The sequence below is a fragment of the Akebia trifoliata genome, chromosome 8 (genome assembly GCF_017979445.1).
Source record: "Akebia trifoliata isolate Shusen 1 chromosome 8, ASM1797944v1, whole genome shotgun sequence".
NCBI lineage: Eukaryota > Viridiplantae > Streptophyta > Magnoliopsida > Ranunculales > Lardizabalaceae > Akebia > Akebia trifoliata.
Window position 1 is genome coordinate 12,232,970 of NC_141382.1, and position 72,089 is coordinate 12,305,058.

Sequence of the window (72,089 nt, forward strand, 5' to 3'; positions counted from 1 at the left end):
GTTGTTCGCTTCATTTCATGAACCTACAATGAACCGTACCACGAATTGGTTCAATTCGAATCTGTTCATTGTTAGGTACTAAACTAACGAATTGGGTAACCCTAGTTTAGATTAAAGGGCTAAAAAAATTCAAAATAACCAATAATACAAGCATCCACGATGGTCATTGTAATGAAATTTAGAATAATAAGAGCCATACATGATAGGGAAATTATAGACCTAATTAGACTGAAATATAATGAGAAAAAAATGAAAGAAATTAAGAAAAATTCATGATAGATATATTTAAAGAAATCTACAAATAAGGAAAAAAAAACCTTACATATTTCATATCTTTAATTTTTGGACATTTAGCATAAAAATTCCATACGTTTATGGCAATGGCAAAAGAGGGTCACTTTTTTTTAATACTCAAAATAGGGCTATTTGCTATAGTAACTCATGTTTTTGGATAAAAATTCCCTCACATATAATTTCCCTAATAAACCCTTACAAATAATCTTATAAATGGTAACTTCCTCTATCTCAACATTTTATGTCATCAAAATAGAGAGAGATTTGTTCTCTTTACCAAAACTTGCCAAAAAAGTCATTGGATTTCATCAAAGAAGCTATAGATTTGAGGGACCATAGTGAACCTTGTAGCTCTCATCTATTTCTTTCATTTTTTTTAAATCATTTATATATTCTTATAATCTTGATATATTTCTTGTCCATAATTATAAAAATGAAAAATGGTTGTAAAAAAATTGATTTCACAAAATTTTTACGATTTTGTCTACAAAATTTATCCAGTATCGAACATTGACATTGAAATATATTATAGCTTCAAGACTCAATGGTACTTATTGTTGAAATTAGATGAAATTGTCCAACATAAGTTTTTATAAGTGAAAAATGTCCACAACATCGAACCTCAACAATATGTACTATTGAGCTTTGACTCTATAATACATTCCAACGTCAAGATTTGATACTGGGTAAATTTTATGAACAATACCTTAAAAATTATGTGAAAGAAAAAATTACTACAAATTTCTATTTAAATAGCTATGAACAAAATATGCATCAAGATTATAAGAATATATAAATTAATTTAAAAAATAATGAAAATAAAGGAGAAATCGACAGTCTTTGGTGAAAATCTTCAATAGGCTAGGAATTAAACATGGGAGTGCGTAGATTTACAAGGCTCATTATGATTTCTCAAATTTATAACTTATTTGTTAGAGAATGGATCTCTCTCTCTCTCTTTTATATAAAATGTTGAGAGGAAGGAAGTTACAATTTAAAAGATTATTTTTTAAGAATTTATTAAAGAAATTATAATTGGGGGTATTTTTATCCAAAAACTTGAGTTGCTATGGCAATTGCCTGATTTTGAGTAATATAAGAAATAGTGGGTCTTTTGCCATTGTCATAAATCATGAAATTTTTATGCTAAATGTCCTTAATGTCTACATTAAATAATATTTTATAAGATTATCTTCCCAATACACGAATTCACACAAATACCTCACGAAGATCAAAGTGGGTTGCATTGAAAAACCGGAAAACCTAAGAAACTATGAAATATTCACAAATCCTAAGCATTCATTATTAAGCCGTACAATGGGTCTGTTGGAAAACTATCAAAGGCTGAGAAAGTTACGGTTTCGAAATATTTTGACGTAGAGAGTACGTTCGTTGACCCAAATTCAAAGCCCAACATCTTTGTAGAAATGGAACAACTAACCACCACATTACTTCCTTGAATATCTTATCACACACTTAAAAACTCCACAGTCCACACCAATAAATCGGATCTGAGCAGACCAGGTGATCCAATGAAGTCCAATTAGATTTTGTAATAAATTAATTCATTAATAAATTGACGATATTTGTGAATATTAACTTTTATCAATGAAATTGAAGAAAATATTGAAAAATCATATATGTATATTTTTAATTTTTAATTTTTTAAATACATTTGTTAGAGAGTTACAAATTCAAAGCATCACTAGCCTTACTAATACAGTGAAAAAGAAAAAAAAAATTATAATAAATCATGTATTAGGTATCTCAATGTCTTTTTATGGTGGATGAAACTTAATAAAACCTTTTTTCTCATTATGTTAGTAAGGAAAGGAATTCTCTTATTGTAGGGTGGGTTAGAAATTAGAATCAAATGAACGTTAAACTTATATTTAGCATAAATATAAATTCTAATTACAGATAAATGTTAAATCAAGTTAATTTTATCTTCATTTCTATAAGACATGATTTTGGTTATTATAATATTTCAAAACTTGGGTTCAATCATAATTTAATTAATTTAATAAATTTTAAAGACAATTGTTAGTTATTCATCTATTTTCAGATTGATTGCATGTTTTTTAATCTCAATTTTCTTTATAGACTAGTTAAATAAATAAAATACTCTCTTCATTCTCTAATAAAAATATCCTAATTATCTTAAAAAACTTAGTTGTCTTTTACTTTGTCATTCTATCATTTTGTTCATTATTTGTTATTTATTTCAAGTGAATCAATCATATATTTGTAAGGGGTGTTAGTAAAATACTCTTCTTTGTACATGGGTTCTGTGTAATTTTACTAAATATTTTGAAGAATATGCACGTGTCAATGTTAGATTGGGATGATGAGTATTTAATAAATAACGTGGAATTCTGGGTGTAATACGTCCACATCATGTTTAAAAGATGACATATGTCACTTCATTCGCGTCACCCGAGACAAACTCTACCGCCAGTTGTTTGGGTTTCCCTATGAGTTGGGATTGAAAGGAAATGGTCATCAATCATGAGACATGGGATGATGTTATTAGGTCCGTACGCTCATGTTTACGTGGACCCACCTAACATATATCATTGATTATCAGATTATTTAATCAATCGTAAGAAAAGGAGAAAAAAGAAATATTTTCAGGAGTGTCACTACAAGCGTCTCTTCTCGTTTTCTTCTCATGTGAATAGGTGTATGGAATATTTAATAAAGTAGATATTATCCAAAAGTTTTTAATTTAAATTTAGGTTCAGATAAATTTTAATATTTCAATTATTTTTTTTTTAATGAATTTCAATATTGACACATACATTTAAATAATATCCAATTCAATATATAATTAATTTATTTAATATTTAATAAAATTATATTCTTTTTCTCTTAAAATTTTCAAATTTCTTGATCCCTCCTTCCCCCACATTCAACTCTTCACTCCATATCTAAAGTTTGTGAACGGCGATATCTCGACAAACATCTTCTCCAATGATTATCTTGATTTTTGTCTTCTCTCACAAATAACTTCATAACTATTTAAATAAATTCCTTTACATCTGTCATTTCCTCCCTTTCTCTCTCTCATTTTTAATCTCGAGCCAAGCCAAAAGATCATTGATCTATCAAAATCATCATCTTCAAGCTCGTTAAACTCAATCTTACTTCAATCCATCTTTTTTCAAAATTGTCTAAATCCTTTGTAGAAAATAGTAATGAGTACCTAGAAATAATCACTAATTAGAATAATACATTTGGTAGCATATTAATATTAAATTCTAAGAAACAAGTATTAGTCCACGTGGAGGAATTAGGTATGGTTACGCATATCAAAATCGTACAAGACAATATCAGATGGTATGAAAAATAGTTACAGAACGTGAAAAAGTGGAACAATCACGAAGCATCAATTTGTGAAGAGAACCTCCAATGAGGTAGTTATTAACAAAAGTCTTATAAAAGAGACAAAGGGACCATAAAAAAGTTACACAATTAAAACATAGTATTGAAATTTTTATTTACTATTGATTATTGATTTGGATGATTCAATGATTCAATCAAGAAAGGATTTTTCATCAAAGTTCGTGTGATCATATCTAAATCACATAAATTTCATTGTTATACAACTTTCCTTAAAACCTTATAAATATATATTAAGGTTAAAAATGACTGATATTGAAGATAAAAATTGAGGATTGATTTTGTAAAAAAATAAAAATAATTTTTTTTAAAATAAGGGTATGGATTGAAGATAAGAGTATTAATATCATTTACTATTAGTATATAATAGAAGACTAGATCAAGAGTGCATGTGACCCATTCAAAATTTGACTATTTTTCAAATCTAATTTACTTATCAAACAAAATCAGATATCTCATAAGTTAATTCGATTTTAATTAAGAAATAAATTTATAATACTCATTGATTTGAATTTGGGTGACTCATATGTTTTTTTATATTTTAAGAATAATGATTGTCTACACCTCGCCCTGATGTGGCATGTGCTAGAATCATAGATTTTCCTCGAAATACACAATGTCACATATTTATGAGGATATTCAATTGTGTATCCCAATGAAAAAATTTATAATTTTAACCTATGCCATGTCAAGGGGTGTGTGACAGAGCAGGAATCAACAAATTCTTGACTCTTTTTTTAATTTGAATTTGGATGTTTATATTCAATTCAAGTAGTATTGGTTAATACTTAATAGACGTACATTTGATTGGTTGATTAGGTCATCCCCGACCATTCATGTAAGGAATATGGATCTCTAGTTTGATCAAACTAAGGAGTGTGATATGATGATCAATACAATAACAGCTTTGTCATGTAAAGGTCATAATTAAAAAAATAAAAATAAAAATAATTTTTTTTCTTAATTAAAGGTAGGGGTGCACATGGTTCGGATTGGTTCGGATTTTGACAAAATTGGAACCGAACCAAACATGATCGGTTCTACAAATTTAGAACCGAACCAATCCAATTACCTTATAGAACCGAACCAATCCAATCCAATCTTGGTTCGGATTGGTTCGGATCGGTTCTCGGTTCTCATTTGTTGCTGATTTGGAAGATGTGTTCTTGAGGTTTGCTTTCGACAAAAATTTTGCTGTTACATTTGGGAAGAATCCTAATTATCTTTCTAGGAACTTTCCTATTAACGAACTTTCCAAGGCGATTGACGTTGCTACTGAAGCCATATTTTATAGGCATGTAATTCCTAAAACATGGTGGAAATTGTGTCGTTGGTTGATGATCGAGAAGGAGAAGAAATTGGAGAAGGCAAAGAAAACCATAGATCGATTCATACCCTCAAAGAGAGAAGATATGCTTAAAGGTGTGGAAGAAACTAATCTAATAACAGCTTACATGACTTCTTCTGAAGAAATTTCAAAGAATGATTTGCTACCTAAAGGTGAAAAGTTCCTTAAAGACACAGGGTTGAACTTCCTTTTCGTAGGTCAAGATTCAACTGATACAACTCTTGCTTGGTTCTTCTGGGTGATTGCGAAGTCACCGCATGTGGAGGCGAAGATCTTAGAAGAACCCAGCATTGTATTCTTGAAGAACACGAACGGTGAAGGTGGCGTATAAACCAATCCAATCCACAGATGCAATATGGGTTAGTGCACTGTTACCTCTTCCTAACATAGTTGAGAGAGAGAGAGAGAGAGAGAGTTACCTCTCCGTTTTCCGACGAGATGGCGAGGTGAGGTGAGTGAGGGAGATGATCGACGACGGTGGCTAGGTTTTCGGCTTCTTCTAACTGGAAGAAGAGAGAAATACAGAACGAAAGTTCTATTTTTTAATAATTAAATATATTAATATTATATATAAATTTGGTTCGGATTTCGGATTGGTTCGGTTCTATTATATGTCTAATCCGGAACCGAACCAAATCAACCGGATTTTTTTTTCTTTCGATCCATACCCGAACCACGAGTGTGTTCAATCCGAACCAATCCAATCCAAAAGCTTCGGATTGGTTCGGTTCTCGGATTTATCCAATCCAATGTGCACCCCTAATTAAAGGGATATGAAAATTGATTACTATTGAATTTTTTATTTTTATTTTTTGAGTTGTTAAAATATTATGATTTGTGAGAGCGGTTCATTATTTGATGTAGTATCCTGATGGATAGGTGGTCCATATTAGATTTGATTGAAGTTGGTAAGAAGGCTTAATGAGTTGCTTATTTGCCTAAAAAGGAAAAACATCGATTTGAAGTTGATAAGATGTAGAATTTCTTTTCTTTTGAGAGACGTTTGACAATGAGCCCTTACTCTTTCTTACTTTAAGTCTTGTAGTGCCTTTGCTCTCTGATTTTAGTGGACGCAACTCCCCTCGTCAGCTCCTGTACTTCAACTCTAGTTAATTTTGCTTCTTAAACAAAACGAAAAAGAAAAAATAGAGATTTATCGGGAAGACCTAGCTGTTAGCATTTTATTACAAAAAACTACCTTGAATTTTGACAATTTCAAGAAAACCTTACTTTGCGGAGTTTGTTACTCATAAACCTTAGAACAGGGATCCATGTCATAAAATTCACTTGACAAACCTTGGAGCGGATCCAAACCGCATCAATTTTTGGTGTTACAATGTCACAAAGGACAAAATTTTATTTAACTTTGAAAAAAAAATTTATCATTGACTTTTATCTTTTGAATTTGAGTTTTTTCCATGAGATTTAGAATTCTATGGTGTTGGATTTGCCAATTTGACAATCCATGTGGTCGCAATGACTTTTAGTAAGATTTGAAATCTTATTAAGTTAATCATACTAACCTAATTCATAAATCAAGTTTTGTTGAGTAACAATGTTGATAAAGTAAGAGAGTTTTTTTTTTAAAATAAAATTGCAACAAATAGGTCTGACTGTTTAATTTCTCAAAAATGTATTAAAAAGGAATGACTCTATTTTATTTAGAGAGATTTCTATTGCTACAACAACTTTTACTAAGAGCACACCAATTTACAAGGTATTAAGGAAGAATTAACCTAATAAAATTTGGTGTGGTAATATAAACTCTCTCTTTATTTAATAACGTGAATATTAGTTAAATATTCTAATTAAATTATTAAATTATTAAATTAGCCAGTGCGAAGGCCCACTGACATATTGACCTGAACTGGGTAACTTGGTCTGCCCATGAGCATGAAATTAAAGTTGAGCTCATAATCTAAGAATAGTAAAATGATTTTTAAGTTCCCAGGGTGACAATTTTAACGAGCCCAAAATCCAACTCGCACTTGGGTTGGGCTAATCTTCAAGCCCAGTTAGGTTGGCCTTTGCCTGAACCTACCCCCATTAACAATCCTAATTTGGAAACTTTAGAGTGCTTTGCATTAAAGGAGGGGGAGAGGAGTAACTGTTGAAATTGATGGCTAAGCATATAAGAAGAACAAAGAGAATTGCTTTGTGGCATATATGTATGGATCTTGATTCCTCATTGTTTTGTATATAATTATGCTTATTGGATGGGCTATGACCCTAGTTATGCGAATTTGGAAAAACATATATATGATCGAAAGACCATCTAGCTTTATGGACCCCATGTCAATGCGGTGCCCCAAAACACCACTGGGTGCCACATGTATGTAGAAGATAAAATTTAACCAACTCCAAGAAAAAAAAAAGGTATATATATATATTTTTTCTTTTCAAACCCAATCAAGAGGGCTGAGGTGTGATTTGGCAACCTGGCAGTTTATGTGAGAGTTCTTTGACTTTGGGCCCGTGGCTTAGTTGATTAACATATTGCAATGCAAGTTTGGGGTCTCGAGTTCAAGTTTATTAGCTGAAGCCACCAAAAGTAAGCTAAGATTGATATGGGCCCACTCAAGTACAAATATGTTGATGATCATCAGAGACAGGTTCATTTAGACAAAAATACAGATATACAAAACAAAACCAAAAAAATGGCAAAATTAAGAATAGATGTAATGTTAACAAAACATGCATTGGTGGGCAATGACACAAGCATAAAGCTAAGCAATGTAAGCTACTGGGCTCATGGGAAAATCACTGAAAATGTTCAATTTCTGATTTTATGTATGGATGATGAGATTCCATTGATATAGAACCAATTCCAATAAACTTATTGATCTTAATCTCAGTAGCTACACCACCCGCAACAAAGATAAATAGATCTATTTATCTATGATCGAATTATATCTGATTATTACACTAAGTTATAAGATTCTGATCGTGATTGGATCCTCATATAGTAGGCAAGCAAAACACGTTTCAGGCATGGATGCCGTCTTGTTATTCCGGTTGAATGGATTTCCCAGACATTAATCGGATGTGGGCTCCTTGCTTTTCTAAAGCTATAGGGGCTATCCTCTCTTTCTTTTTATTTAGTTTTTTCTTCCTCTATCCCATAGGTACATATAGTAGCACGGACTTATTTTATTTTCTAGGTCATTCCAAGGGGCCAGTCCAAGATCGTAATTCTGAAACATGGAAATTAGAGAAAGTGGGCCAAATAATGAATCTTCTATCTATATTCAAGAGGGCTTGAAATATGGATCCAAAAGCTGAGTAATCACTTTGATTGATTTCTATTACATGTATAAGTAGGGTTTGCCCGACTAACATAGTCAGGCTAGAGTTTTTCTATATGTACAAGGTGAGTGGCAAATCGTTGAATCATTTCTTGATCCATTGTTAATTTTCTTGTAATTGGATTCCAATTCACCTGATCTTATGTTCGTGCTATCTCTATTTCAATCTTGACAGTCCCAAGTTGCTCCGCATTTGTGGGAATGGGCATGCTTCTCATGATCCATTATTAGTATTTTTCATCTGCATATGGAAGATTATAGAGACTCTAATGTAGTATGAATAGCGTGATAAGGCCCAGTAATGTTAATTATTATGATTTATGACATTGAATAGGTCACACCTTCACATCTCTATATGTTCATCCACAGAAAGTGATTATATTTAACTGTTGTACACGTACAGAATGACTAGAATGTGCAATCCATCAAAGAAAAAAAATTTATTGATAATGGACTATTTCCGATATTAAAGAAATTATACCAAACATGATCAAAATTGCCAATAGACAAATTTTGAAATTGAAGTGATTGCCATTAATCCAGAAAGCTGAAAATAGCGATTACCCCTTTGATGAAATAGTTTTAATTTCTAGGTTCACCTTCTCTTCTTTGATCTTCCCTATGGATTGATTAATTTATTGATGGAATTCGTATCCTCAAAGACCTCTCTAGCCTTGCCCATTATAGAGTGTGCAAAACCGTTGAGAGTTCTTGAGAATTCTTGATTTTCTTTAATTGAAAATCTAGAGAAATAAGGAAGTCAATCCATACATTTATAGATAGGAGTTCAGGATCTAAATTTTCTCTAAGTTAGAATATAGCCCAACAAAAGATTCTAATCCTTTTCAAAATAGAGGTTTTCCGGATCAATTGAAATTCTCAATTATCCTATTGTAATAGGCTTGTTTCTTTAATAAGAAAACCCAATATTTAGAAACTAAAGAAAACGTTGGTCATAGGTTTGATGAGCCACCCAACAGACCAATAGGTCTAGCAATTTCGACCATAATTTCACATTGAAATATGTTCCAAATTACAAACAAGTTATACTGTCAATTGAGTGTATTTTTTCCACAAAAAAGAAAAAAAGGAAGAGATGTGTCCATTTGAAAATATTTATTTAGTTTAAATTCATGTGGGATTATCTGTACAAATGGTATCTTTTTTTAAATATTTATTGAATGACATAGTATTAATGTAAGGATTATCTTCCTCAGAATTGATAAAAAATAAAAAAAAAAATTATCATACAAATGAAATTGAATTATTAATTTTATATAATAAATTTAATTTTAAAACTTCAACATATCCGGGCATTTGGTCTAGTGGTATGATTCTCGCTTTGGGTGCGAGAGGTCCCGAGTTCGATTCTCGGAATGCCCCTTTTTTTATTTCTTAAAATTTTTTCCCTTTATAAGGTTTTGGTTGAGCCTGAGACTGAGTATCTTAGAAAATTCTGAAACAGTAATGATAATAGGTATAAGGATTTTAACATCCCCCTTCAAATTGGGAAGGAACCCTCTTCATTACAAGACACATATGGCATTTTATATTTGTTTCACACCCCTACATTTTCATTAAAATTTTAAATATCTCCTTTGAAATGCCATGTGTAATCAGATGGAAAGGATTCCTTCAGAATGTTGAAGCGGCTGGCCGATTCAAAGGTTTTTTTCCTTTGAATTTGGGTTTGTGGTTTGTAGTTTGTCTCTCTAAATCAATCTAGTCCTACTCGGCTCGTATGGGAACGAAGGAATAATTCATTTCTTAGATTCACTTTGATTTGTGATTTCGACACTTTAGGAATGAATCTTATGTTAAATTTGTTGGACCCATTTGAAGAATTAGTAAACCACAACAATTGGATTCACAAATCTTTATTGCATAATTTTTTTTTTTTAAATTTAATTATTTTGGATTAATTCACATTTCAAAATTAAGCTGAATGAATCGAATAACATAAAGTAGGACTCGAACAAACAAATCCGTGGGACCTTTTATTAAGTGGGTCAGACTCTCTTACATGGGCTCCAAACCGGCCCACTACCCCCAATTACTTATGGAGGTGTACAACAAGGACTTTATTATTTTATTTATTTTCTGAGAAAAATAATTAAATCAGGAGATATGGTACACAATTGACTCGCTTTTAATAATGTGTCTCTTAAGTTAAGGTTGGACCACAAATGTGAACTAATTGGATAAAAATAAATAAAAAAAAAGGTTAAGTTGGACGAATGGTTGGAACTTGGAAGGAAGTATGATAAATTATCAAATCAAATTAAAAAACTTTATATTTAAGATACTTCAATCTTCTGGTCTTCTCTCACCAACACATATTTTTATATAATAGAACTGCCACCAAACCCCTATTGATTATGTGGATATGTACTTCTGATCAGGAGTAGTTGAACTTATCCCAAATCCTACTTATAATTTGGGTTCATTAAAAACACTTGACAAGATCATAGTTTTAATTTATTAGACTAAATTAGACTTTTTTAACCTATAAGGATGATATTGATATGGATGGAAATATACTAGTTTCCTAGGGATCGATATAATATTTTTAGGGATACATTTTCATGAGAATCCCTAAAAATATTCTTGCATTTCATTAGTAAGTTCGATGCATAATAAAAAATTAGAGATGGTGAGTGCTCCAGAGGTGCCATCTGATGGGGTGTGCACGTACATGGTTATGATGTTCATCTCATTACAGATGGTGTATGATGAATTGTGTCACGCGAAATATATATCACAGAGAGACATGTAGCACAAGACTCCCACTAATTGCAATAACAGAACGTTGGTAAGGTCTTGCCACGCTCAATTATTCATCGTTAAAGGTGAGAAATGTCAATGTGAATGCCATTGTCGATGATCGTGGGATGTCAAAGATTAAAAAATTATTGACGTTAAGGGGAAGTTCTAAACGAGGGGATGCCCTAATGGAACATTTTAAGGTGTCTTAGTATCCCTATCAAATATCAAAGCGTATCTTAATGTTCATTACAAGTATTTGTTATAAGATATGTACATCTTTTTTACATCGTAGCATATTTAGTTTAGAGAGACATCTTTGTCTTTTTAATTAAATTGGATTTGCTAATAGGCATAGTGAAGGGAATGCAAGAAATAAATGAATCAAATTAAGAAGCTAGAACACAATACATAGATATTGCTTCTTTCTCAAGGCATAAGTTCTCACACTTCTCCATCTTTTTCTCTTCATATTCCTTCCCCCCAATATTTCTCTACTCTTCTAATTAATCCTAGAACAATAATTTATTTAACTTGTATAGATGGTCGAAATCACCTCACCCAAGTTAGTCTCAGCACACCATCATCTTACTCGACTTCGAAGCACATTTCTCTTCCTCTATTACACCTTAATATAATGGTAATTAAGTGATTGGTATAAAACAAAAATTTGGTAAGCCCTTCCCAAATTTCCATAAAATTTTGTCTAGGACTATCCTCCATTGCTCATATGTTTCCAAACAGAGATTCTATTGGCACACCAACTTTTACTTACAACACATCAATCCTTCTGAAATTTAATGCATATAGATTGGTGTGTGCTAAGTAAAGGTTGGTGTGTTAATAGAAGGTCTCCTTTTCAAATCCCTAAATTTTCCCTTAAGAAAAATCATGCCAAGTTTTGTCTAGCTAAATATAACAAGGAAAATTTTGCAAAGCATTATATATTGCCAAAAAATAAAAAAATAAAAAATATAAAAGTTTTACATGCATAAGGAATACCAAAAGAGAAGAAATTATTTTGGTTAGAAGTTAAAATAATGTATCTGATGGAAGGGAAAAAAAAAATGGTCTGTCAAATTGAAATGTCACTAGAGAATAATTCATGGGCTTGACACTAACCCAAGAAAACAAAAAATTAAATGGCGTACAAAGAAAGGAAAGTTTGATCAAGTTGTTCAACACTTGGACTTCGGTAGTGGTGGGACCTGATGCATCAAGTGGACCCTTTATGGTCTGCCAACAACTGTTAATTTCCTCTGTTTTAAATAACAACAAGTATAGTATAGTCTATGAAGGTTTTTTTTTTTAATAATGACGGGTGTATCTGGACTCGTAGGCCCAACTAAACGTGGACGAGACAATTGGCCTCTTAGAACTCGTATCTTTCCCAAATCTGATATATGCAATATCCAACAAACTACACATACCAAATAAATTGGGAAGAATCATTATAGGTGGCAAATGAGGGGATTTGAATTGAAGACCTCACACTTTTTGTTAAAGAGGCCTTTGTCACTATGACCAATACTCATTAATTAAATGTTACACATGTTACATGTTTGGATCTACATCTTGGACCATTAGCGCACATCTTGGGATTTTGATATCTTGCGTTGATGTTCTTTCAAGTTGTTTTGGGATGTTTGGCAACAAGTAGTCCAATTGTTTCATGTCATATTGTGTAAATGCAACGTTGGCAAGTAGTCCAATTGTTTCATGTCATATTGTGTAAATGCAACGTTGGTGATTGGAGCTATTTGACTTGGACTATATTAGCCACTCTCTTTGAAAGCATAGCTTAGAAATTGGAATAATGAGCTCTATAAAGTCAGAGTGACTTATGTGCATACACATGATATTGACCATTAAATATAATGCAGTCATCTACTAGGGTTGGTGAGGAGGAAATATTTTCTTAGTTCATCCTAATAATTTGGGCATAAAAATCGGTCATACTTGACCCAAAATTCGAGTGATCCAAGAATCAAAATTTTCGAGTTGGGATTTTTGAGGAGATCCGAATAAGAAAAGGAGTTTATTATGGTTTAATGTCCATTGACCCCACATAAGATCCGGATTGGACACAGATCATATCCACTTGAATCTAAATGATACATTAATTCAGAACTCAAGAGCTCAACTCGTCTAAGATCCACAAATTCAAGTCAACTTAATGATTTATGAATCTATCGACTTAAAATAGTGGAAAATAAAAGAACCGGATATTTTGAAAAAGTTAACAAAATAATTTTCAAAGTAATGTAACATTTAGTTGACTTGAATTAGTGATATAGACATGCCCCCCTACATTTTGCTGAATATTAGAGATACCCTTTCTGTTTTGAAATTAATAACATGCATCCCTTGACCTCAGTCTTCTATGTAAATTAAGGGGAAAACAAATACTCAAATGCCACCATCTTCAATCTCTAGTAGTCTATGTACAAGGCTGAGGTCAAGGGGGTATCTCCAATATTCAACAAAACATAGGGGGCATGTCTAAATCACCTTTTAAAATAAGGATTACAGTATACTTTGGATTGGACATTAAAAACCTTATGCAACCAAACTCAAAACCCATGACATGGAATCCAATATTGGAGCAATTTATTTACTTGGTCTAACCCTAATTAGTATTGAAAATGGTCTTTTTGACTTGATTTCCTACTTAATTGGGTAACCTCACAGATGCTTGAATTCTAAAATATTTGCTCGACAATATTGACTAAATTTAATTGAGTATATTATTTTTTTTTATAAAAATGAGTGTAGTATGAGACCACAAAAGTAAGCTCTAAGTTATATAGAGGTGAGGTGCAATCATGATTATAGGTCCCAAATACTTGAGATGGCCGCTAAATGGTAAAATAAGTGAAGTCAATTTGTTTAATATGATGATACTAGTCAAATTCGAATAAATAATGAGTGGGCAGCTATGACCCGTTCCAATTATTAAAAAGAAAAATTTACAATAATTTCTTCATATTATATATACACAAAGATTGATAGTCCAATGCTCTATAGAAATGGTAGTATTCTCCACAATTTTTATTTCTTCGAAAATATCTTTTATTATTATAATGAGAGAAGGCAGAGTAGAAGTGGTTCGACACCAAAATTTGAATTTCAAAAATGCCCTTTATCTTAACATTTAAACTTAATATAATTAGAGTCAATTTGATAAAAAATTAAGAAAATTACAATCTTATGTCCCTAAAATCATGTTGATTAGTTTTTAAAATTACAAAAATATCTTCTTTTTTTTACTATGTAATCGTCAAAATTACCCTTTAAATAATATTTTAAATTTCAAATAAGCCCTTCAGATACATGTGCGTCTACACTCTCCACATGTCACCTCTTAGTCTTTATAATGAATTATTATTTTATCACTTACTACAAAAATAATATTATAATAAATACTTACACAATAAATATTTTAAAAAATTTTCATTAAGATTTCGATATCTATTATAAGTAGTGGTTCCTCAAGGCCACCCGCGATGGCGTACTCTCACTTACCTAGTACATGTGAGGTGTGGGTGTTGCACATGCTAGGGGAGGGCCCATATGCCTTGGTCCATGTAGTGGCTCACCTGATCCCACTAGTTGGACATAAGTTCAGATACCCCATTAAAAAAAAATCTTATCTATCCTTGATTGAAAGGATTGTGCATTTTTTTCTTGAATCATATTTCATGACTCAAAGGAATCCAAGTCATGATATATATTGTACTTTGAAAGTCTTTTAGGATGTTAAACTTGAGTAATATCTAAATCATTTTATCGCACTTTTAACATCTCATCTTTTTTGTTAAATTTTTAAACGTTTGTTGAATACATATTTCAAATTGTACTTAAACTGATCTTGTATTAGAAAAAATTCCATATAAAACTGATAACCATTCACGAACAACGTGAAGCTTGGCACCAAAAAAGATGTTAGCATTTTGAAACTACAACAACCATCTCTCATGATCATAGTTACGAAGTTCGGATTCAACAATTATTTGATAGGAGTTCAATTTGATTGATTTGAGTGAGTTCAAGAAACTTTTATAAGAAATTAAGAATTTATTGGAATTGTGCTTTTTTATTTCTTTTCACAATTCATCATCTCTAAAATCCCATCATTGCACTTCATTTGTGTGATTGCACTCCAAAAAATGTTGCGCTCTCAAAAAAATTAAGTCTTATTTAGAAGTGTATCTCTTAACCATTGGATAAATCATCTATTAAAAAATTGCAAAGATACTCTTTTACACTAATCTCAGCAAAAATACAGATTATTCTAATGAAGTGCAATTTCTTGTGGTTGTAGTGCAATAGACAACTAGTGGTCTACATCAAGTCCGTCCCTTTTTAAAAATTGAGCGAATTTTAGGGATTTTTTTCCAAAATGTGGCCAACTTATGTCCAAATTCTGTTTGTGTTCATTTTAATTCCCAAACACATGCATGAATCATTTTCCAGTGAGTTTACTAGTAGGTATTTTTAATTTAAAGTGATGAATTTGTTGGTAAATTTAAAGTCAAAATGTCATTGATTTTATAATAACGAATTCGTCGGAGTCACATGTAAATTTAAAGACAAATATCCTTATTTTTAATGACAAATTAGATAATAATTTATCAACGAGTTCATCACTTTAAATTAAAATACCTACCAATGAATTTGCTAAAAACTGATTCATGCATATTTTTAGAATTAATATGAATTTGTGTACCGGATTCAGAATTTCTTCATATTCAACACACAAAATATAATTCAACCTAAATTTTATTGCCACACCAATTTTTTCTAATGCCACCCCGAATTCATTAGGTAAATCACTGACGAATGGGCACATATCTTGCGGTGTTATTAGCAAAAGTTGATGTGGCAATAGAAGTTCTCTTTTATTATAATACTCATGATCCATGTTTCATTGGCAGTTTAGTAATTACAAGGCATTCAAAGATGTTTTGTAAATCTCCCGTTCAACGCAACGTGCCTTTCTTTCTTAATTAATAAAAAAGAAAAAAAAAATTGAAAATTATTGTTAGTGTAATGATTTTTTGACGCCCCTCTATAACACACACTCCCTTACGCCTTCGTTACATAACCGTAAATCATTTGCCTCGGGATATACATAGTGATAAATCTTTTCTTAAGTATCCCGAGACAACTATCTACAGTTGTTTGATGGGGGCGTAGATGGCCGTGAATTAGAGTGGGCGTCCTGTTATTTCAATTCTTATTATTATATATTTTAATAAGAGAGTCGTATTGAATGCAGACGATCGTGTTACACGGTTGATGTGACAATTGTACAGAAGCATGGATCATTTTCATCAGCATACACAGTAAAAGGATGTGCGATTCTCTGTCTTGGACACGTCAACCGCGTATCCAACCGTGTACGAAGACGGCGTACATTCATCATAATTCTTTAAAAAATCAAGTCCCCTCTCATTGTACCTACCTACCACCTACCAACGCTCCCGCCCTCCACTATCCACAGATTCTTACCAACTTTTAATCTCGAGGAAATTTTCAACCGTTTAGATGTAAGGATGACATGCTATCTTTTCTCTCTCATTGGGGAGACGCCAAGACTAGTCTGATTTCCCTCTGAATTTCTCTGCTATAAATCAAACAATCATGAACTAACTAACTTGCGCCACGTGACTATCTGACCCCTCTCTCTCTCTCTCTCTCTCTCACCTGCTACAGAGCGCCTCCTCCCTCCTTTCGGAGGAGATTCCTGCACTTTCTGCTCTCCATTCTGTCTCTGTTGGCTCGCGCACAGAGGCCACTCTCTAAGATTCAGGTAGATTCCTCCTCTTCTCCCCTGATTTGCGTTGGCGAACTTGTTAATTTCGTTACATTTTTGTCTGAGATCTGGTTTTTTCTATTCGAATTTCTATAATTTCTCGTTTAATTCAGGTTAGAATCGAGAGTTACTTTTTTTAACTGGATTCCAAATGCAAGATTTGACCTTTTTTTCTTGATTCTTCCACTATTTTGAATCAAATGCTTATGTTTGAGTTGTTTTAGATCAGATTTTCATGTTAATTCAGCTTTTTTACTACAAGATCTGGTATTTTTTTTTATCTGGATGGATGTTTTAATTTGTACTGGATTCTATTGGTTTTGTTCTCTGGATTGTGTGACTTGAATTGATCTACTAATGTTTTGACTTTTATTTCATGATCTAGTAGGTTTTAGTGATGAAATTATTCTATTTTGGTGGTTTATAGGGATTTATTTCATTTGTACCTTTCTTTTTGGAAATATTATCTGAAGAATCTATTCTTCCATGATTTGAGGAATGATAGAAGTGTAGATCTGTTCTGCCCCTCTTTATTTTGTAGAAAATAGAATATTTTCTGTTTATTTTCTATCAATATGGGGCTTTAATTACTACTTATCCAGAAAAAAAAAAAAAAGAAAAAAAAAAAGAAAAATAAAAGAGCTTTACTAATTTTTCATTGATACAGATTTCCGACGTTAGGTTATGTTTCAATAGAAGTAACTGCCACTTTGATGGAGAATGCTTTAGGCTTTAGTACTTAGCTGTTTAAAATTTGATGATCTTCACATTTGTCTATCAAATTTATGTAATTGAACGTGTGCTTTTAATTGGAATATCACTACTTGCATACAATGTTGAAGATAAGCCTTTTTATGTGACCAATTAACATCTATCAATCTGATCAAGCTCATGGAATTGGAAAACTGATTAAAATTTTAAAGCAATAATATCTGTTTAATCTAGATAGACACTTGTGATTTTCTTGTATCAATAACTTCAAAAGGAAGATAACAATAATTGGTTGAAATTTTTCATTCTAGTTCTTGTAGCATGCTTAGGTCGCCAATTTAGGGGAGCTCAATTGCATTTTGTAAATGAGGATCCTATTCTCAATGTTGGAAGCTAACCTCATATCTGTTTGCAGGTCTGTTTGAGTGTCTTTGTACATCATGGCTACGGGACAACTATTCTCCCGGACAACTCAAGCGTTATTCTACAACTACAAGCAACTTCCCATCCAACGGATGCTTGATTTTGATTTCCTTTGTGGTGGGTATTACTTTGTTCTTATTTTTCATACACTTAATACAGAATGTTTGTGTTGGAGGAGTGTTTGATGTTGATGTATAATTTCCTTCACTTATGTTTCCAGGGAGGGAAACGCCCTCTGTTGCTGGAATTATAAACCCTGGTGCTGAGGGATTTCAAAAGCTCTTTTTCGGTCAAGAGGAGATTGCCATACCAGTTCATTCAGCGTGCGTTCTTCTTTCTCCTTTATATTTCATCCTTTTCATTCTATACTGGGATTTAATAAATTTTAAGATCATGAGGGCGGAATGAATACATTTGAATTAATTGAAGAAATGACTTTCGAAAAAAATGAATGGAGGAGCCATATTTGTTCAGCTGAGCCACATTTTTGGGATTCCTTTCAAAAAGGGGAGTGTTCAATTGAATTTGTTTGCTGTTTTATATGAATATACTGTTCTTCACATTTTATTATCTCAAGTCATTGAGTTTGTGACAAGGGTCATAAAATATTTAGAAGTCAAGCTGTTATCTTTGATCACAGTTGACCTTGTTGAGTCTGACTTGTTTAATCCTTTTCTTTGAGAGTTGCTATTGGCACCCCGACTTTTACTTATTACACCCCAATTAGAATAAAAAACAGTCAATGGATGAGAATAAGTAAAAGTTGGGGTGCCAAAAGAAACTCTTTGTTATTATTATTATTATTTTTTTGTTGGATTTCTATTTGTTAGATTTAGGATTTTATATGGGCACCTAATTGTAAACAACTGTTGAAGTAGTTTGAGTGTGTTATAATGGTTTGTAATGTTGAAGTAATAACTTGAACTGAACTTTTGAATGGTGTGTTTTAATCTTAATTAGGGTGTGAAAAATAATTTAAGAAATTGGAGTGTAATAAGTGAAAGTTGGGGTGCCAATAGCAGATTTCTTTACTTTTCCATTTTCTGAATTCTAAGTTTCCTGATAGATTTTCGAATATGTTCTGCAGCATTGAGGCAGCCTGTGCTGCACATCCAACTGCTGATGTTTTCATCAACTTTGCATCATTTAGAAGGTCAGCGCCCATTTTCATAATAGTACGTTGGACTGAAAAAGGTCTCCATTGTATACTAAATGATTTCATTTGATTTATTTTCAGTGCTGCTGCCTCATCCATGGCTGCTTTGAAACAGCCAACCATTAGAGTTGTAGCTATTATAGCTGAAGGTGTTCCAGAGTCAGATACCAAGCAGTTGATTGCATATGCAAAGGCAAATAATAAGGTCAGAGACAATTGTGCAAAACCTCTGGATGGGTCATGAGGGATCTTTTTTTTTTTTTTGGCTCAAGGTCAATCACATGTGTTTCCAATTTTCCATTATAGTAATCAAATCTTATCGATTCATAGAAATGAATGCCAAGCTGTATGTGATTATATGGATCACATTGTCAACATTAGAGGAATCGGTCTTGAGGATGTATTAATTTCTGTCTAGTTTTCTTCTGTATCTAATAATGATGGTATTTTCAGGTTGTTATTGGCCCTGCTACCGTTGGAGGCATTCAAGCTGGAGCCTTTAAGATTGGTGACACTGCTGGAACAATTGATAATATAATCCAGTGCAAGCTTTACAGGCCTGGATCTATTGGATTTGTGTCCAAATCTGTATGTATTTATTATGGGCTGGCACCTTTTTCTTTTTATTTATTTTAAATCTTTTCCCTTCTACACATTTTAGCATGCACTGAGCCTTACCATGGAGTTGTGACTTCGTAATTATTCTCTTGGTATTTCATTTTTGGTTTGCGAAGTTCATGTCATCGTCCAAGATGTTCTAAAGTCTTCCAGTTTTGGAATTTAAATAGGATGTAGAGTTGGGTTCTACTAGATTTATAGCACATAGACTCTAGTGGATTCTAGACATCTTGTTGTGGTTTGCGAACTCATACTTGATTGATATGGTTTAGTAATGAACCTTGCTACTCAGCTTTCAAATAACTTATCCTTGTAATGATCATTCTGATTCATTTAGGGCCAAGTATTTATAAATCATCACGACCAAATAAATGCAATTCAACTCTAATTTAGTTCGTTGTTAGTATGTCTCTGCTTCTAGTACTAATTTAATGTAATTCTATAGTAAACTCGTGCAATGTGCCTTATCATTTGGAGCAGATGAGATGATCATAAACATCCTATGGTGGGGCCAACAAGTAGTGGTTTCCAATCCCATCATAGTGTTTCCTGGTCCCTTTCATTCCAGTTTTAGGATAGTTCACTATAGATTTAGCCTTTTGAATGTTATGCAATGGAGTGTTGGTTAACGAAATTTGATGTCTAGACAACTATTCAGATCTGAAAATGTGTTTTATGATTGCAGGGTGGTATGTCTAATGAACTTTACAACACCATTGCACGGGTAACAGATGGACTATATGAAGGTACCTACCTACATCTTGTGGTGGTTGTTTCATTATTTTATTCCTGGCTACCATATTAGATGCAAAATTAGGGTTTGTAGTCCGTTTCAATGAACTTCAAAACTTTTTGCAGGCATAGCAATTGGAGGAGATGTGTTCCCAGGCTCAACTCTCTCTGATCATATCCTTAGGTTCAACAATATCCCACAGGTAATTTACTTCTTACAACCTTTATAACACTGTTGAACACCCATAACATGTTTGGATCTCCTGGAATAGTAGCTTCACTTCAGCTGGTTGTCTCTGAGTATTTATCATTTCTTTAATACAGATCATATGATACCGTAAGTTTAAGAATAGAATAGTAAAACTTACGAAAGATTTGGGCAGCATACAATGTTAATAACTTCTATAACTATCGTAATGGTTAACAATGGTCAAGTTCCGTTGTCAATATCCTTGATATTTTCATTATTTATAACTTGATGTTTTGAAGAACTCTAATGTTTGAGTCTGCACATTTAAGAGCATGACATCTACACTCTCCAGTTCTGTATTTTGGATATTTTGCATAGCATCAGTGATAAATATGAATTTCTTCGTACCCTTGGGAACATTTCTTCTGATCCATGTAACATATAAGTGGACACCTTTATCATTGTGTGAAACTGATATGAATTGTTAGATCTACTTAGATATCAACACACCCATATAATTCATTCCATATGTTAAGTGAGAGTTACTAAGATGCTTTAGTTAATGTTAAAAAATATAGAAAGACTACATTTAGATAAGCTGATAATAATAGATCATGCGAAAAAAATATAGAAATAGTAAATAAATAAATAAATAATTGGATTAAATTAAGATTTTTTTTTTTGAAAAAAATGTTACTCCTCTGACACATCAATACAATGCAATGTCTACAGAACAAACTCTTGGAAAATGAAGTGACCTTGTTACATAACTTCTGATAGTTTCTTGTCTTTCTTCAATCTATTTCTTTGATATCACTCAGGTCAAAATGATGGTTGTTCTTGGGGAACTTGGTGGACGAGATGAATACTCCCTAGTTGAAGCACTTAAACAGGGAAAGGTCAATAAACCAGTGGTTGCTTGGGTTAGCGGAACTTGTGCACGGCTCTTCAAGTCAGAAGTGCAATTTGGTCATGCTGTGAGTTATTACCCTAATACCTAGGACTGTTCCCTTTTAATCCACCACTCTTTTAATTGTAGCATTGTTTAAATCAGGGTGCCAAAAGTGGTGGTGAGATGGAATCTGCACAAGCAAAGAATGAAGCATTAAGAGAAGCAGGAGCTGTTGTTCCCACATCATTTGAAGCATTTGAGGCCACAATTAAGGAGACATTTGAGAAACTTGTATGTGTCATCACACACTATTATTCTGCATACGGATGTTTCTTTAACATTTCTGATGCTTGGGAAAACTTATGCCATAAAACCCATCACTAGCTTATTTGGCATGACTAATTGCTTTTTTATCTTAGATGGAAGAGGGGAAGATTACGCCGGTGAAAGAATTTAAGCCTCCTCAGATCCCCGAGGACCTGAATGTTGCAATTAAAAGCGGGAAAGTTCGGGCTCCTACTCATATTATTTCCACCATCTCAGATGACAGAGGTTTGATTTGAGGCTATCTTTTTTCACTTTATATTTAGCCATTTGATTGAATGCTCAAAGATTCGATTCATTAAATTCTCCTTTGTTTCTATTTGCAGGCGAGGAGCCATGTTATGCTGGTGTCCCAATGTCATCCATTGTGGAACAGGGTTATGGTGTTGGTGATGTAATCTCTCTTTTGTGGTTCAAACGAAGTCTTCCTCGTTATTGTACACAGTTCATTGAGGTAGATTTGTTACAAGTGTTGAGCTTTGTTATGATCCCATTTTTCCATCTTAAATTTGCTCGCATTTAGAGTTTTAATCACTTTAGCCTTGCTATTCCTGCTAATTTTTTCTTGTACATCAAGCACTTCGTCACTAAGCAAAATTTATCTTTTTCTATATTTTTTTGTCTAATCAAAACATTTGGCTTGGTCAGATTTGCATCATGTTGTGTGCCGACCATGGGCCTTGTGTCTCTGGTGCTCACAACACCATAGTTACAGCAAGGGCTGGAAAGGATCTAGTTTCCAGTCTCGTTGCAGGTATATTCCACTTGATATCATCTGTCACTGTTTAATAGTTTGTTGTTCGTTCTAATAGCCATTGTCCATTTACAGGATAATTAGTTAAATTACCTAATTAGAAAATGCGAGTTCAATAAGATTATGAACTGAATGAGTTTTTGAACAGGTTTGCTTACAATTGGACCTAGATTTGGAGGGGCCATTGATGATGCTGCTCGATACTTCAAGGATGCTTACGACAGGGTAAGTTTTCATTGTAGTTGGCTGTTATGAAGGTTAATTGGAGAATAATTTCAGGTTATGTTAAAACATGGACACTAAGATGTTATCATAATGATGTTTCTTTTCAGGGTCTTACACCTTATGAGTTTGTTGAGAGTATGAAAAAGAAAGGCATTCGTGTACCAGGAATTGGACACAGGTATGGAGCTTATCTGACAATCCCAGTCAGTCCATGTCTTAATCGAGTCAGAAAGTTTTCTTCATATTTATCAAGAAATGCCAGAAAAGTGATTGCTAGATCTAAACATTCAATTTCCCCTTTCATTGCAAAATTTATCTTTTGTCAATATGTCCCTTTTTCTTTTACACTTTAGATACATTGTGCTATAAATTTAAATATGAGAAATAATCTTTTATCGTTTGCCTTGTGTTGTGTTGTGTTGGAAAAAGGATCAAGAGAGGTGACAATAGGGATAAGAGAGTGGAGCTACTACAACTCTTCGCACGCACACATTTCCCTTCTGTGAAATACATGGAATATGCAGTTCAAGTTGAAACCTACACCCTATCAAAGGCAAATAACTTGGTTCTCAATGTCGATGGTGCTATTGGGTCTCTTTTCTTGGATCTCCTCGCCGGTAGTGGAATGTTCACCAAGCCAGAGATTGATGAGATTATTGAGATAGGTTATCTGAATGGGCTCTTTGTACTGGCACGTTCCATCGGTCTGATTGGGTGAGTAGGATACTTTTTTCAGAAATGCATTCTCTTTTGTTCATCCAATAGGGGTTCAGACCCTATTGAATGTTCTTTGAGATTCGAGTGTTTGAAATGTCCATGTTTTATTGGAACTACTTTTTATTTATATTTAACCAATCCATAATCCCTATTGGAAATTGTAGGCACACCTTTGACCAGAAGAGATTGAAGCAGCCACTGTACCGCCACCCATGGGAGGATGTTCTCTACACAAAGTGATCCGTTTTCAGACAGCATGTGTAACGCCACCTGCTTTCTACTATCTTTTTAGTTGTTAACTTTTATTCCGCAATTTTCCAGGGTGATTGTGAAAGCTTTTGACTTAATAATGTCTGTACCAGTAATCGTAGGATGCAACACTCTATTAGTTTCATGAGAAATGAAAGAGAGAATTCTCTATCATTTATCAATATAATTAATTCTGTTGTTCCTGATCGAGAAATGCAATTTAAAGCACCAAGATTTGAGGCTGTATTTCGTGATGGTACCTCCCCACCATGAATTGTTCATCCATGTCCAACACATGGGTCTTCCTTGGAGATCTTATAATAAAAATCAGTAACATCAAACATTCCTAATGGGCTAACTGGTCGCATCGATGATCAGGAAAAAATATATGAATCATTCAGTAATATTTTTTTTCCAGTGAAAACCACTCAAATTGTGTTCAACCTATCGGACTATCCCTATCCCCTAAACATTTAGGTGTTCAATCTATTGGATTGTCCCTGGCCTCTTGTTGTAAGCATACAAAATTATTTGGATGAGTTTTTGTTCCAATATGTGATAAAGTAAAAGAGAGTTGATTGAGATGGTCTGAGCACATTCAACAAACGTCAATTACAACACCAGTTGAACAAATATGCAAATTAGATATACTAAAACAGCAGAAGGAAGACAGAAGAATGAGAACGTGGATTGAGATGGTGAAAATGGATATGAACGCATTATAAATAATGGAAGACACAACAAAATTGAATGTAGGACACATGATTTGTTTAGCTAACAATCTTTGGGAATCCTTACCTCAAGAAGGTACTGGTAGCTTCTAGAATCCTTTTTTAATTTTTTTTTTCCCAATGTTATTGATTCTCTCTATGTTAGAATGGAGTGTAGATACATGAGGTTCAATGGCTTTTGACCTTGTCTACTTAGATTTAAGAGTTATTACCAGTCAAAGAGTTAAGGTGTGAATACACACCATAAAAGGGGATTTTGAAAATTAATTTTCAAACAAATATTGACTCAAATATAATCTTCACCTAGAAGTAAAGGGTAAAGAGATTCAGATGTAAGATAATGAAGGTCTTACACATCTTGTCTCACCCACCAAATTGGTGGTTACCAAAGATTGGTTAAAATGAAGTGGATGAATCTTCTATTTATAAGTTCATGGAGACTCTTGAAGATATAAGTGTCTAAATTCCTTAACTTCAAAATATTTTCAAGAAAACATCAATGAATGACTTCAAATACCCTCAATCAACTTGTTCTTGATGATCTTTCCACCTCCTTAAATCTTACCAATCATGGTCATCAAAGGGTAGAGGTATAATAGCTCACATGATTTTAGAGAATTCTTGTAGATGGCAAAACTGTCCATATCCTTTGAATGTGGTCATACTCTATTGAATTAGGTAGCAATGACATGCAAACTTTCTAATGATGAAAAGGTTTAAAGGTCAATTGCTTTTATAGAGTTTCAATAAACTTGAGGGTAGGAAAGGTCATAGTGCATAAGTTCTAGAGAATTCTCTTAGAAATGTAAAATGATCTAAGTCTTGGATTTTACATGTAAAAGGTTGGGATGATGTGTTTTTTTTCATGAGTCATTCTTAAGATTTAATGAGTCTTGACCCATAATCAATTACCCTAATATAGTCTCAACAAACTAAGGATAAAAAAGTAATAAACTATTTACGAGGATCAAGAGTGACCATAGGTCAAGGTTGGAAGAAAAACACAATTTACACAAAAATCAAACTTTGGTAATTAAGCAATCATTAAAGAAAGGGTAGAGTGAGAATTTAACTTGAGTTTTCTTGAAAAACAAGAGATTAAGAGGGTTTAAATGTCAATTCCCCTTAAGCAAATTTGTAGCACTCAAGTGCACAAATCTCAATGATAATAGACCAATTGTCGGGACCTTTGGTTAGAGAAGTTCAGTACAAAAAATACTAAAGTCGATGACTTGCCCAAGTTTCAACGTAAAATTTACTAAGATCATGTGTGAGTCATCGACTCAAAGGAAAATTAGCATAGGTCATGGGTAACCCACGACCAAACTTAATTTTAAGCTTTGGAAACTTGATTTTGAAGAGTTGGGCTCTATTGAGATGGGCCTTACTTGGTTAAATTGAAACCTTTTGAAATGGACTGCTCTTTGCTGAATTTCGAGAACTCTCAGTCTTGGTCCGATCAAGTTGGGGGTGTCTACATGGGGTAAATGACATATTGAAATTTCAGAACCTCTAGGGTCATTATTTTCTAAGGGGGTGTTTGATTCGGATTATAGATCATGATTCTCGATTCTGATTATGGATTGTCCAAATCAAATTATAAGAACTGATTTCCAGAATCCCAAAATCTAGTTTGGCTAACAATGTTTTTGAAAACTAATTTTGTGAAAAAAATTAACTAATTACACTTTTTGTGATTGAAAATGTAAGTAAAAATAAATGCCCCAGAGATTTAAATATAATGGATTTTTGAGAGAAAAAATTAAAGATTTTTGGAAAGAGTTGAAAAAGATGACATTTAAGTCATTTTGTATTAGTTTTCAAGTGAATTGTATGTTAATGAGCATGTTAAGATTAAGATTACCCAAAAAATTATGATGATTTTATATTTTTATTTTAAAAATAATAATTATTTTAAAAATAATAATAATTATTTTAAAAATAATAATAATTTTATCATTATTATTGTTGTTGCGAGATGTATTTCAAGATCTTCATAAGTGGATAATCTGTGAGAATCAAGAGAAACAACCTGATGACTGTTTATGATTCTTTATGATTTTAGTTCTTGATTATAAAAAAATTTGGTCGATAATCCGAACCAAACGACGCATTAGATTCTAGAATCCGATTATGAGCCAAAATCAGATTTTAAAATCCAAAGCAAACCCCCCCTAAGAGTTCGGGTTTGTTATGTAGATTTTCAATGGCCTTTTATCATCTTTGTTGGTTTTTCTAATAAATAGATTCATTGTGCATGAGACCATTAGAATTTTGAGTCAAAGTTTGGCACAATTGGTTGCTTCTTGCTTGTTAATCAGTCTAGCAACAGCTCGAAAGATCTACCTATTCGGAAATTGATCATCTTTGTGAAAAATGAGATTGTAACAAAAGGCAGAATTGGAAATGAACTGTGGTAGCATTTTTCTTTTCTTTTCTTTTGAGTTAAGCTAGCTTTACTAACATAATCACACTCCTGATCTTACTAAACTTGTTTAACTCACATGGATAGTCACATAGGTCAAATAACACCTTTGTCCTCTACAGTCCAAGGTCTAGATCATATTAAAAAAAAAAAAAATTTTTTTTTTTAATCTGATCAAAGGTGTTGAAAATGAACGACTACTTAGATCCCAAATTTTACAATTCAAATCCAATGGTGAAAAATTATCTTATTTTAAATTTTTTTAAAACTTTTAAAATTTTGTGTTAGATCATGTAGATGCAAGACAGGTGTAATACTTTCATTTGCTCAAATCTGGGATCCACCAATCACATGTACCCACGTGTATTGAATGGCACTGTGATTTATAAAAATACGAAACTACCTCTCTATATGCTTGACATGGCAAGCACCGAGAGTCTCCGAGCAAAACATAACTCCTTTCATGGCTATTAGTCAAGAAAAGTATTTTTTTTAATTTTTGGACGGTGTAGTAGCGGCTGCTTCAACCTCGTGAAGTCAAAGTGTGCCATCAATTTAATTTGCTATATTTATTTGGTGTTACGGAGTATGGACCACAAAATATGAATGTTATACATATAACCCATAAGTTTTAACTACTAGTACTAGTAGGTTCATCCTATCCTTACTCCATTGACTTTCAAGTAAACAACCTTTCTTAGATCAGAAGAATTATAAAGGTTAAAAAAAAGGGCAAAATGATAATTTCCTTACCAATGTAAACTCTAAGCTGCTCCATCCATTAAAATTAAGATCTTTATTAATTAAAAAAAATGAGACTCTGTGAATTCCACGTAGTCCCTCAATTTGTATAAATCACACTACACCACACTACCTTTATAAAAACAGAGAAAGACAAAAACAGAGAGAGAGAGAGAGAGAAGAAAACAGTAAATAAAGTAAAAAAAACCTTCCGATATCTAGTTACGCACAAGAAGACACGTAAAACACAGGAAAAGAACTCCAAAGACAACCACTAAACATTTAAAAAACATAAAAAAAATAAAATAAATAAAGAGTTCATGAACCCAAAAGACAGTCATTTTCAACCATTAAAAAAGAGAACTGCTATTGGCGCCCCAACTTTTAATTATTATACCATAATTTATTAAATTATGGATCACACCCCTATTGAAACTTAAAAGCACACCTTTCAAACATTAGAAATCTTTAGTCTAACTTATAATTTTTAATATTTTGAAAAATAAAATAAAATCTACTTAACTTTTACTTATTCTCAAACGTTTATTTATTTTCTTGATATATTTTTAAAAATATGCACAATTATTATTATTATTTTTATTTTCATAAATTGTTTATTTTAATTTTTAAAATATGTTTTTTCAATGAATTTGTCATTTTTATAATTGATGAATTTAATAATAAATTATCAACGAAATCATTGATATGGAAAAATTGTTGATTTATTATCAATGAATTCATTGATTATAAAAATGACGAATTCACTGAAAAAATATCTCGAAAACTTATCATATTCAATGAACGAAATTGAGATTCACCCTAGGATAATTATAAAAATTCCCTACTAATTAATAAAGGCAACTCATACCATAATCAAATTGTTTACCTAATATAAGTTAAAAGTTTCGGGATGAACTAATTTTTGGTGAGAATGATCCATATGATGAGGAGCTTACACAAAATTATCTCATCACTAAACTTTTAACCTCATAAAAATTAATTTATAAAAAAAAAAGACGATTTACGATTCTTGAATTTATTTTGATGGGATTAAAAGTTTTAAAATGATCGGATCTCCTCATTATAGGATCATTCTCACTAAAAATCAGTTCATTCTAAAACTTTTAACCTATATAAGATAAAATAATTCGACTATGATGTTGGTTGCCCTTATTAATTCGTGGGGTGTTTTTATAATTACCCTCACGCCTTATTTTCTTTATTTTTAGTTGTGGTTTAATAAGTAAAAAATTAGCAGCTCTCTAAGAAAAACACAAGGAGAGAGAATAGGAGAAAAGCAGGGCTAAACAGAGACACGCCCATCTCCATGAATCCTGTTTCTTGTCTTCTTCTTTTAGTTAAAGTAGAGAAACCCATCTCCATATGCAGTTATACGCCTGTTTCTTCTCCTCTTCTTCGTCTTCTTTCATCCTTTTTTATTCAAATTTGTGAGTAAATTCCAACTGGCTTATGCTCAATTTCTCTACAAATGGACACTCCACCAGCAGAAGAGCTACTAAAGAAGATCCAAGACTTAGAAGCTGGGCACGCTCACCTCAAACAAGAGATTTCAAAGATGATCCTCCACAGTGCCAGCAGTTGCACGAATTCCAAATCCAATCATGAGCACCATCAACGTTCTCACTCAGTATCACCTCGTAGGTCGAGATTTGCTGCTCCAATGAGAAAGGGAAGTGGAGGGTTTGAAGGAAACACTGCGTGGAAAAAGGGTTCCGCTTCTCTCAGACATTCGTCATCGTTGCAGAGGGAGAGAAGAAGCGATGACCCTTTGAGCCCCAGAGGAGGGGGTGGGCCAGCGGTGGTGAATTTGAAGGATAAGCAGTATCCCAATATTTTGCAGTCTATGGGTCAATCTGTTCATATATTTGATCTCAGTGGTCAGATAATTTACTGGTGAGTTGTCCAATTCGGGTTTTTTTGTTTTTGTTTTTGTTTTTTTATTTATAAATATTTCTATGGTGGGTTTGTTCAATTTCTTGTCTTGGTTATATGAGGATTGTTTTAAGAGTTATGGTGATTTGGGTTGTTGTTTTTTATTCACTTTTTCTGCGTTTGTGAGTACTTCTATAAATCTATGTTAATGGGGTGTTTGAAGTTTTGGGACCTTTGGTGATTTGGGTGGTTGTTTTATTCACTTTTTCTGTGTTTGTGACTATTTTTGGAATTCTATGTAATGGGGTGTTTTGAATTTAGCTTGATCGTGGGCTATGAATATGAGCTGGTGCTGGTAGAGTACACACATGGAAGAAAGATCTTTTTCTCTAACAGAAATTTAAATTGGCATCCTCCTAATGTTCTTTCCTTGTCTTGCTCATATGAGGCCTGTTTTGAGAGTTTTGGTGATTTGGGTTGTTGTTTTGTTCACTTTTTGTGTGCTTGTGGGTACTTCCAGAATTCTATGTTTATGAGGTGTTTGAATTGAGTTTGATTGTGGGCTATGAATATGAGCTGATGCTGGTGGAGTGCACACATTGAAGAAAGATCAATTTTTTTTTTTCAAACAGAAAAATTGGCATCCTCACTATGTTCTTTACTTGGTCTTTATCACTAGTCTTGTTGAATAAGCTTAGCTTGTTAGCCAGATATAGTTTTTTTTTAAAACCTATTTGGGCATTATTCAATTTTACAGGAATAGAATGGCTGAGAAGCTTTATGGATATTCTGCATCAGAAGCTCTTGGTCAGGATGCTTCTGAGCTCCTTACAGATGCTTGTGGCTTCGATGTAACAGATTCTATAATACAACGGATACGAATGGAGGGTAATTGGACTGGGCAGTTACCTGTCAAAAATAAGTTGGGAGAGCGGTTTGTAGTTGTTGCAATCAACACCCCATTCTACGATGATGATGGTAGTTTGATTGGGATCATTTGCGTATCGAGTGATTCGCGTCCCTTTAGAGAAATGCAGGATTCAAGCTATAGTCGGCCTAGAGGTGGTCCCACACCGAAATTCGGTTTTATTCCTCAGCAACCTCTGCAAGACGTGATCGCATCAAAAATATCAAATCTGGTGAGTTTTTCTTCTCAGAGACACCTATGCCCATGGGAAGATAGTATTTTGTGATTCTTTTAGTGTAGCCTCCTTTGATTGTTAGAAACACCGAAACAGGCTTCTAAGGTGACGAACAAAGTCAAGTCGAGAATACGTGCCGGTGAGAACAATATGGAACGTGAAAGTGGGAGCGGAGATAGCCAGTATTCTGATCATGGTTTCTCAGATGTGGTTCTCTTTGATCATAGGGAGGACGCTAACTCGAGCGGAGCTAGCACACCTAGAGGAGACATACTCCCCACTTCCTTTGGTGTATTTTCTAAGGAAAATACCATAAGAGATTCTCGTGATGAGGGCGAAGGGAGGACTGGGATCCACAGAGTCATAACTTCAAAGGCAGAGGCATGGATTAGCAAGAAGGGGTTATCATGGCCGTGGAAAGGTAGCGAACGGGAGGGGCCCACACATTTTGGGTGGCCCTGGTCGAATTATGATCAAGAAAATAACTTGGGTCCTCATAGAAGTTCCAACTCTGGTGCAAAGCCAAAAGTTCATATGGGAGAAAGTAACCGACCCGGAAGACCCGGCAATAATGAAGCTTCCGGGTCTTGGTCCTCCTCATGTAATGCTAACAGCACAAGTAGTGTGAGCAGTAATGGAAGTAGCAGTAGTAATGCTATAAATAAAGTTGATGTGGAAACCGACTGCTTAGACTATGAAATCTTGTGGGAAGACTTGACAATTGGAGAACAGATTGGGCAAGGTGAGACCTTTTCCTTGACCTTTACATGGTAGTAGAGTAAATGCCTGTTTCGTTCATTTTCATAAATATCCTCATCTTCTTAACCTTTGTAAAAGACACAGTAGATGGTGGAATTGTCACTTTTTGCATTTATTTCCCGACCTTTAAGTAAACATATTAAGTTCACCACAAGTTTGCTGATAACTCAAATCAGCTCTTAATAAGAGAATATTATTTCCCTGTGAAGCCCTTAAATGGAATTCTCTGCATTTTGATTGTTCTAGACATTATTTGCTTTTCATTTTCACTAGAATTTCTGATTTCCCATTTCAAGGAAGCATAATGAACTCAAGGACATCTAACAATAATTTTTTTTCTTTCTTGTTTTTCACCACTAATGAATAAACTTAGACAAGGAAGAAAATACCATATAGTACAAAATACAACAATAAATTGTAAGTCTTCCATCTATTTCTGTCTAATGGTTCTATATTACTAGCTGGAAATTTAGGCAAGGCAATGCTCCTATATATATGTCTCCTAATGACTCAATGGTTCCTTGTTCATAACTTGTCTTTTTTATTATGCTTCTCTATCCTGAGATACTCTTCTTATTTATGATATTTTGTTTTTGAATGGCAGGGTCATGTGGGACTGTATATCATGGTCTGTGGTATGGCTCGGTATGTTCTCTTGCTTTTCCTTTTTGTGACTTGTTTTTTTGAAAGATACCTTTTTGTAACTTTCTAGGAGTAATCATCATAATATATGAATCCAGAAAAAATTATGAGAAGTCATGCTATTCAATTCCCTTTATCCGTATCTGTCAGTTTTATATCTTTGTATCTCTATGTGATGCCATTGTTGTGGGTTGGCATCTTTCTGTAGTTATCATTGTAAGATGTATAAGAATTGGGCTTCATGTCATTAAACAATGTCTGCTTCTTTGCAGGATGTTGCGGTCAAAGTATTTTCTAATCAAGATTATTCAGATGATGTGATACTTTCCTTTAGACAAGAGGTGATTTTCCAAGCCAAGAGTCACATAGTTATTGAAACCATGTTTAATAAATTGGTTTCTGATGTAGTTAGAAATTGTCAATTGATAAGAAATTGCTACTGGTTCTTGAGTTCTCCTTTCAAGAATAAGTTTGAAGTGATACAAAGAACATTTTGCTCCTAAAATATATCACGGTGAAATCTTGTCAAGATATGGGAGCATATGCGAAAATTTTATTTGCTCTTTTCCTTTAAAATTGGGAATTTAATCTGAAAATAATGGTTGTTTATGAAGGTGTCACTTATGAAGAGAGTACGACATCCAAATGTGATACTCTTTATGGGGGCAGTCACTTCACCACCACGTCTTTGCATTGTTACGGAGTTCCTTCCACGGTTCGTTCTCCACTTATCTTTCTGAAAATTTCACAACAGGGAGAGATCCAAGTCATGTTTTCAAGTATTTTGCATGTAAAAGATGATATAGTTTTCCGAAAATGTCTCGCATAATTCGTATTTGATTAAATTGGTTGGTTTGATATATTTTTTCTATTATTGTACTTGTTGGGCTTACTTTTTATTGGTACTTAATGGGCTTACTTCCTTTTTAAAACAGTGGAAGTTTGTTTCGTTTACTTCAACGGAACACAACTAGATTAGATTGGAGACGACGTGTTCACATGGCTTTAGATATTGTAAGTATGACTGAATTTATTTATGAGAAAATGTCATTTCATTAAAGAAAAAAGATAATAATACTTATAAAGATTGTATGCTAGTACTTATCACACAAATAAGGTATTATATAGTAAATTATAATAGTATTATTATGAACTTATCATGATGATTCTCGGTGCGTGCTATGTAATCTGGCACCCAATCCAACATTATACAAAATGACTCATGTACCATCTTTGGGTATTGGATTTTAATTGTGAGGCTCTGAACCTCTGCATGTGCTTTCCTATTTTTACAAGAGAACATCTATTGCCACACCAACTTTTACTAAGAACATCCCAAGATCTGTGCTAATTCCTTGGTGATTTCATATGAATGGGGTGCTCTTAGCAAAATTTGGTGCAGCAATAGAATCACTCTTTTTACAATCTTAAAAAAAGGCATGTTATAAATACTGTATTATATAGGACAAAATTCTTCTCTTACAGACATGGATTATGTACTTCCTTGTTTTTAACCTTTCTACAGGCTCGGGGCATGACTTATCTTCATCATTGCAACCCACCAATCATTCATCGTGATTTGAAATCTTCAAATTTGCTAGTTGACAAAAAATGGACTGTGAAGGTGTGGCTTTCTTTCTATTAAACATTGTCCATTCGTAATTTCCTTTTTTTCTTATTTCAAGAGATGAAATCATCTTTCTTTTGTTTCATCAGGTTGGTGACTTTGGTCTCTCACGTCTCAAACATGAGACGTTCCTAACAACAAAGACTGGGAGAGGAACGGTATATAATGTTGCCCGTGTCTTAAGTTGCATTCTTTCACCTCTCTTTGATATCTTCGGGATATTGATTGGTGATCATGATCCAAATCTTCCTACTGTTAACCACTAAACTGTTTTCCTGTTTAGCCACAATGGATGGCTCCAGAAGTTCTTCGCAACGAGCCTTCAGATGAGAAGTAGGTTCTAATACTTTGTTCAAATTTTTTTTTTTTCTGTTGGGTTGGGGGGGTTGATTTAAGTTCTCCTTTTCTTGGTAGAACCTCATAATTCACCAAATACTTTTCTCTTGCTATGTGGAAACATTAGGTCTGATGTATACAGCTATGGAGTAATACTATGGGAACTTGTCACTGAGAAAATTCCTTGGGATAATCTCAATTCAATGCAGGTATCCTTCTCTTTGGTAGATCATAGTTTACGTAGTTAGTTATCTCTTTATACCTATTATAATGGAAGAAATTCCCTCCATTCAATAACACTCAATCCACCTTAGTTACATAAGTTGATTGTGGTGGTTAACAAATAAAGGTTTTCTCTTACACAACATGGTATCCCTATTTAATATTTGTAGTTTTTTCAGCACAAATGTTCAAACACTGTGTCTCACTCCTGATTTTATGAAGCATATGCTAAAAGTCTAAAATTAGCAGGAAATGTTGTTTATATGCAATCACACAACAGCCTATGCAGTTGCATATTATCCAATTTTTATTTTTTTGTATTTTTTTTTTAAATTGGGAAAAAAGTTAATTAAAAATAGAAAAATCTACAATTATTATACTACTTTTAGAAATAAAATATTATAGTATTTTATTTTCAGTTACATTATGATTCATTGTATTTGTAGGTTTACCAAGTTTGAAAAAAAAAAAAAATTCAAAAAAAATTCATAAGAGTTAGAAAAATAAAGTAAACTTTTAATTCTTCGTTGTTACAAAAAATCTTTCAATCTTACTTCTTAAGCTTGATGTAGATGATTTAAGGAGTAAAAGACAGAGAATGTAGTTAGATTGCCAAAACAAAAAAAAAAGTTTTTTTCTTTTTTTGAAGGGAGCTAAAACGGGAGTAGAATTGATTTAAAAAAAGAATAAAAACATATTAGAGTGTTGTAAGATTGTGGAAGTGATGATGATAGGTATTTATAAAATGAATTGTAAGTGTTTGCTCAAATATAAAATTTTGACCATTGGACAAATATACCATCACATACATTTATGTATGCCATGACATAATGATGACTTCATCGCATATGTCTTCTTGGCATATGCGACTTTATTCCCCAAAATATCATATGCGCATACGCGGTTGCATTTGACAACAATGGCCGGAAAAGATTTTATATCATAGGCATTTGCATTGTGTGAAACATGAAATATATGTTAACAATTTGTGTTGGATTCCTTAGGTGATTGGAGCTGTAGGTTTTATGAACCAACGGCTAGAGATCCCAAATGATTTAGACCCACAGTGGGTGTCGATAATTGAGAGCTGCTGGCACAGGTGCTTATCTCTGCTAATAACTTAAATCATTATGAATTTTCTCTTCATACCACCCATGATTTAAGCTAGAATCTGATCTTATTATCTGATTGAATGATCTTAGGGAAATAGAAATCATAATAAATACTATATCTATAACATATGAGATATACTTGGATATTTCAGTGAGTTGAACCCACCCCTGCATATTTCACCGAATTCTAGATTTATCACATTCTTTTAAAACGGTAGAAACATTAAATTAGAATATTCAAGGAATGTTTAAAAATTAGATGGCTAGGATCATTGTGCAGAGCTCGATTTTCTACGTAAGATTAAAGTATTGATAATTTAGGTGTTTTTTTTGTATGATTATCCTGATGTAAGTGAAAGGAACACATGTATTTCTTGGTGAACACCTATTTCAGCCCATTAATCTGATCTTATGGTTTTAATTTGTAATCTGACAAAACAGTGAGTCACAGCGCCGACCAACGTTCCAGGAACTTTTAGAAAGGTTTAAAGATCTACAGAGACAATATAACCTTCAATTCCAGGCAAGCCGGTCTGCCCATGGAGAAACCGTGCAAGGACTATCCTAGGCTTGTTTTGTTTTAGTAATAGCAGCATAAGATGAATTGAACCTCAAGTGCATGGCATGGTATGGTGCCTGCCTTCCAACCAAGATTATTCCTAGGCTTTTTGTATATCTTTTGTGTATTGGTTCTGTTTAAGTTTGAAATGTGGTTAGAAATGTTCTTTTCTTTCAAAAAAGGAAAAATATATTAAATTCCTAAACCTTCACCATAAATATATATTTTTGGGAAGGACTTATTCTAGATGGCACTAACTTGTAAAACTTCACAAAGGTTTCATGAGTATCAAATATAACTTATCTAAATTTTTCAATGGGATTGTGATCAATTTCGATGATTGGTGAATGGAGAATGATATATTCAATATTTCTAATATCCAGATGTAATTTTTGATCAATCTTAACGATTAGTGGCAACAAATAATAAATGGAGAATGAAAGATTCATAATTTTGAATATTTTGTTGCAAGTTTGATCTATATGTCTATTGGATCATGTAAAATGGATGGCATTGAAGCAATGTAAAAAATGTTGTAACAAATATATATTGTAAAAGGGCCGTGACATGCCCCAATGCTCCCTGATGTGGCATGGACTAGAACCATAGATCCTTTCCTTGGGATACACAACTGCACATTTCCAGATGTCACATCGGGGGCGAATGGGAGTGTATCTCAGAGGGGGGACATTAGAAAATCATTATTCATTGTAAAAATAAAAATGGATGGTTCTCTCCAATATATCAATTCTATTGGACCAAATTGATTCAATTCTAATTAAACATGAATTATTAACTAATAAGAATTTTATTTAAAGTCTACAATTGTTTTATGAATTGTCATATAATGGTAGGAAAAAAAAAAAACCCCCAAACCGTTGGATTATCCAAAATCATGCAGAGGAAGACTTTTAAAATACTGGATCCATAACACAAACTAAATAAATGTAAATGCTGATCGATTTCAGTCAGTTATTCTACAGGTTGGTTTTCAATCCAACCATCATGGTTGATGAACGATGACCCTATAAAGTGTTTGATTTCAGCCCAACTGAGTTTCCTTTCCCAATTAACGCGCTTGGAAGTGTTTGAACCAGCTCCAGTGCAACCCACTTCTGCATAAAATATATTTTTCCTGAAAAAAAAAAGAAGAAGAAATTATTTGGCCTAGTAGGCGAATTTAAATATGTTGGAATAAATAATTGAATCATTCATGCAAATATTTGAGGGGAAAATTTTGCAGTTGTAGTAAATCTTACTCTTGGCCTTGATAATCCCACGCACTCCATCCCAAAGGATGGACGATTCCTGTAAGAAGTGACTTGTAAAATATGACCCTTGAATATGGTCCCCATGCTCTACCAAGATAGGATGGACCAGTTCCAATCACATTGCACATTTTAAACACAAAACCAGTAGGTTCATCCTCGCTGTTTCGATGTTGAGCTGTTATATATCCACCACGAGTGCCCGCCTTAACACTCAATTCACATTGCTAGTCCAGAAATTTCCAATTCGGTACAAAATAATCATAATCGAGTATAAAACATATAAAAACAATTACGAAAAAATGGATAAAAGTATTCATATTTTCATGGAATTGGATACAATTTTTTATCGTAATTTTTTATTAAAATCTGCAAATAGCACCCCAAAATGAAATATAAACATAATTTTATTCTCTACCTGATAAACTGACTGCCCATTTCCCATGATGAAGTCAACAAATCCTTCAATGTAACAATTGTAGAAAAAATGGCGGCCGAGTGCATCATAGAGTGTATCTTGGAGGCCGACGAAAGCACAATTATAAAAGGAATTCTTATCTCCTTGTATCACAGCAGCAACTGCAGGCTTTTGTATGTTATTTTGATTAAATGAATTCTGTGGAAGCACAAGTCAGTGATGAGTTTATACAAATTAGTTAATCACAAAGTTGAGCTAAAAATAAAATATGTACAGTTTGAGAATGAGGGAAATATAGGAAAAAGTGAATATGATATTATTCAAAAGAAATCACTTTCTTTTAAGTTTGATAATTGGATTTCAATTGTTTTAACTAGGGGTGAAGCTTGGTTGGGTTTGAGGCCAAATCAAGATCGAACTGATCTAGGTCGATTCCATTAAATGAGAATTGGAATCGAACCAAATTACCATAAAACCAAATTGACTCGAACCGAGCTAAGGTCGGTTAGGCTCGGTTCTATGGGTTGCCAATATCATAAAAGCCTAATAAAAATAAATAAATGTGAATGTGAAATCACTTATAATGAGTCATTAATCTATCCATCAATAAAATAAAAAAAAAAATCATAAATATATCCATTAAAAAAAAAGTCAATAGCTTTTCCATCAATCAAACAAAGTCAATAATCCATCCGTCCAAAAAATGTCATTAATCTATCCATATAAAATAATTGATTTATTCATAAAAAAAAATAGGTATAATTTATTAAATAGATTAATAATATTTATTTATAATTTTATTAATCTATGGATTTGGGTCTCGGTTTGGTTCGGTTCTATTCAAGGCATGAACCACAAACCAAACCAAATTGGTCAGTTCTCTATTTTGTTAACCTGGAACCAAATCAATCCAAAGCCCTCGATTTGGTTCGATTCTCAGCTTTAACTGGACCAAGTTGCACCCTTAGTTTTAATAGTCGGTTTAGGTGTTTTTCCATGAGTCAATGGCCAAATCTTGAGTGTTAAAACATTGAAATCCAACAGTAGAATAAAGCATGTATCCCGATGATTATATAAAAATATATCAATAATAAGATAGAAAAACAATTAATTATGAGCTAGTATACGCAAAGTTACGTATTTTCTCTTGTTCTAATTAATCCAAGTATTGCAATTAATATAGCAAAAAAAAAAAAAATAAAAATCAGAAGGAACAATTAAAGAATATCTTAATTCCTTAACCTTGAAAGTAATTCGTTTAGCCACAAAATTGTCTGCCTCAACATTGATAGTACCATTCCATAAATTCACACTAGTATTACAATTTATCACTGTCCCGGTTCTACTCTGTCCTTCCAAGATGATATATGGCTTGGTTTTGGGGATGATTACTGTTTCCCTGCATCGATAAAACACAATTAATCTAATTAAATCAACTTTATAAAATTTCTTATACTACTCTTCAAAAAAAAAAAAAAAAAAAAAAGATGATCGATTAATAATATATATTTTACCAATAAATTGCGGCAACTAGGTAGATTTTGATCCACTTTGTATTATTTTCGGGGACTCCTTTATCGATGGCTTCTTGAATTTTGGTGAAATCTCCTCTACCTGAGGGAGTGACATATATTGTCTTTGAAATGGGAGGTGAAGCTGCAATGACTAATCTCAATTCTTCAAAGCATGAAAACAAAGCAATGGAAATGAATATAAATAGTTGGAAAGTCTGCATGTTGTGAAGAACTCTAAACCCCCAAGAAAAAGATTTCAGTTTAATAGTTAATTTAGATTAAAAAAAAAAAAAATTGGGTAAGGAGGCCAAATTACTTAATGGAGTTAATGGAATTATTCTAATTTTTAAGGAATTACTAATAATAACTAATTTAAAGGAGCGAAAAATAGAATGATGAGATGGTTTTTCTAAAGAAGGTTATGAATATAAATTATAATGATGATTATAGAGATGAGGTTATCCCATAATGGAAGCCTTTGGTGCCTTTCCTTTAAAAACATTAGAGTGGGCATCTCTGGAGATTACGTTTGAAAATTTTAAATAAAAATAGAAACTAAAGCTGGCTCTACCTGCTTCATGACAGCACTGGTGGTATGGGTACCGCAAAGATGATGTATTAGGATTGTAACTTGTAAAAGAGTTGGGTTGACCCATCGAATCCAGCTCCAAATGGGTTTAAACAGGGTCATCCCTAATGGGTCTATTTCAAGCCATTTACAACCATTTATTGGATGGGCTTCCCTCAGTTTTTGGTATTTTTTTCTTTTTTGTTTGTTTGTTGAAGGAATGACTTTATGCCCCGATGGAGGCTGGTCCACCTTGTGTTATGATTGTAAAGGGTCGGATCCTGTTTAGTTGAACTGATTGGGGTATGGATCAGACTTGAAGTATGTTTGAACCACTTGGGTAATTGAGTTTGGATCGGGTCAGACTATTTCCTTTTCTAATCCTTAGGATCAAATATTTTTGGTTCCTACATCTTTCTTCACACCAATCCACAATTTATTTCTAATAACCCAATTGATTCAAATTTCATCACTCATCTATTCTTGGTTTTTTTTTTTTACATCATCTTTTATTTCAATTGTTATAACTCTTAAGCAGCCTTAGTTACTAAAGGATGCTATGTTCTTCCTAAAAAAATATGAAAATAAATATAAATATAAATTGGAGGGCCTATGTGATGCTCAAGGAAAATTATTTTTCTTGGAAAATGCAATTTTGAGGTGTTAGATTATTGAATTGGTTTAAAAACTTCTTAAAAAGTTTTTTACATTTTTTTTTTTTGTTTTGTTTTTTTAATTTTTGCATTTAATGTGAAACCAAGCAATTGCAAGCTTTTACCATGATTTTATGAAGGGTTTATCAAGCATTGCAATCACAAACACCACAAAAGACAAGAAATGCGAAAGACAAAAAATGCAAAGTTTTGCATTTCTTGTCTTTCGCAGAATACCAAACAGGGCCTAAAATTGTGGTATGACTACAAAGTAAAATTACTTTTATACTTTTACATAAAAAGGGAAAAATTACTAAAAGAGAGTTAAATATTTTAATATTTGTAAAAAAATCTATTTTTTTAAAAATTATCAAAAATGAATTAAGTTGCTGAACAATCTTAATAACTTGTTGGATTTTAAAAGCAAGTTATTATTGCATGTTCTTCATAAGGTGGTTCTAAGTACATGAAAATGAGAATGAAACAAGAATTTAAAGAAGTGCATATTGTTCAAATAAGTGAATATTGTAAATATTATTGCACTATAAAATAAAATTTGAGCCTCCAACATTCTACTATTGCAATGGTGATGTTACATTAAATATTAATCTTATGCTTGTGGAATTGTTCGATCTGTTTACTTCTCAAACATATGAATCTAGGGATTTTCAAGAATTTATTTACGATTAAAATAATATTTTTTACTTTCACATTAATGGGTGCTAAGGTAGACAAAGAATTGGTCAATATGAAGAATGATGTATATACTTTCAAAATTCAAGAGCAGATCTATCATCATATCCCCACCTTGATGCCAAATGATGGACATGCTAGGTTTCGTCAATTATATTTCTATGATAATTAAAATTTGGTGATAAATAGAATTCATCTTCTTAATTAAAAACAAATTTGCAGGGTCAAATTTTTTATAAGTGTAGTATAGTCATATTATATCGGAGACTTTATAGGTTTGACAAAATAAATGTTTTGCCCTTTGTTAATGGGGCGATTCATTTTAAGATTCAAACTTATAGATATAAACAAATAGCTAGGTACAATGGGGGCTAAGCCAAGGCACATTTTCATTGTGTCAATATTATTGAGAAGTTTGAGGGAGTATCTGACGAAATAAGAAAAAGAAGATTGGGATGAACTCGGTTCACGTTGCTGCATGAAACCAATACTAATACTAATGGTTGGTAAATGACTACATTGACCCAAATTTATTTATATATTTCAATCAATAAATCCATTTTTAATTATATCATCACTAACCCAACGAAAGCACTAAATCCAAATCTATGGTATCATCACCAATAGAACTTGGCTCTCTATCTTAAACCCCTATATATAATGAAAATACCTAAAACATAAAAGGATCTATGAAACCTAACAAATTAATTCAGATGGAGACAGAGTTTAGGCATCTATTGCCAAGGGTTGTCCTCCAATCCAACCATCACTGTCAATGTAATTGGGGCCTGTAAGACTATTTATCTCATCGAGACTGAGTTTCTTTTCCCATTTAACACGCTTCGAAGTTTTTGAACCTGGTCCGTTGCAATCCACTTCTGCATAAATAATATTGGCCCTATAAAGAAAGTTGAGCAAACAAGAACAAAAGAAGTATATATTAGAGAAATAATGCATGAAGAAGATAAAAATGATCGAAAATACATAAACGGATAGTTTTGTTTGCCTACCTGGATAAATTTTACAATCTATGTAAATATTTTTGTATTAAATTTTCATTTAATGGAATGATTGTTAAAGGCTTGAAAATCTTACACTTCGTCCTTGTAGTTCCAAGCGTCCCATCCCTCAGGAGCCACTATGTTAGACAATGTTGTCTTGTAAAATACAACTCTTGAGTAAGGTCCCCATGGTCTACCAAGATAGGTTGGGCCAGTTCCAACCACAGTGCCAGATTTAAACACAAAACCAGTTGGTTCATCAGCTCTAGCTCTATTTTGAGCTGTTATATAACCACCTCCAGTAACATTTATCAGGCAGTCCTATACATAGTTCCAAAAAACGAAAAATTAGATTAAAAATTAAAAATTTAGTCCAACCATATGAGAGCCAGAAAGTTAATTTAAAATTTTGAAATATTGTTTGATTTTGGAAATTTGATTCTCCACCTGATAGACTGACTGGCCATTGCCCATGATGAAATCAACAAGGCCTTCGATATAACAACTATGGAAGTAATGGCGTCCAGTTAGGTCATACAACGTGTCTTGAACGCTTACGAAACCACAATTGTAGAAAGAATTCTTGTCTCCTTTTATGAGAGCAGCAACTGCAGGTTTCACACTCATTGTTCCATCATCTGGATTTAGAATTGCGTGATTAAATGTATTCTGCAGAATGACCGAGCCATCCACGAGTTAATATAAGTTGATCACGGAACATGCACGAACACATACTAATTAAAAAAATGTGTTAAATGGGCAACAAAGAAAAGAATAAATTCAATGTGTTATATATTTCTCTCATTCGGAGAGAAATCAAGACAGTCGCCACAACGTGAAAACAGTGGTAAATTTGACGCGACTCGTTTAAACACTACGTGAAAAAATGGCTAAATTTGACGGATCTTGACATCGAATTTACCCCTTTTTTCTCATAGTGGTCTCGACGGAAACAGTCTAAAACATTCAATTTGTTGTTCTGGCCAAGCTGAAATCAGAATGTCTCAATGAAATATTTCATAATTGTACGAAATCTTAAACCGTAGAGTCAAAGCTAATTAAAATACAAAGACAGAGATAAATTATTAATTTAAATTAACCTTGAAAGTAATGCTTTTCGCCTTAAAATTGGCGGCCTCCACAGTGAAGGTAGAATTCCATAAATTGACGCTGGTACTATATTGGACGGTTGTAGGTAGTACTGTTGCCTTCACCTTCCAAGAAAATGTATGGTTTGTTTTGGGGGATGGTAACATCTCCACTGCATGCGTCAAAGACAATTGATATTAAAAATTAAATCTTTATAAGAGTTTGTCTATTATTTATTATTAGGCATTTAGGCTGATTTAGTACCAAAACAAGAACTGAAGTAGGTTTGGTTTGGATCCAACCCAAACCGAAATACCAAGATCCAACCCAAATCAAAATAAGGTTGGTTTGGTTTGGATCGGTTCGGTTCTATGGATTGTCAATATTCTATAACTTTTCTTGGAAGTAACATATTTTTAATTGAAAAAAAATATATATAATAAACATAAAATTTCATATGATAAGTCATTAACTATGCATAAAAAAATAAATCACTAATCTATGCCCTAACAACTAAAATAATTCATAATAGTTAATGTATATGTATTTCTTACATAAAGGTTTGGTTTGGTTCTATACAAGCCTTGATCTGAGAACCAAACCAAATTGATTGGTTCTCTATTTTCTTAACCCAAAATCAAACCGCAACTTGTTCCAAATGAACCGAACCAAACCAATCATAAGCTATCAATTTTATTCAATTCTCGGTTTGAACCGGACCAATTAAGTTGCACCCCTATTAGATCCATAACTTACTTCGTTTGACACATTGAAAAGCAACTCCGAGGTCTTGGCTTCAATTATAGGTTACCCATAAAAAATAGGCGGATTTTGAACCCACATCGTGGTAAGAAAAAATGACTAATTTAGTAAGAAAAAATCTCATACTAACGATCCAATAGGTTATATATATCTTTTAATTTTTGTTAAGAGTATAATTTTAGATTTACCTATAAGAACCGGCTTGGATGTAGATATGGACCCAATTAGTATTGTTTATTGGCACTCCCTTATCGATGGCGTCTTGAATTGTACTGAAATCTCCCTTACCTGAGGAGGAAACAATTATTTTCTTTGAAGCTTGAGATGCAATTTCATTGCTTAATGCCTGCTTCTCTCCAAAACTTGAAAAATAACAATGGAAATGAAGATGAACAATTGAAAAACCTCCATGGTTGCAATTCTAAAGGACACCCCAACAAGATATTAGAAATAGGCAAATTCACCTCAACATTTGGGTAAATTAATACCTGCGACAGGTAGATTTTTTGAATCTTTTTTAATTAAATGATAGATCTTTATTATTTAGTGAATTGGACATGCCTCCCTAGATTTTAAAAATTATGATTTCCTCCCTCAATCATTTACTTTTGACCAAATTTTATTCAAAGTGACGAAGGTATATATAAAAGTTAATTTTTATTATTCATTCTTGGGTGAGCATTCACTTTTTTTTTTAACATTAAGTTGCATGGACTTGTTGTGGAAGGAAAATGAGTGTAAACTAATTTTGATTTAATTATTTTAAAAAAGGAGCAGGAGTGAGATTCTGAAATAACAGATTGCGTGCATGGGATAAAGAATTCTTGGAACAGTTCTTCTTTCTCTTCAAACCAATGCTTTACAAATCGGAAGTTTTGTAAGTGTAGTATATACATAGGGTCAGGATCCGCGTACACATATAGCTACTCAAATATCTACAACGTGTTTTGTCCTATGTGGGCTAAAATTTTCAGATTGAGTTGATTTTTGGTGAGGATGATCTCTGTGATGGGCAGATCATCCTCACCAAAAATCAGCTCAATCCGAAACTTTTAATCTCATCAAAAGTGGTTTACAAAAAATGGACGGTCCACGATTCTTCAACTCATAAATATGAGGTTAGAAATTTTAGAATTAACTGATTTTTGGTGAGAATTCCGAAACTTTTTGCCCGCATAAAACAACACACATGCATTGTAGATATATGAGTAAATATATGTGTACACGGATCCTAACCCATATATATATATATTATATATATGTATTCTCATATACTATCCAAGTCTTTATAATATGTTCCATATAATCATGTTTTGACCTTTGTTAATCCTTCATTTGAACTTTCTAATTTATAGACATATATATTTATTTTCATGTAATCAACTGTTCATTTTTCCAAACCTTACGAATTTTTAAACTATATTTTCTTTACTACTCCTTTTATGATTCGTATTTTCTTTACCCCACTTGTTATTTTGATAATTTTAAAAATACCTTTAGATTTAGGAAATACAAATATCTAGATTTCACCCGTTGAGATACATTTTGCAGATCTATTGTCGATACTAACTAGCAGTAAACCCTTATCCATTTTTCATGATATTATGCATAGATAGATATATCATAGTCAATTACTCACAAAATATTGTTTCCTTCTTGACTGTTAAATTTTTTGAAATACAATGATAATTTCCCCAAGATTTTTTTATTTCCCTTAGCCTTCCTTCCTCTCATATGGACAAGTACGTAGTTTCAGAATTTTATTTTATTAAAGTCAATAGTCAAGGGAAGTGCAATCTAAATTTTCTGAACCTAGAGAGGTATGTCTAATTTGCATGATCCATGAGGTGGTCTTTCCAAAAAAAGGTTTTGTATAATCTTATACATGATTTCACTGTTAAATTATTTTCTTTAAGAGTAATTAATAGAAAGGGAAACTCTAGGACAGATAAGGAATTCTAGATGCTTTCATGGACCCATCTGTAAGAGAAAATGATGCCTCATAATACGATGCATGAGATGTATCTAATGATATAAGGAAGGTAATAATGATGGAAAATAATATATATAACAATATAAATTAGGATATTCTACATTAGAAATATTAATTAAGTAGAATATAATATTTTAAAGGTGAGAATACAACTGCGTAGGATCAGTTTTCCATCCAGATTAGGGCTGTCAACGGATAGCTATCCGATCGGATAGTACTATATCCAAATTCGAATCCGAAAATAAATGATACTATCCGAATTCGAATTCGAATCCGATCGGATATCCCTAACAAACATTCGAATTCGAATTCGAAAAATATATCGGATATCCGATAATATACGATTTGATAAAAATCCTACAAATACCATCATCCTCAAACTGTCGGAGTTCGCACAGTCGAACTCGAAACGACAAAACCCACATATTTGTCCGAAAAATCACTTCATCCGGTTCGGATCAGATCGGATCGGAGAGAGAGAGAGAGAGAGAGAGAGAGAGAGAGAGAGAGAGAGAATATTACCTGCATGCTCGCCGGCCGGAGAAGACGTGTCGGAGTTCGCACAGTTGAAATGACGAAACTCACAGATTTTTTCGAAAAATCACTCCAATTGATTTAGATCGGATCGGATCGGATCGAGAGAGAGAGAGAGAGAGAGAGAGAGAGAGAGAGAGAGAGAGAGAGAGAGAGAGTATGTACCTGATGCTCGCCGGCAGGAGAAGATAGTGGTTAGGAAGTTTGATCGAAACCCGCCATTACGTCGTCTGTTATTTACGACTTTAGCCATTAAGGTGGGTTAGACGGTTAGAGAAGACGAAGTTTTAAAAATAAAATTTCGTTGTATGAAACGAATACATAACACATATATATACATATATAAAAGTTTCGTTGTAAAACATAAATACATGATATATATATTGTTATCGCAGCGGATATTATCGAATCGGATATCGCAATATCCGAATTCGTATCCGAAACTCATTCGGATGTTAAAATGACATCCGAAACCAAATCCGAAATCCGAAATTTTTGAATAATATCCGATTTTTCGAATTCGAATTCGGATTTCAGCTATCCATTGACACCCCTAATCCAGATTTTATTACAATAGAATATAATAAATTTGGAATCTACAGAATATGGAAGAATATTTTCATATTATATAGGATCCTTTGACTGATTCCAGGGATTGAATCTTTGTCTATAATATTCTGAGGCGTACAGTAAGGATTCTACTCCTTGCTAGAATAATCTTGATGTGCATCCTTTGTATCATTATCTTGATGTAGAGTTGACATGTGGCTCTTTGTAAAGTCAGCATATTTAATATTGTTTATATTCTCCAGCAAAATGAGCTGAGGAGTTGACCAATGACCAGTTTGGTCCGCAAAGGTACGAATGTATTCCGAGGTAATTGTTTAGTAAAGATGTCCACAACTTGATTACTTGAAGTTACAAAACGGGGGATTTGTTGAAATAATAAACTTGATTTATTATAGGTTGTCTCTAGAATTTTCTTGTAGTCGATAGAGTTTCTAGAATCTTCATTTATTTACTAGAATTTCTTGAAATACTCTTGTATTTTCTAGAACACTTATTTATTAATTGGTATATAGGAGTTGTAGACACCCAAATTTGATCGGGTCCTCGACATAAAATGCCCAAAAAGATAATAAAAAACGAATTAAGCCTTCAAAGCCCATACCTCAAAAAGCCCTCTATTTCTTTCAATTAATAGCCTAAGGCTTCTCACGTGGCCCATGGACCCCAATTCCTCACCACCTTTCTAAATTCTTCAACTCAATCCAACATAAGTCCAAACCCATTTTTATTCTACCCATTACCTAAGCCCATTCAACTCAACCCAAACCCATTCTTATTCAACCCCTAACCTAAGCCCACTATACATAAGTCCAAACCCATTCTTATTCTACTCATTATCCAAGCCCATTCAACTCAAATCCATTCATATTCAACCCACAACCTAAGCCCAATCCGACACTATACCTACCCAACACTCTACCCAAGCCCAACTCATTACCCAAGCCTAATTCTCAACCAACCCAACATCACAACCAATCACCACAATCATCAAAATGGGACACATGTCACCCCCCCAACTCACCTCCCTCATCCCCAACTTATCCTATCACCTTTTCTTTAAACATCATCTACTCACACCCCCAACCTATACCCCCCTCTAATCTACCCACATCAACCCATCACCCTTTCTCGAAAAAATCTAATCTACCCACACCCCTAACCTATACCTCCCCTAATTTATCCTCATCATCCCTACAAAACCCACATCTACAATCTAAATCCCACACCCCTCCTCTCAAATCAAACACTTATACTTTCCTATCAATTCATCTCAACCCTTCATTTCAACCCATTTTAACACATGACATCATCTCCCACACCCTCTCAAAATATCATCAACCACCCTCTTACACACCCCCATTCTTTCAAATCCAAACACTACTCCCCAAACACTCAACCCATCCATCACTCTCTTACACCCCATCCTCACCATTTATTATCCTTCACCTAACACTCAACCCATTTAACCTTCTTACACAAATACCCTCCAAACACTTCTAATTTATCCCTACCTTTCTCTTAAATCCCACACATTCTACCATTCCTCATCATTTCACCCAATTTACCCTTAAAAACAAATCCCAAACTTTATAAAATCCTCCCTCATTCTCAACTCTCACTATCAAATAAAAATTTGAGAAAAATACTCTCTAAAAAAAAAACTCTCAACTCACCTTATTACTCTTAACTCTCAACTCACCTCCATTACCCTCAACTCTCAAACTTTCAACTCTCAACTCACCTCCATTGCCCTCAACTCTCAACTCTCAACTCTCAACTTCTTCTCAAACAAATCCAAGAAGGTCAAAGGAATTCATCAAGAAAAGTAAAAAAAAGTCAACAAAGGAACAAGATGGGTTTGGACAAAAGAACACCCCCTCCAACTCCCCTCTTCTACTTATCCCTTTCTTCACACCTTCACACACACCACCATGGTTTGAACCATCAAAGGGCCTCTTTTTCAATAAGGGTGCCCTCAATGGGTTGAACCAACATCAAAACCCCTCATACTTGAGGGCACACATCGGATTTTTCGATTAATTTTCTTATTTTACTTTTATTTTCAAGATGAACTGAGTTCGAGGTTACCACCAATAGTGGATGGAGTATGGTGCTTAACACCTTCCCTACTCCATAAAATGGACCTCCTTATCTTGAATCAAAAGTTGGACCAAATGAGCCATATCCGTACGAGAGTCATCAAATGCCGAAAAACATGATTTTTCAAAAAAAATACAATCCGGGTGACCATTCACATTCATTTCAAATATGAATGGGGGCGACTCCAAAATCCCCCAACGTGGATGATATGTTCAAAATTGAATAAATCACGTGTCTACAGCTTGGCGACTCCACTGGGGAGAGAAGGCTCTACCCTCGTGTCAATTCGGTCATTTTGAAATTTTTTTTTTCAAAATATTCTTATTTGCAAGTAACATTATTTGTTGTATTTATTTTTTAAGTAGGTTTCTTTTTATTTATTTACTCCCTTGAGTGAAAAAAAAGGAAAAAAAATCAGTTTTTAATTTATTTATCTGATTATATGTCTTTTAAGCATGCATATCATCAAAAAAATGAAAAAAATATTCTTTTTTTTTTGTCCAAGCCAAAAATCAGAGGCAATGTGCCTCAAAATGAGTATAAAAAAAAATCAATTTTTTTTTTGTCGAATGGACAGTCAAACTTAAATTGATTGTAACTTTCTCGTTCGATCTCCGATTAACTATTAGTGCATGTCGATTTGGGGTAGAACAAAATTTTCTTCCAAATGTGACAATGTAAGGAAGATTTTATCAAGTCAGAATCAGTTTTTGAGCTCGTTTACTATCATTTACGCTAGCATTTCTATTTGACGTCTTGTCGGGATACAAAATGAGTAGAAAAAAAAGCATAAATTTTTTTTTGGCCCAAGCCAAAAATCAGAGGAAATGTGCCTCAAAATGAGCACAAAATTAAAAAAAAAATTAAAAAAAAAAGTTTTTTATTTTTTACTCAACTTGTTCCTTACGTCAGTCTTGAAAACTTTCCTCTTGGAATTAATTTTTGTTTCGAGTTTTAAAGCTTCAAAAGATCAAACGGATCATTTTTTTTGTTTTAAACTCAGGGCGTATCGCTCGCCACCTTTTAATTGATCAAAATGAAAATTCAAGGCGATCATCGATTGGACTATAAAAAAAATAAAAATAAAAAGAGAAATCCTTTTGTTATTAGTTCATTCATTAAAAAAAAATTGAAAAAAAAATGATGAAAAAAAATCGATTGGTTGATGCATAACTATGAATGTGCTATCCTTGTAGACTAATTATCTAAAAGGCCATGATTTCTATAGGTATATTTTAATGTGCCTACATGATCGTAATGTGGATGTAATAGATTTGGTAGTCTTTGAGCTATGTGACATCTATGTAGAAATGGTTTGATCTGGCCAACGGGCTCACTCGTCTAAAAAATGCCCCGGGCACATCCTATCCTATTTGCACACACCACTAGCACGTTTACTTTACTGTATTGCACGCTTGCATGTCCCTAATAGCCAACGTGGCACTAGTGCGTGGCCCGGTCTCCTTGGAGATGCGACGTCATTCATGAAAATCACAACTCCAATCAAGTACCGTAAGGTATATAAAACTGGGGCATCAATACCGTTTGATCAGGTGATTCTGAAAGATATATTGATACACCCATGTTGGACGACCTGAGCCCCTGTCCTATTGTAAGCCACACGGTCACATGTCCCGATTGCCAACGTAGTACTAGTATGTGGTCGGTCCCCTCCCGGGATGCGAAAATCATTTATGAAAGCTACAACTCTTGACTCGTACCCGTAGGTATATAAAAGATAATCCAAGTACATCAATTGCACTTCTTGGTCAAAACCAATGCCTAAACGAGATCGTGCCCCGCTGTACCCTACTGTACGAGGGGGATAGATTACGTATATTCTAGACGAGAGATATTTAAGTGGACCCTTGCTCAGCATCGTGCGCCACCTCTCAACTGGAGATCAAACTGGCTGTTTTTGACTTCAGAGAAGTGAGTTGAAGTTTTAGATTATCACCTATACGGTATATCAAACCAAGTCACCACGTATCGTCTGATTGAGTACGTTTGAGAGGTATATAGGTGTGCTTGGGCAATGGTGACTAGATAAAAATGCATTGCACGTAGTAAGCTTAGAGTCTAGAAACCTTCCCTGTAGGTCACGATTCGAACTTATCGTGGGTGTTCCCGGGTTGTTCATTGAATGGAACCTTATGATTGATGTATGTAAATGATGTGAATGGTGAGATCAGAGTGTATGATTGTCCTCATGGATCAAAAATTTTATTTTTAGAAATTAAAATGGGTGCACCAACCCAATAAAGAATCCATTTCTTGCAAAAATTCAATAATGACCCAATCCATCTCGATCCAACAATCATGATAGGCCGGGCCATTTAAATCAAAATGGAAATCAAATTTTCAAAGAAGAAAAGTAGTTTACAAAAGGAAAATATTTTCCAGAAAGTATGTTTTCCAAAAGAAGTGTTCTCTAGAAAAAAATGTTTTCCAAAAAAAAATATTTTCAAGAAAGTGTTTTCCATAAGAACAAAATTTTTCAAAAGAAAAGTAATTTTACATGGACCTTGAAAATGTACTGAACTATTCTTTTGTGTCAACTCAGGATGCTAGCTGCAGGCAATAACCCAATCTACCAGTTGGTCAAAACAACTATCACGGGGATGCACACCGTAGAGAAAATTCAACTTTGAAAAATTCATATTGAGATGTGCCATGTACTTCCATGAGTTTGAGATAGATTGGAACCTTTTGCGCGCTATGACTAATCGTTGGAACCTTTATCTTCACATCTTCCACATTGGGCATATGCACTTGTGTCATACTCATGAAGACTATTGTGGCATTATGGGGATATCTACTTCAGGTCCTCTAGTCAGGCTTTCATTGAAGACAGGATATTCTGGTGACCTCGCCACAGGCCTAAACATTTCAAAAGAAGAAGCCAAGGCCTTAGTCCGTAACGGGAGATTGTATTTAGTACCCTTATTGAGTCCATACCACTCCCGCAGTCATCCCATCAATGTAAAACCAGAAGTCTGGCGAGCCACTAGAGACTATCGGTTATGTTTAGGGATCTTAGCCCAATACATACTGACCTCCAAAAGTGAGGGTCAAATTGTTCCTGAGTCTTTCATAGACATAGCTTCCCAGCTCTCCAGAAAAGCCAATCCTGTACCTCTCATTTTAGCTGAAACCTTATCCGGTTTTGATGCCATAAAAAATGGTGAGGGAAGGGGTTTCAAAGGAAGCCCTCACATACTTTATATGTGACTTTGTGATCATCTTCAAATTATGGACATTCCTTCAACCCTCGAGTATAGGCCAGAGCACTTCTCCAAGAGAAACATGTTAATGCGTCACAACTCAATTTTAGGTTTGAGATGCCCTTGGTGGATGACAGACTACCCTGTTTTAGGTACCAAAGGATCCTATTATGTCCGTTTGATTGGACTGGATGAGACATCTTTTTACGAACCTGCCTTGATCCCAGAACAGTACAGAGTACCTATAGAGTTTTCACTATCTCAACACAAAGAATTCTTTCCTCCCGAACCATTGACTGAAAAGTTAGTGCATCTCATTGAGAAGGCTTGGAACAAGCGCACCTTAAGATATCCAGATGGACCAACAGAGTTCAAAGAGCTAGTCGTTAGAACTAAGAGAAGCAAGCCTAATTGTTATAGCAATCCTGATGACGATCAAAACAAATCCAAGCGTTCATGTAAAAAAATCTAAGTCAGAGTTATTAAAAGTTGTTATTCAATGAAAATCTTATCTGTCAAATAATTTTCAATAGTTCAATAAAATTTCTTTTAGTTTCTTTGTGAATAATCATTGCATAAATGAATTATTTAATGGGTTGGTATACAAAATTCAAAACGTAATCTTCTTTTTCAAAATGTCTTACCGGCTCCGTGTTGATGCTAACTCCGTACTGATGAAATCTTTTTTTGACTCCGTGTCGATCCCAGTTCCGTGCTGATGAAATTTTTTTAACCGACTCCGTGTCGATGCCAGCCCCGTGCTGATGAAATTTCTTTTTCAAAATCTTTTATCGACTCTGTGTCGATGCCAGCTCCGTGCTGATGTAATCATTTTTAATTTTACCGACTCCGTGTCAATGCCAGCTCCGTGTTGATAAAGTCATTTTTAAAATTTTATCAACTCTGTGTCGATGCCAGCTCCGTGCTGATGAAATCGTTTTTAAATTTTACTGACTCCGTATTGATGCGAACTTCGGGTTGATTTTTACCAACTCCGTGTAGATGCCAGCTCCGTGTTAATGAAATCGTTTTTAAATTTTACCGGCTACGTGTCGATGCCGGCTCCGTGCTGATGAAATCTTTTTAATTTTACCGACTCCGTGTCGATGCTAGCTCCAGCTGATGTAATTCTTTTTCAAAGTGTTTTATCGACTCTGTATTGATGCCAACCCCGTGCTGATAAAATTCCCTTTTCAAAATATTTTTACCAACTCCGTGTTGATGCCAGCTCCGTACTGATGTAATCGCTTCTTATTTTATCGACTCTGTGTCGATGCTGGCTTCGACTGATGTAATTCCTTTTTAAAATATTTTATCAACTCCGTGTTGATGCCAACTCCGTGCTGATGCCAGCTTCATGCTGATGTAATTGTTTTTTAATTATACTGACTCCGTGTCGATGCCAGCTCTAGCTGATGTAATTCTTTTTCAAAATATTCTTCCAACTCCGCGTTGATGCTGGCTCCGTGCTGATGCCAGCCTCCTGCTGATGTAATTTTTTTTCTCAAACGATCCAGTTTCGTGCTGACGAACCACGTTTTTTTTTAACTAAAATTTTCCTTTTGGGTGTTATCCCGAATAATTGTCAAACTTAATAAAACATCATGCATATTCCTTTTGTAAACAAGAAAGTAACGTTTGGTCTTCTGTACACACAAGGTGGCCAAACGAAAGAAGTACAAACACCCTGAGAAGCCTCCGTATTTCCTTCGATCTATATCAACTATGAGCAACTCAGAGAACCTACAACCTGTGACAAGTGAACTTGCCGAAGCTAATGCAATGATAGTGAAGCTAGTAGAAACAACGAAAAGACATGAATAAATGTTGATGGCTGTTTTTAGTAGTACAAACTTTCTACAAGTACAAGCCGCTCAGCACCAAGCATCTGGATCAAATTCGGAATCCCTTGAACAGACACGACTAGATCAACAGACCACCCCACCTCCTATTGTGCCAATGTATCAGGGGCCTCCACTTTATATCCCACAGAATCAACCACCTCCGGTGGTAATCCCAAATGATAAGTGTGACTTCAGGGTGCCCAAGGTAAAAAATGCCACTGAAAACAAAATGGCCCAGCAGATAGAATCTCTCAAAGAGGAAATGAGACGAATGAAGGGTACAAATACTTTAGGAGGGACAAGGTTCAGGGACCTTTGCTTCTATCCCAATGCCTAACTGCCGGCTAAGTTCAAATGCCTGGAATTTGAAAAATATAATGGAGTGGGGTGTCCGCTGTCACACTTGAAATTATACTGTGGATCTATGTACCAATATGGCGAAGATGACAGGCTACTGGTACAGTTATTCCAAAGAAGCTTAACGGGGCCGACCCTCAAGTGATTTTCAGGACTAGATCACACGCTTATCAAGAACTGGCAAGACCTGGCTGAAATGTTCTGGCACAATTACCGATTCAACACAGATGTAGGTCTAGATCGAAATGATATGGCTAGAATGACGAGGAATCAGAAGGAAACAATGAAGGAATATGCCCAAAGGTGGCGAGAGTTAGCTTCCCAGGTATGGCCCGTTATGATCGAACAAGAAATGAGTACCACGTTTATCTCTACATTGGGACATTCGTTCTACACTCATCTAGTAGGGCATACCACGGGCACTTCCTCCAATCTTGTTCAAGTGGCAGATTGGGTCGAGGACGGGATCCGAACTGATTCAATATTTGACTTCACAGCCCTAAGTGTAGCAGCAGGGACATCGGCACAGAAGAAGTTAGTGCCTTTTGTCAAAAAGAAAGAGGAAACTCAAGTCAACAATGTACAACCCAGTAAACCTCTTTTCATTCAAGCACCAGTTCAGAGGCTGCAGGCACCACAAGTCCCTTGGACGCCAGTACCTCGAGTTGCTTGGGCTCCAGCACTTCAGACAATTCCTCGACAAGCACAACCAGCACCACAGTATGGGCAAAATCAACAAGCACGGCCCAACAGGGTAAACAGGGTATTTACCAGATTGCCTATGACGCTGACAGAATTACTTTTGATCTTGCTTAGGGGAGAGTACTTCACAAAACGACCACCAAATCCAGAGGCTGCGAAAGGACCAGGATATAACCCCAACTTATTTTGTGAATTTCATATGGGTGCACCGGGGCACTCTACTGATTAGTGCTGACAACTTAAGCACCAGGTGCAAAATTTGATAGATAAAAAAGCACTCATACTGGATGGACCAACAAATCCCACTCAGCAGCAGAACATCAACCAAAACCCCCTACCTACCCACAATGGAGAGGGAAGTGGGCACAGAGTAAATGTCATTATTGGGAAATCCGATTTTAATCCATCAACTTTGATAGCTCCTATCGGGTCGAAGATTAGAATCCACCTAACAAGGGAGTCAGAGACGTCAACAGTCAGCACCGTCAACCAATACACAACAAACCATCATCAAAATACATGATCGCCACTGAAAATGGCTGATCTCACCATCCATCCCACTCATCAAAATACTTCTACTAGGCCACCTCTCATCATACCGTACACATTGCCAAGTCCACAAAATATGACTCGACCCCCCCTTCATATACCATACACCTCATCATCACGTCCACCACTCGTTATTCCATACACTCCATCGACTTTTCAAGTAGCTTTTCCCATCCCCACGACATCCAAAATGTAACCACCACCTCTCATCCTCAATGTGAAGTCCGATCCATCCCCAATAACTATACGCTCACCAAAACCATTCCCATATAGCTCTAACCAAGCGGTTCCCTGGAGTTATGAAACCATTGTTACTACGACCACAGGGGTCGAAACAATGAAAAGGGCAATGGTGGCCAACATTGGCCATATGACAAGATCAGGGAAGTGTCAGAGGGTACCGATAAAAGAGGTAAGCATCAGGGAGGAGGCAAAAGAAACAACAAAAGAAACAAAGGATGAGGAGAAAAGAAAGAAAAAGGGGAAGGGCAAGATAAATGAAGAGGAAAAGAAAGAGAAAATAGGGAATGTGACAGACAAGGAAGCATCAGACTTCATTAAGCTCATTAGCAAGAGTGAGCACAATGTCGTGGATCAACTAAACAAACAGCCGGCTCAGATCAGCATCTTGGGTCTGCTACAAAAGTCATGAGAACATCAAGAAGCACTGTTGAGAATTCTGGGAAAATCGCATATACCTACAACTATTTTGCCAGCACAGTTAGAACAAACAGTGGGTCAAATCATGGCTCCCAACTCCATCGTCTTCACAGAAAGTGAGTTTGTGCCAGAGGGACGGGGCACATCGAGCCACTAAATATCATGGTTATGTGCAAGGGCATGATGGTTGCTAGGGTGTTAATCGATAATGGTTCAGCCCTCAATGTCTGTCCTCTCGAAACCTTTCGAAAACTTAATGCGGACTGGTCGCATGTTAAACCCAACAATAAGATTGTCCGAGGTTTCGACAGCTTGAGAAGGGAATCTATGGGAGAGAGAGATTTACCAATCACTATAGGACCCTGCACCTCCGAGGTAACATTCGAGGTCATGGAGATACCTACAACCTTCAACTTGCTGCTGGGCAGGCCGTGGATCCATATAGTAGGGGCTGTATCGTCTTCGTTGCACCAAAGAGTCAAATTTATCATGGGGCAGAGAATGATATCAGTACTAGCAGAAAATCTCATCCCGGCGGGGAGAGCTCAGGACGTCCCCTTTATTGACATTGAGATAACAAAGGACAAAACACTTTACCATTCCTACCAATTCGCTGCTGTCAATCATATTGAAAATGGGAAGGAGAAGGTAAAGGCAGAGCTGTCAAGGGTAAATTTGATGGTTGGATTGAAGAAAGTAGGTTATCAACCCAGACAAGGGTTGGGACCAGGAAAAAGAGGGAAAGCTACACCAATCATTGCAAACAAGCACACGCCTTACTTTGGTCTCGGCTTCAGACCTACAAAGAAAGACATTGCTGACATGAACGAAAAGAAAAGAGAACTTTGATTAGCAAGACGACAAAACCGAGAGCCAACGTTTGGAATCTGGGCAAGGTTCCTCACATCAGCATCAGCTTCCCGAAATCACAAGTCAGACCCGACAATTTATAGGAACCACTGCCAACAAAGTCATTCAGAAAGAAGAAAACAGTAAGTTTCAAACCCCAGCGCATTCGAAAAGACTCAATTGTTGAGTCCCAACCATCCCTCGTGGAGGGCATTGATATCTTATTCAATGAGGATTCTAATGAGAATCTAAAAGAAATGACAAGGAAACCTACAAAAGTAGAAATCACCGTGAACAAAGAAAAAGATTCACCCTTCCCCACTGGCATTGACTGGGCATCACTAGTCATCCCACTGAGCTTGGGAGGAGCTATGCCCAATTCTAACAACAATCCACCAGAGATCATGGTCATCATCGAACCACCAAACCAACCACTTTCTTACCTCATCTACCTTATCAAGAAAAGAGAGATTTTAAACAATTGGGAAGAATTCCCTCTAACCCTTGAGGCTGCTGAGGCCTAAAAAAAAAACGTCCTTAGGCAAAATCAATTTGCCCGAGGATCATAACGAGCCCTCGTCCTTGGGTAAAGACTTTTTTAAGGGCTCTCTATCTTTATTGATGAATTTGCACGATTGTTCTTCTTATTTCAGGTGTCCGAAAAATAGCACCCAAAAATAAAAAAAATCAAATAGTCTTCAAAAATAAAAAAAACCAAAAGGATTTGTCTCAATCGAATGGACCTTGGACAGAACAGAATATGAAAGGGATGAGTATGACTTCGATCTTGAACTCGACTTCGATTTCATGGGAATCGAGGAAGAGTCTGAGGACGAAGTGGAATATCCTCCTAAAGAAATCAAAGACTTTCTAAAACGACATGAAAAAGGTGTTCAGCCAAACATGGAGGATACAGACTCAGTTAATCTTGGCACTGGAGATGACCCACGTGTTGTAAAAATCGGAGCCTAGTTAACCCCTCAGCAGAAAGAAGAAATGATTGAACTACTGCATAACTATCAAGACATCTTCGCCTGGTCCTATAGAGATATGCCCGGCTTAGACACAGATCTCGTTGTTCATAAACTGCCGATTGCTCATGGGAGCAAGCCGATCAAGCAAAAGTTGAGAAGACTCAAGCCAGAATGGACACTCAAGGTCAAAGATGAAGTAATGAAATAGTTTCAAGCAGGATTTCTCGCAGTCTCCACGTACCCCAAATGGCTAGCCAATGTCGTTCCGGTACCAAAGAAGGATGGGAAAGTACGAACGTGTGTCGATTATCGGGATCTGAACAAAGCCAGTCCTACAGATGATTTTACACTATCCCACATCGACACTCTAGTCGATAGCACAGTAGGGCATGGTATGTTCTCATTCAAGGATGGTTTCTCAGGCTACAATCAGATAAAAATGGTCGAAGAAGACCAGGAGAAGACAACATTCATCATACCTTGGGGTACTTTTCATTACAAAGTCATGCCATTCGGGCTCAAGAACGCCGGGACAACTTATCAACGCGCAATGACAACCTTATTCCACGATATGATCCATAAGGAAATGAAGGTCTATGTGGATGATATGATTGCAAAGTCTAACTTGGAGGAAGATCATTTGATAAACTTGATAAAGTTATTCGATCGACTAAAGAAATACAATTTAAGGCTCAACCCAGCAAAATGCGTCTTCGGGGCAACATCAGGAAAATTGTTAGGCTTTATCTTCAGTAGAAGAGGCATTGAGATAGATCCAGCAAAGACCAAGTACATTATTGAAATGAAAGCACCAGTGTCAGAAAGGGACGTCAGAGCATTTTTGGGCAGAATACAGTATATTAGCAGATTCATTGCACAACTCATGCCTATCTGTGAATCAGTCTTCAAACTACTGAGAAAAGATGTACCAAAAGCGTGGAATAAGGACTGTCAGGAAGCCTTCGACAAGATAAAGAAATATCTGCTCAATCCACTAGTCCTAGTCCTTCTTACTTCAGGGCGACCTCTGTTGATGTATATCTCAGTGCAAGAAACGTCAATGGGGTGTGTGCTAGGGCAACACGATGAATCAGGATAGAAGGAACATGCCATCTACTATCTCAACAAGAAATTTACCGAGTACGAAATAAAATATTCAACGCTTGAAAAGACTTGCTGCACATTAGTCTGGGCATCTTAACGACTACGTCATTATTTTCTCAGTTACTTGACTATGCTCATCGCTAGGATGGACCCCCTCTCTTACACCCCATCCTTACCATTTATTATCCTTCACCCAACACTCAACCCAAATGGGTTGAAAGATCCAACCCATTTGGGTTGTAAAACAACCCATTTAACTTTCTTACACAAATACCCTCCAAACACTTCTAATTTATCCCTACCTTTCTCTTAAACCCCACACCATTCTACCATTCCTCCTCATTTCACCCAATTTTACCCTTAAAAACAAATCCCAAAGTCTATAAAACCCCTCCTTATTCTCAACTCTCACTACCTAATAAAAATTTGAGAAAAATACTCTCTAAAAAAAAACTCTCTACTCACCTTACTACTCTCAACTCTTCAACTCTCAACTCACCTCCATTACCCTCAACTCTCAAACTCTCAACTCTCAACTTCTTCTCAAGCAAATCCAAGAAGATCAAGGAATTCATCAAGAAAAGTAAAAAAAGTCAACAAAGGAGCAAGGTGGGTTTGGACAAAAGAACACCCCCTCCAACTCCCCTCTTCTATTTATCCCTTTCTTCACACCTTCACATACACCACCATGGTTTGAACCATCAAAGGGCCCTTTTTTCAATGAGGGTGCCCTCAATGGGTTGAACCAACATCAAAGCCCCTCATACTTGAGGGTACACGTCGGATTTTTCGATTCCTTTTCTTATTTTACTTTTATTTTCAAGATGGACCGAGTTCGAGGTTACCACCAATAGTGGATGGAGTAGGGTGCTTAACACCTTCCCTACTCCATAAAATGGACTCCCTTATCTTGAATCAAAAGTTGGACCAAATGAGCCATATCCGTACGAGAGTCATCAAATGTCGAAAAACATGATTTTTCAAAAAAAATACAATCCGGGTGACCATTCACACCCATTTCAAAAATGAATGGTGGCGACTCCAAAATCCCCCAACGTGGATGATATGTTCAAAATTGAATAAATCACGTGTCCATAGGAGTTATCTAGAATAATCTAAGTCATTTAATGGTGTATATAGAATTGTCTATGGAGTTCTATAAATAGAGATGTTTTCTCACCATTTTGTATCAACCAAAAATACCAATACTACAAAACATGAGGTATTTAGAGGCGATTTTAAATTGTCACCTGAAAGCGCCCTCGATCCGCGGGGTGCGCGGATCCGCTTTTGACTCTTGAGGTTTGGGAGTCGCCACCTAGTTATTGTGGTCTAGGAACCAAACTGACTCTAACATGGATAAAAAGAACTAATCTACCACAAAAAATCTAAATTCGAGGATCATGTTACGGGGTTGGAAGGTGTCAGGCACCAACCCCGCCCGGCCAAAGTCGGTCTCTACTAACTTCCCAAATATATCACATTGCTAAAAACCTAGATAAAAATAAAAAAATTACATACCTTTCCGATAGCAAGGATTTTGTTCCCTCAGATCTGACAAAAATAGCTCCTTGTACTGTACTCCCTTGCTTCGTTCTGTCTTCGGATTTGACTTCGGATCTCCTAGATCAAGGTATCTCCTTGTTTTTGGATCTGAACTCTTCAAGTTTGTTACGGATTTGGGGTGTTTTTGGAGGGATTTTAGGTGTTTTCTAGATTAAAATTGAAGGAGGGATGTTAGGTAAGGAGTTGGGGCTCCAAAACTAGGGTTTATGGGGGGCTAGGGGAGCTTCTAGACCTACTTCTCTTAGGGTTTATGATTTGATACGAAAATAGGGTGTGAACACCTCTATTTATAGAATTTTTTTAAGGTTGATTTGGATAGAGTTAGTGTTTAATTAGAGATCTTTTAATTAGAGTTGTGTTTTAGTTAAAATTATTTTAGGTAGAATTGTGTTTTAATTAGAATTGTTTTAGGTAGAATTGTTTTTAAGTTAGAACTCTATTAGATAGAGTTATTATTTAATTAGAATTCTATTATGACTTTTAATGTTTTGACTTTAGTCTTAATTGATTGACTTTTAATATTTTGACTTCAGTCTTGCTTAATTGACTTTAATTTTGACTTTAGTCTCACTTGATTGACTTTAATACTTTGACTACAGTCTTGCTTGATTGACTTTAAATTTTGGAGAACCCCCTTCCATTATTTCTTTAATTCTTTGGACCCCCAAAGGGAGGGGTCCATAAAGAAATATCTCACGAACCCTCAACAATTTTACCCGAAAGTCCGATTGATCGATTTTTTAATTCAAAATTTTAAATTAATTTCATCAATGTTCACTTTAATTATTTAATATTTTATTTATTAATTTCGGAATTTTTTAATTATGAAAATTGTGAAATTACCGTTTTACCCCCGGAGAGGACTTTTCACGTTTTAAGTCAGTTTTTAATGTTCTAGGATGTTTTAGAATCGATTTTTCGTAAGGAATTCAATGGAAATATTATTTTGTGTTATTTATGAAATTTTTTGTGTGAAATGATTTTGAACTTTATGAGGGGCATTTTCGTAATTTTGTCAAATTCTGTTAAAATTGGTGAAATGATTTATTTGGTTCCGATTTGTTATTTTATGTGTTCGAGAGAGTTTTCATAAGGGTAACGTAGGCTCTAGGGTTGTTTTGAGGTTAGGGGTATTTTGATAATTTGGTAATTTTTTAGTGATTTTTATCGTGAAGTTTCTTTTTGGTCTGCAAGATGATGATTTCTATGTTTCTGGGGTCGTATTTTCCTAGCGTAGCGTGGTTTCTAAGGTTTTGTCAATTCGAGATACCTCATCCGGATTTCTGAAACACATCTGGTAACAAAATAAAGCAATGGAATACACATCCATCATTGGGAATCATTGCAATCGGAGTGACGAGTTGATTAATTAGGCGAGTGCAAAAATGGGGTGTCTACAGATGCCCCTCTTTGGCAGAGGGTTGAAGCAAACTAGATAGCAAATCTATTTTGGTAGATAGTGCGATATCTGAATGTCAAAGCTAGTGACAGTTCATTTTGCAGCCTGATTTAGCAATTCGTCGGGGTGTTCGGATCCTTGAGGGTAAAGCTCTCCCCAATTAAAAGATTGTCAGGTCCTTGAGCGAGAGCTCTCACTGACAGTGTCAGATCCTTGAATTTTAGAGAATTCTCCCTGACTAAAAAGTGCAAGTATGTGCACTGTGTGAAATTGAGTAAAATCTGAGTAAAACAAAACTCGAGAAAATTTGAATGATATTTGAGACAAATCTGAGCAAAAGTTGGGAGAAAGTTAAATGTCCTACTCTACCTACTCTAGGTGAAAGAGTAATAAATTTATATTTTTTTGAGAGTCTTATTCTACCTACTCAGAGTGAAAGAGTAATGCACTAAAATTTTTTTGGGAAGTTCTACTCTACCTATCTGGAGTGAAAGAGTAATGAACTATTTTTATTTTTTTTGGAAGTTCTACTCTACCTACTCGGAGTGAAAGAGTAATGAACTAAGCTTTTTAGAAGTCCTACTCTACCTGCCCAGGGTGAAAGAGTAATGAACTAATTTTTTAGGCGTCCTACTCTACCTGCCTAGGGTGAAAGAGTAATGAACTAATTTTTTTTTGGAAAGTTCTACTCTACTCTACCTACTCGGAGTGAAAGAGTAATGAACTAAATTTTTTTTGGGAAGTTCTACTCTACCTACCCGGAGTGAAAGAGTAATGAACTAAGCTTTTTAGAAGTCCTACTCTACCTGCCCAGGGTGAAAGAGTAATGAACTAATTTTTTTGGGAAGTTCTACTCTACCTACTCGGAGTGAAAGAGTAATGAACTAATTTTTTAGGAGTCCTACTTTACCTGCCCAGGGTGAAAGAGTAATGAACTAATTTTTTTTTGGAAAGTTCTACTCTACCTACTCGGAGTGAAAGAGTAATGAACCAAGCTTTTTGAGAGTCCTACTCTACCTGCCCAGGGTGAAAGAGTAATGAACTAATTATTTTGGGAAGTTCTACTCTATCTACTTGGAGTGAAAGAGTAATGAACTAATTGTTTTGGGAATCCTACTCTACCTGCCCAGGGTGAAAGAGTAATGAATTAATTTTTTTTTTGGAAGTTCTACTCTACCTACTCGGAGTGAAAGAGTAATGAACTAATTTTTTTTTGGAAGTTCTTCTCTACCTACTCAAAGTGAAAGAGTATGAACTAATTTTTTCTGGGAAGTTCTACTCTACCTACTCAGAGTGAAAGAGTAATGAACTAATTTTTTTCTTTTTTAGGAAGTTCTATTCTACCTGCCCAGGGTGCAAGAATAATGAACTAAGCTTTGAGGGAACAAACGGGGGATTAACCTCGCATTTGACTTTTTTTTTAATAAAAAGTTGGATTTTATGAAGGTCTGGTAAATATTTTAACTCTCTTTGAATCTGAGGAGTTTTCAAAATTGCTATCAAGAGGGTAACCTTTAATGCAAAGTTAACCTTATCCTTTGGGGTTGAAATTGACCAGGCATCAGAACAAAAATGCCCCTAGTTTGACAAGGAACATTGCACTAGGGATAATTGAATATAATTTGAAAATAAATGCCCCTAGTGTAAGGGGGGAAACTGTACTCTTTAGAAAAAAGGAAGTGCCCTTGTTATGAAAGTTTGAAATCCTTGATTACTGCAAGCGCAATAAAGGTTTAACTTTTAATTTTGACTTTTTATATTGAAGATTTTGAGTCAGGCTCAAAGACATTGGAACAAAATATTTCTTTCTGAAATTCATCATAGAATTTGTTCTTTCTCCCCGTCGGTTCGCTTAGGGACATGAAATTCTTCAGATCAATCATAGACGAGATACTTGTATCCATTGAGTCTATATTTGGTTCAAACTGGGTATTGAAACTTGATCATTCGGACTTCTGATATTTCGGCTCGGGTTACCTTTTCAGCTTCTCAACTCAACGGAGATTTTCTTTTATTTTTTGATAGCTCTAAGTTTTGTCTAGATTGCCTATCCAGGTTTTCAATCTAGCGAGCATGCTCTAGCTTTTGCCTAGATCGCCTTTTTAGGTTTTCGATCTAGCGAGCTTACAATTTTTTTTTCCTTACTTTGATTGTTGCCAAGGTCATCCTTTCAGATCTTCAACCTTGCGAGCTTACCTTAATTTTTGCCTAAGCCGCCCTTTTTGGATTTTCAACTTAGCAGATTTTTTTCTTCTTTTTCCCTTCTGAACTTCTGGAGTTGCTGTCTGATCATGCTTTGCTATCTTCCTTGACTTCTCGCACGGTACTTAGGAGGACTTTCATGGGTAAGCTTAGGACTAAGTATAAAAAGAAAGGGATTTTGAGGCTCAAAAACCCAAATGCCCCTTGTGTGACATTTCCTTTTAAATTATTTTCTTTTGAATTTTTTTTTATAGATTTTTTCTTTGTCGGGGAATCTATTTTTATTTTTTTGATGTGGTCGGGCCTGAAGTAACTTCTCAGGTTGTCTACGTACCCCAGAATTTTGGGATCAGACCAAAACGTAGTTCGAATATTTTTCCCTCCCTTAGGTTAGGTGATCGGGCTAAGAAAGAAGAAGGCATAATTTTTTTCTTTTTGAAAAGGCTGCGAAAGGGTTGAGAAAGGATATATTGAACTGGATAATAAGAGAATTGATTCGACCAAAGATGGCCTCCTTAAATGTAGTACCGTTTGATTTGGTCAAGGTTGGTTGATTCTGGTAATTCGATGATCTTGAAGTCTAACAGTTTTTCCAGATAATATTTCCTTGATGATTGAATCTCTCCAATTGAGTTCAAACTTTCTATGATCGAGAAGAATACTCAAAATTTTTTTTGGGTAGTCTGATGCTTAGATCTTTGACTTATAAGTGATGAACTTTGACTTTCTTGCGGGTGACTTTTCTCTGATAAGTTTGCACGTGGTACAAAATTCTAAGTTGTCCTTCTTCAATCAAGTTTAATTCTTCATACCGTTGGCGAACCCAATCTATTTCTAACAATTGACTTTCTTTGAAGACCTTGAGATATGGGATTTCCATTTCTACTGGTAAGATTGCTTTCATATCATACACTAGAAAATAGGGGGTGACTCTAGTGGAAGACTGTATTGAAGTAGATATGCCCCTAGTGTGAATGGTAACTTCTCTGACCAATCCTGGTGTGATTGACATATTTTCCTGATGATTATTTTGAGACTCATATTAGCTGCTTGCTTCAACTATTCCATTAATTTGAGGATGGTAGATGATGATCTGTGATGCCGGATCTTGAACTTTGTACACAGAATAATGACCTAAGCTTTGAAGTACGAGCCATTATCAGGGATCAGTTCAAATGGTACCCCCATATCGACTGATAATATGTGATTTGCAACTCAAGATGTAATGAGGATAGCATTGAAACATTTTATAACATCTCTATCGATATATTCATCTCATCAAGCGAGTATCTATTCCGTGTTGAACAACACTCAAGCTTGCACCTAACACATCCTCATCAGATCATACGAACAAGTCTTTTGAAATTTCTGAGTAAATTCATTATCCCCTCGTGTTCCTTTAGGGATAGGAGGGTTTCTATTTGAATCTCTTTAGGAAATATTTTCTGTTCCGAGGTCAATAACCTTTGTTTTCTTGATTAAACGTTGAGCCTGACTCTTATCTTTTTTCTCAAGAAAGAAATCTATCCTTGAAGCCAGATTAGTAGTTAATTCGTTAATGCGCTCGAGATATTCAAATATTTCCTTTAGCCAATCAAATTCAAAAGGGGCGACAGACACCTCTATGACTCGACAAACTAACTCGACTCGACAGAAAAAGAGTAGAATCGATCTAAAGAAAATATGACATTGAAAAATTAGACTCGAACTAACTCAAATAACTCATGAAAACTCAATACAACTACCCACAACGGGCTTGATTAGGACTGAGGACTGAGACATTGCTTATAACCGACAAGACTAAAGTACTATGATCTTCAAGGAATAACTGGGCGATGTTGAGAAATTCTAAAGGATTGATTTGGCGTTGACGTTCGTTCCAACTGACTGGACTAGTAACCCTAGCTAGACGGTGGACGATTGAGCTTAGGTACAATGATAACCCTTAAACCTCTTTGAAGGTGAATTTAACCAATTTCAGTGTCACCCCCTCGATAACATTTTAAATGAACCTGGAGATTTTATTGAATTTTGTACACCAATCCATTAAACAATTCATCCATTCAATGATTATTCAGAAGGAAAATAATTTTATTGCACTCTTGAAAATAATGTTTTTATTAAATAACAATTTTCACAATTCTGATTATTTTTTGCAATCATTTTCTTTTTAGAAAAATATATTTTGATAATTTTACAAGGTCCATGCAAAAAATAGATTTTTGGTAAAAAACATATTTCAAAAAATTTTCATGCAAAAATAGATCTTTTGTAAATCATTTTTCTTTCATTTTCTTTTCTTTCGAAAAATATTTTCTTCTGAAAAATAGTTTGTTATTTGGAAAGCATTTTCTCTTGAAAAATCTTGTTCTTCTGGAAAATACTTTTTCTTAGAAAACATTATTTTCTAGAGAATAACACTTTTTCTGGAAAACACTTATTTTGGAAAACACTTTTTCTAGAAAACACTTTCCTTTCGTAAACCATTTTTCTTCTTTGAAAATTTGATTTTTATTTCAATTTAAATGGCCCAACCCACCATGATTATTGGATCGGGATGGACTAGGTCATTATTGTAAAAGAATGGATTCTTTATTGGGTCGGTGCACCCATTTTAATTTTCAAAACAAAATTTTGATTCTTGAGGACAATCATACACTTTGATCTCATCATTCACATCATTCACATATATTCATCAATCCAAAGGTTCCATTCAATAAACAACCCGGGAACACCCACGATAAGTTCGAGTTGTACCTACAGGGAAGGTTTCTAGACTCTAAGCTTACTACGTGCAATGCATTTTTATCTGGCCACCCTTACCCAAGCACACCTATATACCTTTCGATACGTGGCAACTTGGTTTGATATACCGTATAGGTGATAATCTAAAACCTCAATTCACTTCTCTGAAGCCAAAAATAGCCAGTTTGATCTCCAGTTGAGAGGTGGCACACAATGCTGAGCAAGGGCCCACTTAAATACCTCTCGTCTAGAATAGACGTAGTCTATCCCCCTCGTACAGTAGGGTACAGCGGGGCAAGATCTTGCTTAGGCACCGATTTTGACCAAGAAGTGCAATTGATATACTTAGATTATCTTTTATACCTACGGGTACGAGTCAAGAGTTGTAGCTTTCATAAATGGTTTGGCATCCCACGAGGGGACCGACCACGTATTAGTACTACGTTGGCAACCGGGACATGTGACTGTGTGGTTCACAATAGGTAAAAGGCTCAGGTCGCTCCAGCCTGGGTGCATCAATACATCTCTCAGAATCACCTGATTAGACCGTATTGATGCCCCAGTTTGATATACCCTAAGGTACGTGACTGGAGTTGTGGTTTTCATGAATGACGTCGCATCTCCGAAGAGATCAGGCCACGCACTAGTGCTACGTTGGCTATATAGGACGTGTAAGTGTGCAAAACAGTAAACGTGCATGTGGTGTGTGCAAAACAGGGTGGGGTGTGCCCGGGGCCTTTTTCAAACACATGGGCCCATGGGCCAGATTATATCATCACATATGGATATCAAATGAATATTGATCAAGAAAATAATATAAAACTCATCACATCGAAATTAAGATGAAAGCAAACACATCACAAATATATCTGTAGAGATCATGGCACATTATATGGGCATATAACACAAATAATAATTAATCTGATCCAACATTAAAAAGACCCACAAATTTGTTGTCTATGGTCTAATCAAGGGTTACTTTTGGGTGATCCAAAATAAATCGAGATTCCAATAGATGTTACATTGATTATAGAATGACAATGGTTGAGATGAGCTCACTCTCAGGAACATTAATTGTGCTAACATTAGATAAATTCGGATTTTCTATGAATTTGGAAAATACAATCCGAACTTACATCGATGATATCTAAGGCTCCCGATAATGAAATCGAGTGAAATCAAGTTCTAAATTAATCTACTCGATGAGATCTACATTTTATTAACAGGTGCCTAGACTTAATTCTCACCAGAATGTTCTGTAAAAACATTTTAACGTTACTGTCTCAACCTTCATTCAGAAACAATTCCAAATTTACAGATTGAACTTGTATCGATGATATCTAAGGCTTCTGATAATGAAATTGAGTGAACTCAGATTCTAAATTAATCTACTCGATGAGATCTACGTTTTACTAAGAGGTTTCCAGACTTAATTCTCACTAGAATATTCTATGAAAACGTTTTAACATTGCTGTCCCAACCTTCATTCAGCAACAATTCCAGATTTACAGATTGAACTTCCATCGAATATATCTAAGGCCTTCGATAATGAAATTAAGTGAAATCAGGTTCTAAATTAATCTAATCGATGAGATCTACATTTTATTAAGAGGTTCCCAGACTTAATTATCACTAGAATATTCTGTAAAAAAGTTTTAACATTGCTATCCAACTTTCATTCAACAACAATTCCAGATTTACAAATTGAACTTGCATCGATGATATCTAAGGCTTCCGATAACGAAATTGAGTGAACTCAAGTTCTAAATTAATCTACTCGATGAGATCTATGTTTTATTAATAGGTTCCCAGACTTAATTCTCAATAGAATGTTTTGTAAAAATGTTTGAACATTACTGTCCCAACCTTCATCATTCCATCATTTTCATATCAATTTGAATCTTTCATATTTATTGGGGTCATAAAAAAGTGATCCTTAATTGGAAAAAAAAAACAATACCCAAAATCATCTACAATCAAGACAAAAAAAAAAATAAACAGAAAAAATAAATAAAATAAATCCAACTAAATAATAAAAAAAAACTACGTCATCTTGGCAATGCTCCCATACTTGGGGTTTTTCAAGTTTGATCCTTAATAGTCCCCAGTGGAGTCGTCACTGAAAGCGCCCTCGATCCGTGGGGTGCGCGGATCTGCTTTTGACTCTTGAGGTTTGGGAGTCGCCACCTAGTTATTGTGGTCTAGGAACCAAACTGACTCTAACATGGATAAAAAGAACTAATCTACCACAAAAAATCTAAATTCGGGGATCATGTTACGGGGTTGGAAGGTGTCAGGCACCAACCCCGCCCGGCCAAAGCCGGTCTCTACTAACTTCCCAAATATATCACATTGCTAAAAACCTAGATAAAAATAAAAAAAATTACATACCTTTCCGATAGCAAGGATTTTGTTCCCTCAGATCTGACAAAAATAGCTCCTTGTACTGTACTCCTTGCTTCGTTCTGTCTCCGGATTTGACTTCGGATCTCCTAGATCAAGGTATCTCCTTATTTTTGGATCTGAACTCTTCAAGTTTGTTGCGGATTTGAGGGTGTTTTTGGAGGATTTTAGGTGTTTTCTAGACTAAAATTGAAGGAGGGATGTTAGGTAAGGAGTTGGGGCTCCAAAACTAGGGTTTATGGGGGGCTAGGGGAGCTTCTAGACCTACTTCTCTTAGGGTTATGATTTGATACGAAAATAGGGTGTGAGCGCCTCTATTTATAGAATTTTTTTAAGGTTGATTTGGATAGAGTTAGTGTTTAATTAGAGATCTTTTAATTAGAGTTGTGTTTTAGTTAAAATTGTTTTAGGTAGAATTGTGTTTTAATTAGAATTGTTTTAGGTAGAATTGTTTAAGTTAGAACTCTATTAGATAGAGTTATTATTTAATTAGAATTCTATTATGACTTTTGGTCTTATTTGATTGACTTTTAATGTTTTGACTTTAGTCTTAATTGATTGACTTTTAATATTTTGACTTCAGTCTTGCTTAATTGACTTTAATTTTGACTTTAGTCTCACTTGATTGACTTTAATACTTTGACTACAGTCTTGCTTGATTGACTTTAATTTTGGAGAACCCCCTTCCATTATTTCTTTAATTCTTTGGACCCCCAAGGGAGGGGTCCATAAAGAAATATCTCACGAACCCTCAACAATTTTACCCGAAAGCCCGATTGATCGATTTTTTAATTCAAAATTTTAAATTAATTTCATCAATGTTTCACTTTAATTATTTAATATTTTATTTATTAATTTCGGAATTTTTTAATTATGAAAATTGTGAAATTACCGTTTTACCCCCGGAGAGGACTTTTCACGTTTTAAGTCGGTTTTTAATGTTCTAGGATGTTTTAGAATCGATTTTTCGTAAGGAATTCAATGAAAATATTATTTTGTGTTATTTATTAAATTTTTTGTGTGAATGATTGTGAACTTATGAGCGGCATTTTCGTAATTTTGTCAAATTCTGTTAAAATTGGTGAAATGATTTATTTGGTTCCGATTTGTTATTTTATGTGTTCGAGAGAGTTTTCCTAAACGTAACGTAGGCTCTAGGGTTGTTTTGAGGTTAGGGGTATTTTGGTAATTTGGTAATTTTTTAGTGATTTTTATCGTGAAGTTTCTTTTTGATCTGTAAGATGATGATTTCTATGTTCTGGGGTCGTATTTTCCTAGCGTAGCGTGGTTTCTAAGGTTTTGTCAATTCGAAATACCTCATCCGGATTTCTGAAACACATCTGGTAACAAAATAAAGCAATGGAATACATATCCATCATTGGGAATCATTGCAATCGGATTGACGAGTTGATTAATCAGGCGAGTGCAAAAATGGGGTGTCTACATCACCAATTTCGACTAAACCGCCTCCAATATATTTAAGGGCGGTTTAGTCAAATCGCCCACTATAGTGGAATCGCTGATTCCTTTTAGTGGCCAACTAGGGCGATTTTAAAAACCGTCTCTAAATAATGATTTAAGGGCATTTTTTATATTTTAGAGGCTATTTGAAAACCGCCTCTAATAATAATAATTTAATGGCGGTTTAAAAACCGTCTCTAAAGAATATGATTTAAGGGCAGTTCTTATATTTTAGAGGCTATTTGAAAATCGCCTCTAATAATAATAATTTAAGGGCAGTTTTAAAATCGCCTCTAAATATTGTTATTTAAGGGCGGTTTTTATATTTTAGAGGCAGTTTGAAACCGTCTCTAATAACAAATTAGTTAAAAAAAAAAAAGCAACATTAGAGGCAGTTCAAAACCGCCTCTAATGTTGTAAAAAAAAATGAATAAAATATTCATTCCAAAATAAAACCTACAATTATATAAAGAAAAAAAGTTTTTATTGGCACTACAAATTTCACTTATCACTTGTTTGTAAAAAGATACCACAATCTGTAAATGAATGTTTTATCAAACATAAACTACAATCTACCAAACATGCATCTATGAAATCCAAAAACAAATTACGCATTCACGAATATTTTCACTATAAAAAAAGAGACAACTCTATGAATTATAAACAAATATGATATGTTTCTTGGATTTAGTGTGCACTTGAAGCCAATCATCTCTCATACTCCAACCCATCTCCATGCTCACTGTGGCAAAATAAAATGGTAAAGCCATAAATCAT

The 72,089-nt window shown here is 34.6% G+C and overlaps 5 protein-coding genes, 1 long non-coding RNA gene and 1 other non-coding gene across 7 annotated transcripts in view; 4 read left to right on the forward strand and 3 right to left on the reverse strand.

Moving 5' to 3' along the window:
• Nucleotides 1-5,033: 5,033 nt before the first annotated feature.
• On the forward strand, nucleotides 5,034-5,375 carry LOC147396143 (cytochrome P450 86B1-like). Its single transcript, XM_086450059.1, has one exon. The coding sequence runs from the start codon at nucleotides 5,034-5,036 to the stop codon at nucleotides 5,373-5,375; it is 342 nt and encodes a 113-aa protein (XP_086306185.1).
• Nucleotides 5,376-9,660: 4,285 nt separating this feature from the next.
• Nucleotides 9,661-9,732, forward strand: TRNAP-UGG (transfer RNA proline (anticodon UGG)). Its single transcript has one exon. It is a non-coding gene; the product is annotated as a tRNA-Pro (tRNA).
• Nucleotides 9,733-16,641: 6,909 nt separating this feature from the next.
• On the forward strand, nucleotides 16,642-24,167 carry LOC147396145 (ATP-citrate synthase beta chain protein 2). The gene is made up of 17 exons (XM_086450349.1): nucleotides 16,642-16,927; nucleotides 18,057-18,181; nucleotides 18,285-18,387; nucleotides 19,152-19,217; nucleotides 19,302-19,425; nucleotides 19,674-19,808; nucleotides 20,524-20,584; nucleotides 20,697-20,773; nucleotides 21,582-21,737; nucleotides 21,815-21,943; nucleotides 22,072-22,204; nucleotides 22,303-22,430; nucleotides 22,625-22,730; nucleotides 22,879-22,955; nucleotides 23,063-23,133; nucleotides 23,385-23,669; nucleotides 23,837-24,167. Exons 2-17 carry the CDS (start codon nucleotides 18,082-18,084, stop codon nucleotides 23,910-23,912), a joined length of 1,827 nt encoding a protein of 608 aa, XP_086306475.1. The 5' UTR covers nucleotides 16,642-16,927; nucleotides 18,057-18,081; the 3' UTR covers nucleotides 23,913-24,167.
• A 4,909-nt stretch (nucleotides 24,168-29,076) lies between these two features.
• On the forward strand, nucleotides 29,077-36,426 carry LOC147396146 (uncharacterized). Its single transcript, XM_086450947.1, has 13 exons — nucleotides 29,077-29,732; nucleotides 30,469-30,850; nucleotides 30,950-31,595; nucleotides 32,217-32,257; nucleotides 32,527-32,595; nucleotides 32,869-32,969; nucleotides 33,190-33,268; nucleotides 33,780-33,878; nucleotides 33,971-34,039; nucleotides 34,165-34,214; nucleotides 34,345-34,426; nucleotides 35,444-35,538; nucleotides 35,993-36,426. The coding sequence occupies exons 1-13, from the start codon at nucleotides 29,308-29,310 to the stop codon at nucleotides 36,117-36,119; spliced, it is 2,265 nt and encodes a 754-aa protein (XP_086307073.1). The 5' UTR covers nucleotides 29,077-29,307; the 3' UTR covers nucleotides 36,120-36,426.
• Nucleotides 36,427-36,935: 509 nt separating this feature from the next.
• Nucleotides 36,936-39,564, reverse strand: LOC147396147 (putative pectinesterase 55). The gene is made up of 5 exons (XM_086451135.1): nucleotides 39,311-39,564; nucleotides 39,039-39,195; nucleotides 37,797-37,994; nucleotides 37,370-37,605; nucleotides 36,936-37,245 (listed from the first exon to the last, which is right to left on the reverse strand). The coding sequence occupies exons 1-5, from the start codon at nucleotides 39,529-39,531 to the stop codon at nucleotides 37,083-37,085; spliced, it is 975 nt and encodes a 324-aa protein (XP_086307261.1). The 5' UTR covers nucleotides 39,532-39,564; the 3' UTR covers nucleotides 36,936-37,082.
• A 2,232-nt stretch (nucleotides 39,565-41,796) lies between these two features.
• LOC147396148 (putative pectinesterase 29) lies at nucleotides 41,797-43,457 on the reverse strand. Its single transcript, XM_086453009.1, has 4 exons — nucleotides 43,326-43,457; nucleotides 42,673-42,894; nucleotides 42,320-42,546; nucleotides 41,797-42,122 (listed from the first exon to the last, which is right to left on the reverse strand). The coding sequence occupies exons 2-4, from the start codon at nucleotides 42,850-42,852 to the stop codon at nucleotides 41,951-41,953; spliced, it is 579 nt and encodes a 192-aa protein (XP_086309135.1). The 5' UTR covers nucleotides 42,853-42,894; nucleotides 43,326-43,457; the 3' UTR covers nucleotides 41,797-41,950.
• A 28,392-nt stretch (nucleotides 43,458-71,849) lies between these two features.
• LOC147396149 (uncharacterized) overlaps nucleotides 71,850-72,089 on the reverse strand; it is a 3,025-nt gene continuing 2,785 nt past the window's right edge. The window contains exon 3 of the long non-coding RNA XR_015180704.1: nucleotides 71,850-72,089. This exon is cut by the window's right edge and continues 1,584 nt beyond it. This is a non-coding gene — a long non-coding RNA (uncharacterized LOC147396149).

Bases quoted from the DNA above. Each gene is read 5' to 3' on its own strand.
- LOC147396147 (XM_086451135.1), bottom strand. From the start codon at position 39,531: ATGCAGACTTTCCAACTATTTATATTCATTTCCATTGCTTTGTTTTCA. The intron at 39,196-39,310 runs GTAAAATATATA...TTATCGATGCAG, and splicing joins CTAGTTGCCGCAATTTATTG to GGAAACAGTAATCATCCCCA. The intron at 37,246-37,369 runs GTAAGATTTACT...TTTTTTTTTCAG, and splicing joins TGGGATTATCAAGGCCAAGA to GAAAAATATATTTTATGCAG.
- LOC147396145 (XM_086450349.1), top strand. From the start codon at position 18,082: ATGGCTACGGGACAACTATTCTCCCGGACAACTCAAGCGTTATTCTAC. The intron at 21,738-21,814 runs GTGAGTTATTAC...TGTTTAAATCAG, and splicing joins AAGTGCAATTTGGTCATGCT to GGTGCCAAAAGTGGTGGTGA. The intron at 22,431-22,624 runs GTAGATTTGTTA...TGGCTTGGTCAG, and splicing joins ATTGTACACAGTTCATTGAG to ATTTGCATCATGTTGTGTGC.
- LOC147396146 (XM_086450947.1), top strand. From the start codon at position 29,308: ATGGACACTCCACCAGCAGAAGAGCTACTAAAGAAGATCCAAGACTTA. The intron at 31,596-32,216 runs GTGAGACCTTTT...TTTGAATGGCAG, and splicing joins TGGAGAACAGATTGGGCAAG to GGTCATGTGGGACTGTATAT. The intron at 34,427-35,443 runs GTATCCTTCTCT...TGGATTCCTTAG, and splicing joins ATAATCTCAATTCAATGCAG to GTGATTGGAGCTGTAGGTTT.
- LOC147396143 (XM_086450059.1), top strand. From the start codon at position 5,034: ATGATCGAGAAGGAGAAGAAATTGGAGAAGGCAAAGAAAACCATAGAT.
- LOC147396148 (XM_086453009.1), bottom strand. From the start codon at position 42,852: ATGAGTGTGAAACCTGCAGTTGCTGCTCTCATAAAAGGAGACAAGAAT. The intron at 42,547-42,672 runs GTGGAGAATCAA...AACTATGTATAG, and splicing joins ATGGCCAGTCAGTCTATCAG to GACTGCCTGATAAATGTTAC. The intron at 42,123-42,319 runs GTAAGATTTTCA...CTTTCTTTATAG, and splicing joins TGGAACTACAAGGACGAAGT to GGCCAATATTATTTATGCAG.